The 72,089-nt window shown below is 44.8% G+C and overlaps 1 protein-coding gene across 1 annotated transcript; it reads left to right on the top strand.

The window, feature by feature from the left end:
* Positions 1 to 35,343: 35,343 nt before the first annotated feature.
* fev (FEV transcription factor, ETS family member) lies at positions 35,344 to 54,132 on the top strand. The gene is made up of 3 exons (XM_072259730.1): positions 35,344 to 35,419; positions 36,782 to 36,856; positions 53,609 to 54,132. The coding sequence occupies exons 1-3, from the start codon at positions 35,344 to 35,346 to the stop codon at positions 54,130 to 54,132; spliced, it is 675 nt and encodes a 224-aa protein (XP_072115831.1).
* The last annotated feature ends 17,957 nt before the right edge of the window (positions 54,133 to 72,089 follow it).

Raw genomic sequence — 72,089 nt, forward strand, 5'->3', positions numbered from 1 at the left:
GGGTTCAGTGACAATGGGGACGTTAAACACGGGTTTCAGTGACAATGAGGACTTTAAACACGGGGTTCAGTGTCAATGGGGACGTTAAACATGGGGTTCAGTAACAATGGTGGAGTTATATATGGGGTTCAGTGACAATGGAGATGTTAAACACGGGGTTCAGTGACAATTGGGACAGTAAACACGGGGTTCAGTGACAATAGTGGCATTATATATGGGGATCAGTGACAATGGTGACGTTAAACATGGGGTTCAGTGAAAATGGGGATGTTAAACACGGAGTTTGGTGACAATGGTGGCGTTACATATGGGGTTCAGTGACAATGGGGATATTAAACACGTGGTTCAAGGACAATGGGGACAGTAAACACGGGGTTCAGTGATAATGGGGGCAGTAAACACGGAGTTTAGTGACAATGGTGGCATATATGGGGTTCAGTGACAATAGGGACGTTAAACACGGGGTTCAGTGACCACGGGGACGTTAAACACGGGGTTCAAGAACAATGGGGACAGTAAACACGGGGTTCAATGACAATGGGGACGTTAAACATGTGGTTCAGTGACAATGGGGGCGTTAAACACGGGGTTCAGTGGCAACAGGGGCATTAAACACCGGGTTCAGTGACAATGGGGACGTTAAACACGGGGTTCAGTGAAGATGGTGGCGTTATATATAGGGGTCAGTGACAATGAGGATGTTAAACATGGGATTCAGTGACAATGGGGACGGTAAACACGAGGTTTAGTGACCACGGGGACGTTAAACACGAGGTTCAGTGAGAACAGGGGCATTAAACACGGGGTTCAGTGTCAATGGGGACGTTAAACATGGGGTTCAGTAACAATGGTAGCGTTATATATGGGGTTCAGTGGCAATGGAGATGTTAAACACGGGGTTCAGTGTCAATGGAGACGTTAAGCACGGGATTCGGTGACAATGTGGAAAGTTAACACGGGGTTCAGTGACAATGGGGACGTTAAACATGGGGTTCAGTGACAATGGGGACGTTAATCACGGGTTTCAGTGACAATGAGGACGTTAAATACGGGGATCAGTGACAATGGGGACAGTAAACACGGGGTTCATTGTCAATGGGGACGTTAAACATGGGGATCAGTAACAATGGTGGCATTATATATAGGGTTCAGTGACAATGGAGATGTTAAACACGGGGTTCAGTGACAATAGGGACAGTAAACACGGGGTTCAGTGACAATAGTGGCATTATATATGGGGATCAGTGACAATTGTGACGTTAAACATGGGGTTCAGTGACAATGGGGATGTTAAACACGGGGTTTGGTGGCAATGGTGGCGCTATATATGGGGTTCAGTGACAATGTGGACGTTAAACACGGGGTTCAAGAACAATGGGGACAGTAAACACGGGGTTCAGTGACAATTGGGACTTTAAACATGGGGTTCGGTGACAATGGGGACGTTAAACACGGGGTTCAGTGACAACAGGGGCATTAAACACCGGGTTCAGTGACAATGGGGACGTTAACCACGGGGTTCAGTAAAGATGGTGGCGTTATATATAGGGTTCAGTGACAATGAGGATGTTAAACATGGGATTCAGTGACAATGGGGACGGTGAACACGAGGTTTAGTGACCACGGGGACGTTAAACACGAGGTTCAGTGACAACAGGGGCATTAAACACGGGGTTCAGTGACAAAAGGAACGTTAAACACGGGGTTCAGTGACAATGGGGAAAGTAAACACGGGGTTCAGTGACAAAGTGGATGTTAAACACTTGGTTCAGCGACAATGGGGACAGTATAAACGGGGTTCAGTGACAACAGTGGCATTATATATGGGGTTCAGTGACAATAGTGACTTTAAACATGGGGTTCAGTGAAAATGGGGATGTTAAACACGGGGTTTGGTGACAATGGTGGCGTTACATATGGGGTTCAGTGACAATGGGGATATTAAACACGTGGTTCAAGGACAATGGGGACAGTAAACATGGGTTCAGTGATAATGGGGACAGTAAACATGGGGTTCAGTGACAATAGTGGCATTATATATGGGGTTCAGTGACAATGGGGATGTTAAACACGGGGTTCAGTGACAATGTGGATGTTAAACACGGGGTTCAGTGACAATGGAGATGTTAAACACAGGGTTCAGTGATAATGGGGATAGTAAACACGGGGTTCAGTGACAATGGAGGCATATATGGGGTTCAGTGAAAATAGGGACGATAAACACGGGGTTCGGTGACAATGGGGACAGTAAACACGGGGTTCAGTGACCACGGGGATGTTAAACACGGGGTTCAGTGACAACAGGGGCATTAAACACGGGGTTCAGTGACAAAAGGAACGTTAAACACGGGGTTCAGTGACAATGGGGAAAGTAAACACGTGTTCAGTGACAAAGTGGATGTTAAACACTTGGTTCAGCGACAATGGGGACAGTATAAACGGGGTTCAGTGACAACAGTGGCATTATATATGGGGTTCAGTGACAATAGTGACTTTAAACATGGGGTTCAGTGAAAATGGGGATGTTAAACACGGGGTTTGGTGACAATGGTGGCGTTACATATGGGGTTCAGTGACAATGGGGATATTAAACACGTGGTTCAAGGACAATGGGGACAGTAAACATGGGTTCAGTGATAATGGGGACAGTAAACATGGGGTTCAGTGACAATAGTGGCATTATATATGGGGTTCAGTGACAATGGGGATGTTAAACACGGGGTTCAGTGACAATGTGGATGTTAAACACGGGGTTCAGTGACAATGGAGATGTTAAACACAGGGTTCAGTGATAATGGGGATAGTAAACACGGGGTTCAGTGACAATGGAGGCATATATGGGGTTCAGTGAAAATAGGGACGATAAACACGGGGTTCGGTGACAATGGGGACAGTAAACACGGGGTTCAGTGACCACGGGGATGTTAAACACGGGGTTCAGTGACAACAGGAGCATTAAACACGGCGTTCAGTGACAAAGGGGACGTTAAACACGGGGTTCAGTGACAATGAGGACATTAAATATGGGGCTCATTGACAATGGGGACGTTAAACATGGAGTTCAGTAACAATGGTGGCGTTATTTATAGGGTTCAGTGACAACAGGGACGTTAAGCATGTGGTTCAGTGACAATGAGGATGTTAAACAATGGGTTCAGTGAGAATGGTGGCGTTATATATGGGGATCTGTGAAAATGGAGATATTAAAAACGGGGTTCCGTGACAATGGGGACAGTAAACACGGGGTTTGGTGACAAAAGTGGCATTATATATGGAGTTCAGTGATAATGGGGATGTTAAACACGGGGTTCAGTGACAATGGGGAAAGTAAACACGGGGTTCAGTGACAATGGGGACGTTAATCATGCGGTTCAGTAACAATGGTAGCGTTATATATAGGGTTCAGTGACAATGGGGATGTTAAACATGGGATTCACCGACAATGGGGACAGTAAACACGGGGTTCAGTGACAATGGGGATGTTAAACACGGGGTTCAGTGTCAATGGAGATGTTAAGCACAGGATTCGGTGACAATGTGGAAAGTTAACACGGTGTTCAGTGACAATGGAGACGTTAAACACGGGGTTCAGTGACAATGGGGACGTTAATCACGGGTTTCAGTGACAATGAGGACGTTAAACACGGGGATCAGTGACAATAGGGACAGTAAACACTGGGTTCAGTGACAATAGTGGCATTATATATGGGGATCAGTGAAAATGGTGACGGTAAACATGGGGTTCAGTGACAATGGGGATGTTAAACACGGGGTTTGGTGACAATGGTGGCGCTATATATGGGGTTCAGTGACAATGGGGACGTTAAACACGGGGTTCAAGAACAATGGGGACAGTAAACACGGGGTTCAATGACAATGGGGACGTTAAACATGGTGTTCAGTGACAATGGGGGCGTTAAACACGGGGTTCAGTGACAACAGGGGCATTAAACACCGGGTTCAGTGACAATGGGGACGTTAAACACGGGGTTCAGTAAAGATGGTGGCGTTATATATAGGGGTCAGTGACAATGAGGATATTAAACATGGGATTCAGTGACAATGGGGACGGTAAACACGAGGTTTAGTGACCACGGGGACGTTAAACACGAGGTTCAGTGACAACAGGGGCATTAAACACGGGGTTCAGTGTCAATGGGGACGTTAAACATGGGGTTCAGTAACAATGGTAGCGTTATATATGGGGTTCAGTGACAATGGAGATGTTAAGCACGGGATTCGGTGACAATGTGGAAAGTTAACACGGGGTTCAGTGACAATGGGGACGTTAATCACGGGTTTCAGTGACAATGAGGACGTTAAACACGGGGATCAGTGACAATGGGGACAGTAAACACGGGGTTCATTGTCAATGGGTCGTTAAACATGGGGATCAGTAACAATGGTGGCATTATATATAGGGTTCAGTGACAATGGAGATGTTAAACACGGGGTTCAGTGACAATAGGGACAGTAAACACGGGGTTCAGTGACAATAGTGGCATTATATATGGGGTTCAGTGACAATGGTGACGTTAAACATGGGGCTCAGTGACAATGGAGATGTTAAACACGGGGTTTGGTGACAATGGTGGCGTTATATATGGGGTTCAGTGACAATGGGGATGTTAAACACGGGGTTCAGTGACAATGGAGATGTTAAACACAGGGTTCAGTGATAATGGGGGCAGTAAACACGGAGTTTAGTGACAATGGTGGCATATATGGGGTTCAGTGACAATAGGGACGTTAAACACGGGGTTCAGTGACCACGGGGACGTTAAACACGGGGTTCAGTGACAAAGTGGATGTTAAACACGGGGTTCAGTGACAATGGAGATGTTAAACACAGGGTTCAGTGATAATGGGGATAGTAAACACGGGGTTCAGTGACAATGGAGGCATATATGGTGTTCAGTGAAAATAGGGACGATAAACACGGGGTTCAGTAAAGATGGTGGCGTTATATATACGGGTCAGTGACAATGAGGATGTTAAACATGGGATTCAGTGACAATGGGGACGGTAAACACGAGGTTTGGTGACCACGGGGACGTTAAACACGAGGTTCAGTGACAACAGGGGCATTAAACACGGGGTTCAGTGTCAATGGGGTCGATAAACATGGGGTTCAGTAACAATGGTAGCGTTATATATGGGGTTCAGTGACAATGGAGATGTTAAACACGGGGTTCAGTGACAATAGGGACAGTATACACGGGGTTCAGTGACAATAGTGGCATTATATATGGGGTTCAGTGACAATGGGGATGTTAAACACGGGGTTCAATGACAATGGGGACAGTAAGCACGTGGTTCAGTGGCAATGGGGACAGTAATCACGGGGTTCAGGTGACACTGGGGACGTTAAACACAGGGTTCAGTGACAACGCGAATGTTAAACACAGGGTTCAGTGACAACAGGGGCATTAAACATGGGGTTCAGTGACAATGGGGACGTTAAACACGGGGTTCAGTGACAATAAAGACGTTAAACATGGGGTTCACTGACAAAGGGGACTTTAAACACGGGGTTCAGTGACAATGGGGACGTTAAACATGGGGTTCAGTAACAATGGTGGAGCTATATATGGGGTTCAGTGACAATGGAGATGTTAAACATGGGGCTCAGTGACAATGGAGATGTTAAACACGGGGTTTGGTGACAATGGTGGCATTATCTATGGGGTTCAGTGACAATGGGGATGTTAAACACGGGGTTCAAGGACAATGGGGACAGTAAACACAGGGTTCAGTGACAATGGGGACAGTAAACACGGGGGTTCAGTGACAATGGGGATGTTAAACACGGGGTTCAGTGACAATGGAGATGTTAAACACAGGGTTCAGTGATAATGGGGGCAGTAAACACGGAGTTTAGTGACAATGGTGGCATATATGGGGTTCAGTGACAATAGGGACGTTAAACACGGGGTTCAGTGACCACGGGGACGTTAAACAAGGGGTTCAGTGACAACAGGGGCATTAAACACGGGGTTCAGTGACAATGGGGACGTTAAACACGGGGTTCAGTAAAGATGGTGGCGTTATATATAGGGGTCAGTGACAATGAGAATGTTAAACATGGGATTCAGTGACAATGGGGACGGTAAACACGAGGTTTAGTGACCACGGGGACGTTAAACACGAGGTTCAGTGACAACAGGGGCATTAAACATGGGGTTCAGTGACAATGGGGACGTTAAACACGGGGTTCAGTGACAATAAAGACGTTAAACATGGGGTTCACTGACAAAGGGGACTTTAAACACGGGGTTCAGTGACAATGGGGACGTTAAACATGGGGTTCAGTAACAATGGTGGAGCTATATATGGGGTTCAGTGACAATGGAGATGTTAAACATGGGGCTCAGTGACAATGGAGATGTTAAACACGGGGTTTGGTGACAATGGTGGCATTATCTATGGGGTTCAGTGACAATGGGGATGTTAAACACGGGGTTCAAGGACAATGGGGACAGTAAACACAGGGTTCAGTGACAATGGGGACGGTAAACACGGGGGTTCAGTGACAATGGGGATGTTAAACACGGGGTTCAGTGACAATGGAGATGTTAAACACAGGGTTCAGTGATAATGGGGGCAGTAAACACGGAGTTTTGTGACAATGGTGGCATATATGGTGTTCAGTGACAATAGGGACGTTAAACACGGGGTTCAGTGACCACGGGGACGTTAAACAAGGGGTTCAGTGACAACAGGGGCATTAAACACGGGGTTCAGTGACAATGGGGACGTTAAACACGGGGTTCAGTAAAGATGGTGGCGTTATATATAGGGGTCAGTGACAATGAGAATGTTAAACATGGGATTCAGTGACAATGGGGACGGTAAACACGAGGTTTAGTGACCACGGGGACGTTAAACACGAGGTTCAGTGACAACAGGGGCATTAAACACGGGGTTCAGTGACAAAAGGAACGTTAAACACGGGGTTCAGTGAAAATGGGGAAAGTAAACACACGGTTCAGTGACAATGGGGACAGTATAAACGGGGTTCAGTGACAACAGTGGCATTATATATGGGGTTCAGTGACAATAGTGACTTTAAACATGGGGTTCAGTGAAAATGGGGATGTTAAACACGTGGTTCAAGGTCAATGGGGACAGTAAACACGGGGTTCAGTGATGATGGGGGCAGTAAACACGGAGTTTAGTGACAATGGTGGCATATATGGGGTTCAGTGACAATAGGGACGTTAAACACGGGGTTCAGTGACCACGGGGACGTTAAACACGGGGTTCAGTGACAACAGGGGCATTAAACACGGAGTTCAGTGACAATGGGGACGTTAAACACGGGTTTCAGTGACAATGAGGACTTTAAACACGGGGTTCAGTGTCAATGGGGACGTTAAACATGGGGTTCAGTAACAATGGTGGAGTTATATATGGGGTTCAGTGACAATGGAGATGTTAAAAACGGGGTTCAGTGACAATAGGGACAGTAAACACGGGGTTCAGTGACAATAGTGGCATTATATATGGGGATCAGTGACAATGGTGACGTTAAACATGGGGTTCAGTGAAAATGGGGATGTTAAACACGGAGTTTGGTGACAATGGTGGCGTTACATATGGGGTTCAGTGACAATGGGGATATTAAACACGTGGTTCAAGGACAATGGTGACAGTAAACACGGGGTTCAGTGATAATGGGGGCAGTAAACACGGAGTTTAGTGACAATGGTGGCATATATGGGGTTCACTGACAATAGGGACGTTAAACACGGGGTTCAGTGACCACGGGGACGTTAAACACGGGGTTCAGTGACAACAGGGGCATTAAACACGGGGTTCAGTGACAATGGGGACGTTAAACACGGGTTTCAGTGACAATGAGGACTTTAAACACGGGGTTCAGTGTCAATGGGGACGTTAAACATGGGGTTCAGTAACAATGGTAGCGTTATATATGGGGTTCAGTGACAATGGAGATGTTAAACACGGGGTTCAGTGACAATAGGGACAGTATACACGGGGTTCAGTGACAATAGTGGCATTATATATGGGGTTCAGTGACAATGGGGATGTTAAACACGGGGTTCAATGACAATGGGGACAGTAAGCACGTGGTTCAGTGGCAATGGGGACAGTAATCACGGGGTTCAGGTGACACTGGGGACGTTAAACACAGGGTTCAGTGACTACGCGAATGTTAAACACAGGGTTCAGTGACAACAGGGGCATTAAACATGGGGTTCAGTGACAATGGGGACGTTAAACACGGGGATCAGTGACAATGAAGACGTTAAACATGGGGTTCACTGACAAAGGGGACTTTAAACACGGGGTTCAGTGACAATGGGGACGTTAAACATGGGGTTCAGTAACAATGGTGGAGTTATATATGGGGTTCAGTGACAATGGAGATGTTAAACACGGGGTTCAGTGACAATAGTGGCATTATATATGGGGTTCAGTGACAATGGTGACGTTAAACATGGGGCTCAGTGACAATGGAGATGTTAAACACGGGGTTTGCTGACAATGGTGGCATTACCTATGGGGTTCAGTGACAATGGGGATGTTAAACACGGGGTTCAAGGGCAATGGGGACAGTAAACACGGGGTTCAGTGACAATTGGGACTTTAAACATGGGGTTCAGTGACAATGGGGACGTTAAACACGGGGTTCATTAAAGATGGTGGCGTTATATATAGGTGTCAGTGACAATGAGGATGTTAAACATGGGATTCAGTGACAATGGGGACGGTGAACACGAGGTTTAGTGACCACGGGGACGTTAAACACGAGGTTCAGTGACAACAGGGGCATTAAGCACGGGGTTCAGTGACAAAAGGAACGTTAAACACGGGGTTCAGTGACAATGGGGAAAGTAAACACGGGGTTCAGTGACAAAGTGGATGTTAAACACTTGGTTCAGTGACAATGGAGACAGTATAAACGGGGTTCAGTGACAACAGTGGCATTATATATGGGGTTCAGTGACAATAGTGACTTTAAACATGGGGTTCAGTGAAAATGGGGATGTTAAACACGGGGTTTGGTGACAATGGTGGCGTTACATATGGGGTTCAGTGACAAAGGGGATATTAAACACGTGGTTCAAGGACAATGGGGACAGTAAACATGGGTTCAGTGATAATGGGGACAGTAAACATGGGGTTCAGTGACCATAGTGGCATTATATATGGGGTTCAGTGACAATGGGGATGTTAAACACGGGGTTCAGTGACAATGTGGATGTTAAACACGGGGTTCAGTGACAATGGAGATGTTAAACACAGGGTTCAGTGATAATGGGGATAGTAAACACGGGGTTCAGTGACAATGGAGGCATATATGGGGTTCAGTGAAAATAGGGACGATAAACACGGGGTTCGGTGACAATGGGGACAGTAAACACGGGGTTCAGTGACCACGGGGATGTTAAACACGGGGTTCAGTGACAACAGGAGCATTAAACACGGCGTTCAGTGACAAAGGGGACGTTAAACACGGGGTTCAGTGACAATGAGGACATTAAATATGGGGCTCATTGACAATGGGGACGTTAAACATGGAGTTCAGTAACAATGGTGGCGTTATTTATAGGGTTCAGTGACAACAGGGACGTTAAGCATGTGGTTCAGTGACAATGAGGATGTTAAACAATGGGTTCAGTGAGAATGGTGGCGTTATATATGGGGATCTGTGAAAATGGAGATATTAAAAACGGGGTTCCGTGACAATGGGGACAGTAAACACGGGGTTTGGTGACAAAAGTGGCATTATATATGGAGTTCAGTGATAATGGGGATGTTAAACACGGGGTTCAGTGACAATGGGGAAAGTAAACACGGGGTTCAGTGACAATCGGGACGTTAATCATGCGGTTCAGTAACAATGGTAGAGTTATATATAGGGTTCAGTGACAATGGGGATGTTAAACATGGGATTCAGCGACAATGGGGACAGTAAACACGGGGTTCAGTGACAATGGGGATGTTAAACACGGGGTTCAGTGTCAATGGAGATGTTAAGCACAGGATTCGGTGACAATGTGGAAAGTTAACACGGGGTTCAGTGACAATGGGGACGATAAACACGGGGTTCAGTGACAATGGGTACGTTAATCACGGGTTTCAGTGACAATGAGGACGTTAAACACGGGGATCAGTGACAATGGGGACAGTAAACACAGGGTTCATTGTCAATGGGGACGTTAAACATGGGGATCAGAAACAATGGTGGCATTATATATAGGGTTCAGTGACAATGGAGATGTTAAACACGGGGTTCAGTGACAATAGTGACAGTAAACACGGGGTTCAGTGACAATAGTGGCATTAAACACGGGGTTCAGTGACAATGGGGACGTTAAACACGGGTTTCAGTGACAATGAGGACTTTAAACACGGGGTTTAGTGTCAATGGGGACGTTAAACATGGGGTTCAGTAACAATGGTGGAGTTATATATGGGGTTCAGTGACAATGGAGATGTTAAACACGGGGTTCAGTGACAATAGGGACAGTAAACACGGGGTTCAGTGACAATAGTGGCATTATATATGGGGATCAGTGAAAATAGTGACGTTAAACATGGGGTTCAGTGACAATGGGGATGTTAAACACGGGGTTTGGTGACAATGGTGGCGCTATATATGGGGTTCAATGACAATGGGGACGTTAAACATGGTGTTCAGTGACAATGGGGGCGTTAAACACGGGGTTCAGTGACAACAGGGGCATTAAACACCGGGTTCAGTGACAATGGGGACGTTAAACACGGGGTTCAGTAAAGATGGTGGCGTTATATATAGGGGTCAGTGACAATGAGGATGTTAAACATGGGATTCAGTGACAATGGGGACGGTAAACACGAGGTTTAGTGACCACGGGGACGTTAAACACGAGGTTCAGTGACAACAGGGGCATTAAACACGGGGTTCAGTGTCAATGGGGACGTTAAACATGGGGTTCAGTAACAATGGTAGCGTTATATATGGGGTTCAGTGACAATGGAGATGTTAAACACGGGGTTCAGTGTCAATGGAGATGTTAAGCACGGGATTCGGTGACAATGTGGAAAGTTAACACGGGGTTCAGTGACAATGGGGACGTTAAACACGGGGTTCAGTGACGATGGAGACGTTAATCATGGGTTTCAGTGACAATGAGGACGTTAAACACGGGGATCAGTGACAATGGGGACAGTAAACACGGGGTTCATTGTCAATGGGGACGTTAAACATGGGGATCAGTAACAATGGTGGCATTATATATAGGGTTCAGTGACAATGGAGATGTTAAACACGGGGTTCAGTGACAATAGGGACAGTAAACACGGGGTTCAGTGACAATAGTAGCATTATATATGGGGTTCAGTGACAATGGTGACGTTAAACATGGGGCTCAGTGACAATGGAGATGTTAAACACGGGGTTTGGTGACAATGGTGGCGTTATATGTGGAGTTCAGTGACAATGGGGATGTTAAACACGGGGTTCAGTGACAATGGAGATGTTAAACACAGGGTTCAGTGATAATGGGGGCAGTAAACACGGAGTTTAGTGACAATGGTGGCATATATTGGGTTCAGTGACAATAGGGACGTTAAACACGGGGTTCAGTGACCACGGGGACGTTAAACACGGGGTTCAGTGACAAAGTGGATGTTAAACACGGGGTTCAGTGACAATGTGGATGTTAAACACTTGGTTCAGTGACAATGGGGAAAGTAAACACGGGGTTCAGTGACAATGTGGATGTTAAACATGGGGTTCAGTGAAAATGGGGATGTTAAACACGGGGTTTGGTGACTTTTGTGGCGTTATATATGGGGTTCAGTGACAATGGGGATAGTAAACACGGGGATCAGTGACAATGGTGGCATACATGGGGTTCAGTGACAATGGGGACGTTAAACACGGGGTTCAGTGACAATGGGGACAGTAAACACTGGTTTCAGTGACAATGGGGACGGTAAACACGGGGTTCAGTGACAATGGGGATGTTAAACACAGGGTTCAGTGACAATCGGGAAAGTAAACACGGTGTTCAGTGACAATAGTGGCATTATATGTGGGGTTCAGTGACAATGGGGATGTTAAACACGGGGTTCAGTGTCAATGGAGATGTTAAGCACGGGATTCGGTGACAATGTCGAAAGTTAACACGGGGTTCAGTGACAATGGGGACGTTAATCACGGGTTTCAGTGACAATGAGGACGTTAAACACGGGGATCAGTGACAATGGGGACAGTAAACACAGGGTTCATTGTCAATGGGGACGTTAAACATGGGGATCAGTAACAATGGTGGCATTATACATAGGGTTCAGTTACAATGGAGATGTTAAACACGGGGCTCAGTGACAATGTGGAAAGTTAACACGGGGTTCAGTGACAATGGGGACGTTAAACACGGGGTTTGGTGACAATGGTGGCACTATATATGGGGTTCAGTGACAATGGGGACGTTAAACACGGGGTTCAAGAACAATGGGGACAGTAAACACGGGGTTCAATGACAATGGGGACGTTAAACATGGTGTTCAGTGACAATGGGGGCGTTAAACACGGGGTTCAGTGACAACAGGGGCATTAAACACCGGGTTCAGTGACAATGGGGACGTTAAACACGGGGTTCAGTAAAGATGGTGGCGTTATATATAGGGGTCATTGACAATGAGGATGTTAAACATGGGATTCAGTGACAATGTGGACGGTAAACACGAGGTTTAGTGACCACGGGGACGTTAAACACGAGGTTCAGTGACAACAGGGGCATTAAACACGGGGTTCAGTGTCAATGGGGACGTTAAACATGGGGTTCAGTAACAATGGTAGCGTTATATATGGGGTTCAGTGACAATGGAGATGTTAAACACGGGGTTCAGTGTCAATGGAGATGTTAAGCACGGGATTCGGTGACAATGTGGAAAGTTAACACGGGGTTCAGTGACAATGGGGACGTTAAACACGGGGTTCAGTGACAATGGGGACGTTAATCACGGGTTTCAGTGACAATGAGGACGTTAAACACGGGGATCAGTGACAATGGGGACAGTAAACACGGGGTTCATTGTCAATGGGGACGTTAAACATGGGGATCAGTAACAATGGTGGCATTATATATAGGGTTCAGTGACAATGGAGATGTTAAACACGGGGTTCAGAGACAATAGGGACAGTAAACACGGGGTTCAGTGACAATAGTGGCATTATATATGGGGTTCAGTGACAATGGTGACGTTAAACATGGGGCTCAGTGACAATGGAGATGTTAAACACGGGGTTTGGTGACAATGGTGGCGTTATATATGGGGTTCAGTGACAATGGAGATGTTAAACACAAGGTTCAGTGATAATGGGGGCAGTAAACACGGAGTTTAGTGACAATGGTGGCATATATGGGGTTCAGTGACAATAGGGACGTGAAACACGGGGTTCAGTGACCACGGGGACGTTAAACACGGGGTTCAGTGACAACAGGGGCATTAAACACGGGGTTCAGTGACAATGGGGACGTTAAACACGGGTTTCAGTGACAATGAGGACTTTAAACACGGGGTTCAGTGTCAATGGGGACGTTAAACATGGGGTTCAGTAACAATGGTGGAGTTATATCTGGGGTTCAGTGACAATGGAGATGTTAAACACGGGGTTCAGTGACAATAGGGACAGTAAACACGGGGTTCAGTGACAATAGTGGCATTATATATGGGGATCAGTGACAATGGTGACGCTAAACATGGGGTTCAGTGACAATGGGGATGTTAAACACGGGGTTTGGTGACAATGGTGGCGCTATATATGGGGTTCAGTGACAATGGGGACGTTAAACACGGGGTTCAAGAACAATGGGGACAGTAAACACGGCGTTCAATGACAATGGGGACGTTAAACATGGTGTTCAGTGACAATGGGGGCGTTAAACACGGGGTTCAGTGACAACAGGGGCATTAAACACCGGGTTCAGTGACAATGGGGACGTTAAACACGGGGTTCAGTAAAGATGGTGACGTTATATATAGGGGTCAGTGACAATGAGGATGTTAAACATGGGATTCAGTGACAATGGGGACGGTAAACACGAGGTTTAGTGACCACGGGGACGTTAAACACGAGGTTCAGTGACAACAGGGGCATTAAACACGGGGTTCAGTGTCAATGGGGACGTTAAACATGGGGTTCAGTAACAATGGTGGAGTTATATATGGGGTTCAGTGACAATGGAGATGTTAAACACGGGGTTCAGTGACAATAGGGACAGTAAACACGGGGTTCAGTGACAATAGTGGCATTATATATGGGGATCAGTGACAATGGTGACGTTAAACATGGGGTTCAGTGACAATGGGGATGTTAAACACGGGGTTTGGTGACAATGGTGGCGGTATATATGGGGTTCAGTGACAATGGGGACGTCAAACACGGGGTTCAGTGACAACAGGGGCATTAAACACCGGGTTCAGTGACAATGGGGACGTTAAACACGGGGTTCAGTAAAGATGGTGGCGTTATATATAGGGGTCAGTGACAATGAGGATGTTAAACATGGGATTCAGTGACAATGGGGACGGTAAACACGAGGTTTAGTGACCACGGGGACGTTAAACACGAGGTTCAGTGACAACAGGGGCATTAAACACGGGGTTCAGTGACAAAAGGAACGTTAAACACGAGATTCAATGACAAAGGGGAAAGTAAACACGGGGTTCAGTGAAAATGGGGAAAGTAAACACGGGGTTCAGTGACAAAGTGGATGTTAAACACTTGGTTCAGTGACAATGGGGACAGTATAAACGGGGTTCATTGACAACAGTGGCATTATATATGGGGTTCAGTGACAATAGTGACTTTAAACATGGGGTTCAGTGAAAATGGGGATGTTAAACACGGGGTTTGGTGACAATGGTGGCGTTACATATGGGGTTCAGTGACAATGGGGATATTAAACTCGTGGTTCAAGGACAATGGGGACAGTAAACACGGGGTTCAGTGATAATGGGGACAGTAAACATGGGGTTCAGTGACAATAGTGGCATTAGATATGGGGTTCAGTGACAATGGGGATGTTAAACACGGGGTTCGGTGACAATGGGGACAGTAAACACGGGGTTCAGTGACCACGGGGATGTTAAACACGGGGTTCAGTGACAACAGGAGCATTAAACACGGCGTTCAGTGACAATGAGGACGTTAAACATGGGGCTCATTGACAATGGGGACGTTAAACATGGGGTTCAGTAACAATGGTGGCGTTATTTGTAGGGTTCAGTGACAACAGGGGCATTAAGCACGAGGTTCAGTGACAATGGGGATGTTAAACATGGGGTTCAGTGACAATGGTGGCGTTATATATGGGGATCTGTGAAAATGGAGATATTAAAAACGGGGTTCCGTGACAATGGGGACAGTAAACACGGGGTTCGGTGACAAAAGTGGCATTATATATGGGGTTCAGTGATAATGGGGATGTTAAACACGGGGTTCAGTGACAATGGGGAAAGTAAACACGGGGTTCAGTGACAATGGGGACGTTAATCATGCGATTCAGTAACAATGGTAGCGTTATATATAGTGTTCAGTGACAATGGGGATGTTAAACATGGGATTCAGCGACAATGGGGACAGTAAACACGGGGTTCAGTGACAATGGGAACGGTGAACACGGGTTTCAGTGACCACAGGGACGTTAAACACGGGGTTCAGTGACAACAGGGGCATTAAACACGGGGTTCAGTGACAAAAGGGACGTTAAACACGGGGTTCTGTGGCAATGGGGAAAGTAAACACGGGGTTCAGTGACAATGTGGATGTTAAACATGGGTTTCAGTGAAAATGGGGATGTTAAACACGGGGTTTTGTGACTTTGGTAGCGTTATATATGGGTTTCAGTGACAATGGGGATAGTAAACACGGGGATCAGTGACAATGGTGGCATACATGGGGTTCAGTGACAATGGGGACGTTAAACACGGGGTTCAGTGACAATCGGGAAAGTAAACACGGTGTTCAGTGACAATAGTGGCATTATATATGGGGTTCAGTGACAATGGGGATGTTAAACACGGGGTTCAGTGTCAATGGAGATGTTAAGCACGGGATTCGGTGACAATGTGGAAAGTTAACACGGGGTTCAGTTACAATGGGGACGTTAAACACGGGGTTCAGTGACAATGGGGACGTTAATCACGGGTTTCAGTGACAATGAGGACGTTAAACACGGGGATCAGTGACAATGGGGACAGTAAACACAGGGTTCATTATCAATGGGGACGTTAAACATGGGGATCAGTAACAATGGTGGCATTATATATAGGGTTCAGTGACAATGGAGATGTTAAACACGGGGTTCAGTGACAATGGGGACAGTAAACACGGGGATCAGTGACAATAGTGGCATTATATTTGGGGTGCAGTGACAATGGTGACGTTAAAATGGGGTTCAGTGACAATGGGGATGTTGAACACGGGGTTAAGTGACAATGGTGGCGTTATATATGGGGTTCAGTGACAATGGGGATATTAAACACGGGGTTCAGTGACAATGGGGACAGTAAGCACGGGGTTCAGTGACAATGGGGACAGTAAACACGGGGTTCAGTGACTATAGGTGCATTATATATGGGGTTCTGTGACAATGGGGATGTTAAACAGAAGGTTTAGTGACAATTGAGATGTTAAACACGGGGTTCAGTGATAATGGTGGCGTTATACATGGGGTTCAGTGACAATTGGGATGTGAAACACGGGGTTCATTGACAATGGGGAAAGTAAACCCGTAGTTCCGTGACAATGGGGACGTTAAACACAGGGTTCAGTGACCACGGGGACGTTAAACACGCGGTTCAGTGACAACAGAGGCATTAAACACGGGTTTCTTTGACAATGAGGACGATAAATACGGGGTTCAGTGACAATGGGGACTTTAAACCCGGTTTCAGTGACAATGGGGACTTTAAACACGGGGTTCAGTGGCAATGGGGACGTTAAACACGGGGTTCAGTGACAACAGAGGCATTAAAACCGGGGTTCAGTGACAATGGGGACGTTAAATACGGTGTTCATTGACAATGGGTATGTTAAACATGGGATTCAGTGACAATGGGGACGTTAAACACGGGGTTCAGTGATAATGGGGACGTTAAGCATGGGGTTCAGTTACAATGGTGGCGTTATACACTGGGTTCAGTGACAATAGGGACAGTAAACACGGGGTTCAGTGATAATAGTTGCATTATATATGGTGTTCAGTGACAATGGTGACGTTAAACATGGGTTCAGTGACAATGGGGATGTTAAACACGGGGTTTGGTGACAATGGTGGCGTTATATATGGGGTTCAGTGACAATGGGGATATTAAACACTGGGTTCAGTGACAAATGGGACAGTAAACACGGGGTTCAGTGACAATGGGGACGTTAAACATGGGTTTCAGTGACAATGAGGACGTTAAACACGGGGTTCATTGACAATGGGGACGTTAAACATGGCGATCAGTAACAATGGTGGCATTATATATGGGGTTCAGTGACAATGAAGATGTTAAACACGGGGTTCAGTGACAATGGGGACGTTAAACATGGGGTTCAGTGACAATGGGGACGTTAAATACGGGGTTCAGTAAAGATGGTGGCGTTATATATAGGGGTCAGTGACAATGAGGATGTTAAACATGGGATTCAGTGACAATGGGGACTTAAACATGGGGTTCAGTGAAAATGGGGATATTAAACACGGGGTTTGGTGACAATGGTGGCGTTACATATGGGGTTCAGTGACAAGGGGATGTTAAACACGGGGTTCATGTGACAATGGAAATGCTAAACACGGGGTTCAGTGATAATGGAGACAGTAAACACGGGGTTCAGTGACAATGATGGCGTTATATATGGGGCTCAGTGACAATAGGGATGTTAAACACGGGGTTCAGTAACAATGGTGAAAGTAACCACGGGGTTCAGTGACAATGGGGACGTTAAACACGGGGTTCAGTGACAATGGGGAAATTAAACACGGGGTTCAGTGACAATGAGGACGTTAAACACGGGGTTCAGTGACAATGGTGGCGTTATATATGGGGCTCAGTGACAATGGGGAAGTTAAACACGGGGTTCAGTGACAATGGGGACGTTAATCATAGGGTTTAATAACAATGGTGGCGTTATATATGGTATTCAGTGACAATGGGGATGTTAAACACGGGGTTCAGTGACAATATGGAAAGTAAACACGCGGTTCAGTAACGATAGGGACGTTAAGCACGGGGTTCAATGACAATGGGGACGTTAATCGTGGGGTTCAGTAACAATGGAGGCGTTATATATAGGGTTCTGTGACAATGGAGATGCTAAACATGGGGTTCAGTGACAAGGAGGACAGTAAACACGGGGTTCAGTGACAGTAGTGGCATTATATATGGGTTTCAGTGACAATGGGGATGTTAAACACCGTGTTCAGTGACAATGGAGCTGTTAAACACGGGGTTCAGTGACAATGGGGATAGTAAACACGGGTATCAGTGACAATGGGGACGTTAAACACGGGGTTCAGTGACAATGGGGACGTTAAACACGGGGTTCAGTCACAGCAGGGGCATTAAACACGGGGTTCAGTGACAATAAGGTAGTTAAGCACGGGTTTCAGTGACAATGGGAATGTAAAACATGGGGTTCAGTGACAATGGTGACAGTAAACACGGGGTTCAGTGACAATAGTGGCATTATATATGGGGTCAGTAAACACCGGATTCAGTGACAATGGGGACGTTAAACACGGGGTTCAGTGTCCACGGGGGCGTTAAACACTGGGTTCAGTGACAACAGGGGCATTAAACACGGGGTTCAGTGATAATGGGTTCGTTAAACACAGGGTTCAGTATCAATGGTGGCGTTATATATGGGGTTCAGTGACAATGGAGTTGTTAAACACGGGGTTCAGTGACAATTGGGACAGTAAACACTGGGTTCAGTGACAATGGTGGCGTTATATATGGGGTTCAGTGACAATAGTGAGGTTAAACATGGGGTTCAGTGACAATGGGGATGTTAAACACGGGGTTTGGTGACAATGGTGGCGTTATATATGGTGTTCAGTGACAATAGAGATGTTAAACACGGGGTTCCGTGACAATGGTGGCGTTATATATGGGGTTCAGTGACAATGGGGATGTTAAACACGGGGTTCAGTGATAATGAGGAAAGTAAACACGGGGTTCATTGACCATAGGGACGTTAAACACGGTGTTCAGTGACAATGGGGACGTTAATCGTGAGGTTCAGTATAAATGGTGGCGTTATATATAGGGTTCAGTGGCAATGGAGATGCTAAACACGGGATTCAGTAACAATGGGGACAGTATACACGGTGTTCAGTGACAATAGTGGCATTATATATGGGGTTCGTTGACAATGGTGAGGTTAAACATGGGGTTCAGTGACAATGGGGATTTTAAAATGGGGTTCAGTGACAATGGGGATATTAAACACGGGGTTCAGTGACAATGGGGACAGTAAACACTGGTTTCAGTGACCACGGGGACGTTAAACACTGGGTTCAGTGACTACAGGGGCATTAAACAAGGGGTTTAGTGACAATGGGGACGTTAAGCACGGGGTTCAGTGACAATGGGGATGTTAAACGTGGGGTTCAGTGACAATGGGGACGTTAAACACGGGGTTGAGTGACAATAGGGACATTAAACACAGGGTTCAGTGACTATGGGGACGTTAAACACGGGGTTCAGTGACAATGGTGACGTTAAACATGGGGTTCAGTGACAATGTGGACGTTAAACATGGGGTTCTGTGACAATGGTGGCGTTATATATGGGGTTCAGTGACAATGGGGGCAGTAAACACGGGGTTCAGTGACAATAGTGGCATTATATATGGGGTTCAGTGACAATGGAGATGTTAAACAGGGGGTTCAGTGACAATGGGAACAGTAAACACGGGGTTCAGTGACAATGGCGGCATACATGGGGTTCAGTGACAAAGGGGACGTTAAACACGAGGATCAGTGAGAACAGGGGCATTAAACACGGGGTTCAGTGACAATGGGGACGTTAATCATGGGGTTCAGTATATGTGGTTGCGTTATATATGGGGTTCAGTGACAATGAGGAAAGTAAACACGGGGTTCAGTGACAACGTGGATGTTAAACACTTGGTTCAGTGACAATGGGGACAGTAAACACGGTGTTCAGTGACATTAGTGGCATTATATATGGGGTTCAGTGACAATGGGGATGTTAAACACGGGGTTCAGTGACAATAGTGGCTTTATATATGGAGTTCATTGACAATGGTGACGTTAAACATGGGGTTCAGTGAAAATGGGGATGTAAAACACGGCGTTTGGTGACAATAGTGGCGTTAAACATGGGGTTCAGTGACAATGGGGACGTTAAACACGGGGTTTGGTGACAATGCTGTCGTTATATATGGGGTTCAGTGACAATGGGGAAATTAAACATTGGGTTCAGTGACAATGGGGACCGTAAGCACGGTGTTCAGTGACAATAGTGGCATTATATATGGGGTTCAGTGACAATAGTGAGGTTAAACATGGGGTTCAGTGACAATGGGGACGTTGAATACGGGGTTCAGTGACAATGCGAACGTTAAACACGGGCTTCAGTGACAGTGGGGACAGTAAACACGGGGTTCAGTTACAATGGTGACATAAACATGGGGTTCAGTGACAACAGGGGCATTAAACACGGGAATCAGTGACAATGGGGACCTTAAACACTGGGTTCAGTGACAACAGGGCATTAAACACAGAGTTCAGTGATAATGGGGATGTTAAATACGGGGTTCAGTGACAATGAGGAAAGTAAACACGGGGTTCATTGACCATAGGGACGTTAAACACCGTGTTCAGTGACAATGGGGACGTTAATCGTGGGGTTCAGTATCAATGGTGGCGTTATATATAGGGTTCTGTGACAATGGAGATGCTAAACACCGGGTTCAGAGACAATGGGGACAGTAAACACGGGGTTCAGTGACCACGGGGACGTTAAACACGGGGTTCAGTGACAACAGGGGCATTAAACATGGGGTTTAGTGACAAAAGGGACGTTAAACACGGTGTTCAGTGACAATAGTGGCATTATATATGGGGTTTAGTGACAATAGTGAGGTTAAACATGGGGTTCAGTGAAAATGGGGATGTTAAACACGGGGTTCAGTGACAATGGGGACATTAAACACGGTGTTCACTGACAATGGAGACGTTAAACACGGGATTCAGTGACAATGGGGACGTTAAACACGGGGTTCTGTGACCACGGGGACGTTAAATACGGGGTTCAGTGACAACAGTGGCATTAAACATGGGGTTCAGTGACAATAGTGGCATGATATATGGGTTTCACTGACAATAGTAACGTTAAACACGGGGTTCAGTGACAACAGGGGCATTAAACACGGGGTTCAGTGACAATGGGGACGTTGAACACTGGGTTCAGTGACAATGAGGACATTAAACATGGGGTTCATTGACAATGGGGACGTTAATCGTAGTGTTCAGTAACAATGATGGCGTTATATATAGGGTTCAGTGACAATGGTAATGCTAAACACGGGGTTCAGTGACAATGGGGGCAGTAAACACGGGGTTCAGTGACCACGGGGACGTTAAACACGGGGTTCAGTGACATAAGGGGCATTAAACACGGGTCTCAGTGACAAAACCGACGTTAAACACGGGGTTCAGTGACAATGGGGGCAGTAAACACGGGGTTCAGTGACCACGGGGACGTTAAACACGGGGTTCAGTGACATAAGGGGCATTAAACACGGGTCTCAGTGACAAAACCGACGTTAAACACGGGGTTCAGTGACAATGGAGATGTTAAACACGGGGTTCAGTGACAATGGGGACTTTAAACACGGGTTCAGTGACAACAGGGGCATTAAACACGGTGACCAGTGACAATGGGGATGTAAAACACGGGGTTCTGTGACAATGGGGACAGTAAACACGGGGTTCAATGAAAATGAGGACATTAAACATGGGGTTCATTGACAATGGGGACGTTAAACGCCGGGTTCAGTAACAATGTTGGCGTTAAATATGGGGTTCAGTGACAATGGGGATGTTAAACACGGGGTTCAGTGACAATAAGGAAAGTAAACACGGGTTCAGTGACGATCGGGATGTTAAACACGGGGTTCAGTGATAATGGGGACGTTGATCATGGGGTTCAGTAACAATGATGGCGTTATATATAGGGTTCAGTGACAATGGAGTTGCTAAACACGGGGTTCTGTGACAATGGGGACAGTAAACACGGGGTTCATTGACAATGGGGACTTTAAACACGGGGTTCAGTGACAATAGTGCATTATATATGGGGTTCAGTTACAATGGGGATTTAAACACGGGATTCAGTGACAATGGAGATTTTAATCGTGGGGTTTAGTGACAATGGGGACAGCAAACATGGGGTTTGGTGACAATGGTGGCGCTATATATGGGGTTCAGTGACAATGGGGACGTTAAACACGGGGTTCAATGACAAGGGGGACAGTAAGCACGGGGTTCAATGACAATGGGGACTTTAAACATGGGGTTCAGTGACAACAGGGGCATTAAACACGGGGTTCAGTGACAACAGGGGCATTAAACACGGGGTTCAGTGACAATTGGGATGTAAAACATGGCGTTCAGTGACAATGTGGACAGTAAACACGGGGTTCAGTGACAATGGTGGCGTTATATTTGGGGTTCAGTGATAATGGGGATGTTAAACACGGGGTTCAGTGACAATAAGGAAAGTAAACACGGGGTTCAGTGACGATCGGGATGTTAAACACGGGGTTCAGTGACAATGGGGACGTTAATCATGGGGTTCAGTAACAATGGTGGAGTTATATATAGGGTTCAGTGACAATGGAGTTGCTAAACACGGGGCTCAGTAACAATGGGGAGAGTAAACACGGGGTTCAGTGACCACGGGGACTTTAAAAACGGGGTTCAGTGACAACAGGGGCATTAAACACGGGGTTCAGTGACAAAAGGGATGTTAAACACGGGGTTCAGTGACAATGGGGAATGTAAACACGGGGTTCAGCGACAATGTGGATGTTAAACACTTGGTTCAATGACAATGGGGACAGTAAACACGGGGTTCAGTTACAATGGGGATGTTAAACACGGGATTCAGTGACAATGGAGATTTTAATCGCGGGGTTTAGTGACAAAGGGGACTTTAAACACGGGGTTCAGTGACAATGGGGACGTTAAACACCGTGTTCAGTAACAATGGTGGAGTTATATATGGGGTTCAGTGACAATGGAGATGTTAAACACGGGGTTCAGTGACAATAGGGACAGTAAACACGGGGTTCAGTGACAATAGTGGCATTATATATGGGGTTCAGTGACAATAGTGAGGTTAAACATGGGGTTCAGTGACAATGGGGATGTTAAACACGGGGTTTGGTGACAATGGTGGCGCTATATATGGGGTTCAGTGACGATGGGGACGTTAAACACGGGGTTCAATGACAAGGGGGACAGTAAGCACGGGGTTCAGTGACAATGGGGACTTTAAACATGGGGTTCAGTGACAACAGGGGCATTAAACACGGGGTTCAGTGACAATTGGGACGTTAAACACGGGGTTCAGTGACAATGAGGACGTTAAGTACGGGGTTCAGTGATAATGGGTATGTAAAACATGGGGTTCAGCGACAATGGGGACAGTAAACTCGGGGTTCAGTGACAATAGTGGCATTATATATGGCGTGCAGTGACAATGGTGACGTTAAACATGGGGTTCTGTGATAATGGAGATGTTAAACACGGGGTTCAGTGACAATAGGGACAGTAAACTCGGGGTTCAGTGACAATAGTGGCATTATATATGGCGTGCAGTGACAATGGTGACGTTAAACATGGGGTTCTGTGACAATGGGGATGTTAAACACGGGGTTTGGTGACAATGGTGGCGTTATATATGGGGTTCCGTGACAATGGGGATATTAAACAAGGGGTTCTATGACAATGGGGACAGTAAACACGGGGTCAGTGATAATGGGGACATTTACCTTTTGGTTCATTGACAATGGGGACGTTAAACACGGGGTTCAGTAACAATGGTGGCGTTATATATGGGATTCTGTGACAATGGGGATGTTAAACGCTGGGTTCAGTGACAATAAGGGAGTAAACACGGGGTTCAGTGACGATAGGGTCGTTAAACACGGGGTTCAGTGACAATGGGGACGTTAATCATGGGGTTCAGTAACAATGGTGGTGTTATATATAGGGTTCAGTGACAATGGAGATGCTAAACACGGGGTTCAGTGACAATGGGGACAGTAAACACGGGGTTCAGTGACAATGGGGGCATTAAATATGAAGTTTAGTGAAAATGGCCTGAACCCTAACCTAATCATGGGCCAATTTACGTGACCAATTAACCCACCCAGCATGTCTTTGGATTGTGGAAGGAAACAGGACATTTGGGAAAAACCCACGCATTCCACAGGGAGGACGTACAGAGACTCCTTGGAGAATGGTGCCGGAATTGAACTTCATCCCAAGCTGTGACAGTGTCACGCTAACCGCTGCACTCTGTGACTGGCAGGTCTTGCCTCATCAGCCTGACTGAATTGATTGAGAATGTGACAAAGCACATTGATGAGGGTAGAAGAGTCAAAGTGGTGTATATTGATTTCAGTAAAATGTTTGACAAGGTTCTCCGGGGTAGGCTCATTCGGAAAGTCAGGAGGAACGGGATTTAGGGTAACTTGGCTGAGTGCTTTCAGAATTGGATTGCCCACAAAGGGTGGAAGTGGATGGTGGATGGAGGTTGGTAATCTGCAGGGATCTATTCTGAGACTCCTACTCTTTATAATTTTTCTAAATGACTTGGACGAGGAAACATAGAAACATAGAAAATAGGTGCAGGAGTAGGCCATTCAGCCCTTCGAGCCTGCACCGCCATTCAGTATGATCATGGCTGATCATCCAACTCAGAACCCTGCACCAGTCTTCCCTCCATACCCCCTGATCTCTTTAGCCACAAGAGCCATATCTAACTCCCTCTTAAATATAGCCAATGAACTGGCCTCAACTGTTTCCTGTGGCAGAGAATTCCACAAATTCACCACTCTCTGTGTGAAGAAGTTTATCCTAATCTTGGTCCTAACAGGGTGACATGAAGGTTGGTGATGTTGTGGACAGTGTGGAAGCTTGTTGTAGGTTACCATGGGACATTGACGGGATGCAAAGCTGGGCAGAGAAGTGGCAGATGGAGTCCATATGGAGTCCAACCTGGGTGATTCAGCTTGGAAGTCTGAGCACAGGGTTAATGGCAGGATTCTGACAGTGTGGAGGAACGGGGGGATCTGGGAGCTCAGTGAATTGAGGTGTCCATTGAGGAATGTTGCCAACTGACACAGTCCAGGCTGCAGGAGGACGTGCTGAGGAACAAACTGAAGCTTGGCACAGCTGGTGGGGGAGGACCACATTGTAGAATTATTCCATTACTGGGCAGGGACGGACCATGCTGAGGGAGAAAACCACTCAGTTATCTAGCAATGTATCATCCCAGGGGTTCAAAGGAGTTGCAAGTCATGTTGGTTTTAATGACTGCAATTGAACACCACTTATTTAATTACTTATTTAATTGTCTATGAACATAAGAATGAAAAGGCACAGTTAATTCGTGTAAATATTTTTGTTATAAATAAAGCTAATTTTGATTGTAAAAATATCTCTGACCCAGAGAGACGAGATCTAGGCAGTAACCTCCCTCAAGATAAACCTTTCTTTCCTCCTAAAAGTCTTGACACATGCTGTCTCTGCTTCCACTCTTTCGGCTGTCCAACAGGAACTTCATTGTTATTCTGCCAGGCCTGCTTAGCTCTGGGGATCTGAATCCCCTCTGCTTCGCCAGCTGGTGGTGGTCACAGAGACCTTGGGGTGGTCTGTGAAACAGAAATGCCACCTGGTTCAACATGTGAACCATCTCACCCCACCCCCAACCCTTCAGTACTGTTTGCTCAGCTGATAATAAGTGAATCTGACCCATGCTGGTGTGTGTGTGTGTGTGTGTGTGTATGTGTGTGCCTCAATTGAATTAAACACAATGTTCAGTCGGCTCTGAGTGTCTGTGCCACTGTGCTTATGTGCAGCTACAAATGATGGTCAAGGAACATTTCACATTTTGTGATGCTGAAAAGATTTTTTGTCATATTAATGCTCTCCGAAATGAATATTTCCTCATACCTTTCTCTTAAGAGGAGTTACAGGAGCTTGAAGACTCACATTCAATGATTCTTCAGGAACACCTTCTTCACCTCTGCCATCAGGTTTCAGAAGGGACAATGAACCCAGTTTACCTTATTCAGTTTTGTAACTTATGGTAATGTTTCTGCTTTGCAGTATGACAGATACATCAGGCGCACAGAAATGTACAAGATAGACCAAATGGACAGATGGAAACTTTCTCCCATTGGGGCAGTGGCTAACACAAGACAGCATGATTTTAAAGTGATGGGAGAAAAGTATAAAAGTGGTGTCAAAGGAAGGTTGTTTTGACATGGAGAGTGGTGAGCATGTGGAAGACACTGCCAGAGGTAGGCCATAAAACCATAAGACACAGGAGTGGAAGTGGGAGAGGTAGACCAGTAGTGGTAGATGCAGGTATATTAGGGATATTTATGAGACTGTTAGATAGGCAAATGGATAAAAAGAAAATTAGACAGCTATGTGGGAAGAAAGGGTCAGATTGATCTCAGAATAGGTTAAAAGGTTGGCATGACAACATGGACCAAAGTGTCTGTACTGTACTATAATGTTCTATCTATCTATTTTTTTTATTGTAACTCATTGTAATTTTTAATGTGTGTCCTGCACAAAACAACAAACTGCACCACTTAGTCAGTGATTATAAATCTGATTTTGATACTGCGGGTAAGTTAACTCACATTTGGGTCAAACCTCTGGTGTCAGGCAATTGGCAAGACTATGTGGTTAAAGCGAGGCAAAGGAGAGAATGGACCATTCAGTTCCTTTTGTTCACAGTGTGTGCAAGCAATTTCTGCAGCTGTTGCTGAGGCACACAGCAGCTCAATCAATCTAAATGAGAAACTGATCCTGCCTCAGATAAAGGGAGCGCTTTTGTTTTACTTGTTCAGCCTGCAACAGACAGGAGACCAAAACAAGCAGGGAGTGCGGATCTTCAGACATTAGTTTGGGGATTTAAGGTGCAATGAATTTGGCAGAAATCTAGTAGGAAAGGCACAGGTGTCCAAGTAAGACCAGCACCTCGCAGTTTCCAAAGACCCAGGTTCAATCCTGACCACCAGTGCTGTCTGTGTGGAGTTCGCACACTCTCCCTGTGACCACGGGCTGTACATGTGACAAATAAAGCTCATCTTTTATCTTTGATCTTCGTCTCCTCTGTAGCCAGGGCCTTGTGTAATATGTATATGGCTTTGATGTTTTCCATATTCTCTGCATCAGTAAGCACAATCAGAATCAGAACCAGGTTTATTATCATTGGCATATGTTGTGAAATTTGTTCTGTTGCAGCAGTCAGCGCAATACATAAAGCAACCCTTAAATTGCAATTGCTGCTCCTTGTGACACATCAGGCGGCATTTTTGTTATTTCTGTAGTGTTTGACTGTTTTTTTTTAATGAGGCCGAGTTGCCAGTTCGACACTCAACCCAGTACATGCTGGGGGGTGGGGGGTCATCCAGATTTCAATTCAGGACCATTCACCTCGAAGTCCAGTGCTGATGTCACTACACCACCGGCCAACTATAAATTACAATTATACATATATACTGTATGTGTGTGAGTGTGTGCGTGTGTGTGTGCGTGTGTGTGTGTATATACGTGTATGTATGTGGTGCAAAAAGAGAGCAAAGATATGTGATAATATTTATGGGTTCACTGTCTGTTCTAATGGCAGAGGGGGAGAAGCAGTTTTTAAAATGTTGAGTGCCCTGAGTGGGTATCAACACTGCTGGGTCATGATGCTTTTGTGACCCAAAGGTTCTGTGGAAGTCAATACAGGGGCATGAAACTTGTAACATTTTTTAAAAATGGCTGCAGATGACAAGAGCAAAGAAGAACATGAAGAAACGCCCAGAGGCTAAAACGTGGCTGTGGTCTTCTCCTACTCAGAATAGAGATTACAAAATTCTAATGATAACAACTAACATGTGAAATAACCAGATTCATGTGGCGTGACACCGGCTCCTGAAAACTAAAACTTTTCTAGAAAAATACAAAAATGCAAAGCAACTGAACTGTAATTACTGGAGAATTCACTGAACATGTACTGCATGTAGGTGATTATATAAAAATACAAGCAAGCATGTGAAGGTTAAATTACAAGAAAAATCGTCATTCTACACCCCAATCCAACTGCATCTTATTCTACCCAGTTCCCAGTTTGCTGAAATTATGTGTCCAGGTCCAATGAAATATGATATCATAAGCACTGATATCATTATATGCACACCTGCACACACGATAGATAGATTATTGCTTTTGGCTAGTTTAGCAATAGAATAATAAATCGACGAGAGTCCATTATACTGTGCATATAATCCGTTCAACCCCATCAACTGGATTCCAGCCTCTCGCTCAGACGCAGAGATCCGATTCAGTGGTGTATGTGAATGTTGCGGAGAGCGCATAGTTTCCAGCCTCGCGACAGGGGTTCGATTGCCGCCACCGTCTGTCAGGATTTTGTACGTTCTCCCCGTGACCGCGTGGGCTTCCTCCCTTTGCTCTGGTTTCCTTCCACAGTCCAGAGACGTAGGTTAATTAGTCCCGTGGGTGTAATTGTCTGGCACAGGCGGGTTGTGCCGGAATGAGCTGTTACCGTGCGGTATCTCTGAATTTCAATTAAATTAGATTCCAGACTGTAATTCACTCCATTTATTGTATATAAACCACTGAATTTCCCCAAATTCCACAGACTGAGATGGATTGATCGGTGTGATTAATCATTGATTGGCTGGTAAATCGGGCGAAATGGTAGCCTCGCGATTGGTGAAACACCATAGCACCAGAGACAGGAGCACCCGGACTCGGGAGAACCTACAAACTCTGTACAAACAGCCGCAGAAATTGAACCCCGATCTTACAGTTGGCTCGGCAAAGCATTACGTTCACCGCCTTGCGATCGTTCCACCCGCCCTTCGCGGCAGGCAGCATCTGTGGAGGGAAATGGACAGTCGACATTTCATCTCCATCTGGACCTGAAATGCCGACTGTCCACAGACGCTGCATAACCCGTTGAGTTCTTTCAGCACATGCGTGTGTTCCTCCACGAAAAAATAAGATTTAAATATCGCAAAGGTTAAATCATGATGTGAACCCTTGAGCCCGACCAACAGCTCTCGAGAGTATTTGGCTACCCTGTCCGATGACCGAACAAGTGGATCAAATTAAAACATCACAGAAATTAGGTGAACATAGAAAGGCAGGAATTCCCTTAGCCAGAGAGTAATTCATTGCCACAGGCGGCTGTGGAGGCCAAGTCATTGTGTATATTTAAAGAGGAAGCTGATAGGTTTTTGAATGGTAAGGGCGTTGAAGTATACAGGGAGAGGGCAGGAGACTGGGGCTGAGGGCGATAATAAATCAGCCATGATGGAATGGCGGAGTCCACTCGATGGGCCACGAAGCCCAGTTCTGCTCCTTTTCATCTGAGATAGAACAATACAACTCAGTTTAGTCCCTGTGGCCCGAGGTATTGTGCTGACCAATAAAAAGCAATTTATAGTCTCACGGAAATTTCAGAAACAAGAACTCTTAGGGAGAGACCATCAACCAAAATTAAAGCGATTGGTTAATGTGTTGGTGGAGAATGGGATTGAGAGATTTGAGCAGCGATTCCTGAGGGGGAAGGAAATGGAGAAGGACAAGGCAATAATGCTCAAACAATGTACGTAGATGGGGGCTATTAGGGAGGAAGTAAAATTTGAAGATATAAACTATTCTAAAGGAAGTCACGCGTTTTGTTTGAGCCATTTTGAGCTCAAGCAAATGATCGCAGCACGTTCCCAGGAAAATGTATATAAATTGCAACCTGAAGACGCTTCTGAAACTACAGTGTTTCAGACAAATTTTAATCGCATTTTTAGACACACAGCTGAATGAAAGTAAATACTTAAATTCGTTGTTATTCCGGATCTGTCCGGGACATCGGCTTCGATCAAATCTCCCTATTGCCGATCTTCAGTTATGAAGGTCTTGCTTCATCTAAGCGGGATTTATTTACTAAGCAGAAAACAATACAACCCGCTTTAAGTTTGCATTATTTTTACCTAACAAGTGAACACATGCAAGCTGGTTTCGATGTTAGTACCGGCAGAACCTCCGTGAATACCGTGCCAGGAACATCTATTTGGAGTGATAATTGCGGTTATTAGTAAATTATAAATTAAATGCAATCGAACGACCGACAGTATCCAGGGCGACGAGTGTCACAGGTGTGCACAGAAATTGTACAAAGGCAACGGGACCCAATAAACATTGAACAAAGTTTAATAAACACAAAATATAATAAATAATCTTTAAATAAACACGGGAGAATTGATTCTACTGTAACAGTTATTTTAATTAAAGACTCACATTTCCTGAACCTTGTCCAGTTTATGGTTCATTGTGTAAACCGGATTATTTGCGTTTAATTCCGAGAGATATTTAGGAGACTGTATACCTGTAAACTGCAATAGTGGCGGCCGACTTATTTGTGGAAAAAACTGTGTCAGATATATATAAAAAATACTGTCATCTGCTTCTTTGTTTTGTTTTTTTCTTTGTTGCTTGAGCAGTTGATGTTGATTTACATCGTCTTCGGTAAAATGATAATTTAATCGTTGAAGTGTAAATGGAAAGTTCAGGAAATGCTTTTAACCAGTGCTGCAAGCGATACTCGTCCTAAATAACGAAATCATTCCTATTTATTATCGGTGTTTGGCGAATAATTTGGATGTCTGTTTGAAACCGTTAGCTTTAGTAGCGGTTAGGAAATTGCGGCAAACTTCAGGGTTGGTAAACAGAAACACTTAACAAGTATCGTGCGGTATCGGCGCAGTGCAGTAACATCCAGATAGCATAGAAATCCAAAGCAAGTGAGAGTGGCGGCGAGATGCTAAACATTAACTCTGAATTGTGTTAACTGATCGAATGGAATTTTTTGCGGTTTATCTGCGATCGCTCGGACGGCGGATATTTGATATTACGTTCAGATAGTAATACTTAGTGCGTCTTGGAAAATGGTCGCACCGTGATCTCTGAAAAAGGCGGAATTAATCAACCTATTGATTATATAACTGTGCGATTTTAGGGTGATTAATAAACAGTTTCTAATTATCCAGAGAGGCCACGTTATTAGATACACCGGCACACCTACTCGTTAATGCAAGTATCTAATTAGCCAATCGTGTGGCAGCAACTCAATGCATAAAAATATGCAGACATGGTCAAGAGGTTCAGTTGTTCAGAGCAAACATCAGAATGGGGAAGAAATGTGAGCGAACAAGGCCATTCGGCCCATTCAGCCAGCTCTACCATTCCATCGTAGCCGATTTATTATCCTTCTCAACCTATTTTCTTGCCTTCAACCCATAACTTTTGACGGCCACTTTAAAGAACTGTCATTTTACACAAGAACCACTGCTTTAAATATGCCAAATGACTTGGCCTTCACAGCGGTCTGTGACAACGAATTCCACAGATTCACCGCCATTTTGCTAAAGAAATTCCCCCTCAAACACCAGGAATTCTGCAGATGCTGGAAATTCAAACAACACACATCAAAGTTGCTGGTGAACGCAGCAGGCCAGGCAGCATCTATAGGAAGAGGTACAGTCGACGTTTCGGGCCGAGACCTTTCGTCAGGGGTCTCGGCCCGAAACGTCGACTGTACCTCTTCCTAGAGATGCTGCCTCAAATTCCCCCTCATCTCTGTTCTAAAGGGACGTCCTTCTATTTTGAGGTCGTGATTCAACCCGGGATTTGAAGCTTCATTCAACATTCAGAGTCTGGGGGAGAGGAGAATCCCCAACTCCTTCTGCACTTTGGGTTCTCTGATTTCACTCCTGAATGAGCCGGCATTTATTCCCCCTTGTCTCTTTCGAGAACATAGATCCCTTTCCAAGGACAGCTTTTTGCTCCGGATCCTCGCTTTTAAAATCCTTATATCATTTTAAACATCTCAAATTGTTCACCGCTCAATAGATGCCCAAGTAAAGCGCAACCTTTCTTCAGTCAATTCCCACTGACATCTTAAAATGGCTTAACCGCCAAGTTCTAGTTTTCTGTTATTAAGTAACCTATTGTAACTGACTAGAACAATTCAGCTAATGATCACAATTGTGTTATGTCTCCTCTACTGTCACGATGAAGGTTGGAGGAGAAACACCTCATATTCTTTCTGGATAGCCTCCAAACTGACGGCATGAATGTCGTTTTCTATAACCTCCTCCCCCTCATTTATTTCTTTTTCCGTTCTCCGTTCTCTTTCCCTCTCACCCCTTCTCTCTCCTCACCTGCTCATCACCTTCCCCTTCCCTGTCTCCCATTGTGTACTCTCCTCTTCTATCAGATTCCTTCTTCAGCCCTTTACCTGTTCCTCCTATCACCACCCAGCTCCTCACTTCATACCCTCCCCCACCCCCCTCACCTGGGCTCACTTGTAACCCTTCCCCTCCTCCCACCTTCTTACTCTGGATTCCTCCTCCTTCCTCTCCGGTTCTGACGAGGGGCCTCGGCCCGTAACGGCGCCTGTTTATTCCTCTGCCCGACCTGCTGAGTTCCTCCAGCATTTTGTGTGCGTTGCAATGTCACGTCTAATTTCTATCTATTATATCGGGTCTGCGCTTCAACACGCACAAAGGTTGTGTGTTGAACAGGTACATGCGTATCCCTTCAAAGAGCTAGAATCAAAGATTTAAAATGAACGAGTCGTTCGAATTTGTTTTTAAATTACACGGAATTCAAAGGTTATAAAGTTGTTTTAGGAACGTAATTCCTTGGAAACTACTTACGTGGCCTTACAATAGAGTGTAAAATCACGCAGATTATAAAGCATTATTAATGAATGAAAGGCTTTCCCCGGGTGCTGACCAGAAAAAGTTGAAGCTAAACCCAAGCAGGTCACACGTGACAAAAATACACGTCAGAGGAGGGCTTGAAAGGTTAGTATCAAGGGCGAGAGGATGAGGTGGATAGATTTTGGAAATCTGGAGGTCAGGAGACGGTAGATAGCTACTGTATCGACATCGATATCAGGGATAAATGGGATTGAGGATGTCCAAAAGATCTCAGGCGGATGGAGAAGATATGCAGAGGGTTGATGTTTGCGCTTTTGAGTTCGGAATGCACATAAGGATGGAGTGTGAGAACATGGTCCGGTCTGAGACAGAGGCACCAATGTTTTGGATGCTTGCGGTTGGTGTACAGGGGGACCTTAGGGTTCAAGTCCATTACTCCCTGAAAGTGCCCATGCAAATGAAGAAAGCAGTAGAAGGCATGGAACACGCGGCATGCAACATGCAACATGCAACACGCGACGCGCAACATGCAACATACTACACGCAACATGCAACACGTAACAGATGACACGCAACAATCGAGTTTAATATCGCTGGCATATGTCGTTAAATGTGCTGTTTTGCGGCAGCAGTAGAGTTTGCAACTTTCTGTAGCTTTTTCCGTTCCTGTGCAGTGCCCCCTCCGTCCAGCCGGTGATGCTTTCCACGGTACAGAAGAGGATGCTGGCTGGATTAGGTGGTATGAACAATCAGGAGAGGTTAAACAAACTTGGGTCGTTTTCTCTGGAGAGTCGGCGACTGATAAAAGTTCATAAGATTATAAGATGGATAGGTTAGACAGTTCAAATCTTCTTTCCCCCAACGTAGGAATGTCAAATAATGAGATCATAGGGTAAGGGTGAAAGGTGAAATATTTAAGGAGTGCATGCAGGGGAACTTCACTCAGAGGGTGGTGATATTGTGGAATGAGCCGCCAGCGGAAGTGGTAGATCCGTTTTCAATTTCAACATTTAAGAGGAGTTTGGATGGGTACCTGAGTGGGGGGATGGAGGGCTCTGGTCCAGATGCAGGACGGCGGGCCGAGGCAGAATAATGGCTCGGCATGGATTAGATGGGCTGAAGGGCCTGATTCTCTGCTGTAGTGTTCTATGACTAACAGATATGAAATTAAAGTGAGAGGGAAACATTCATAACGGATGGGGGGCGGGTGAAGTTTGCGTTTCCACAGAGAGTGCTGCTGGGTGTTGGGTGGTGGGCGCCCGGAACGGGCTGTCAGTGGTGGGGGGCGGGGGAGGGGGGAATCAGATACGATTGTGGCGTTTAGGAGGATTTCAGATGCGTGAATATGAGGAAGTGGGGAGATATGGATCACGTACAGGCAGAAGAAATTAGTTTAATTTGGCATCATGTTCAGCACAACCTTCGTTAGCCGAATGGCCTATTCCTATGCTGTACTGCTCTGTCGCTGTAGACGCTTCTTCACAACCATCACCATCTGCAATAGTCTGTACAGATCGGAGGATCATAAGATATAGGAGCAGAATCAGGGCATTCGGCCCATCGAATTTGCTCCGCCATTCCAACATGGCTGATTTATTATCCATCAACCCCATTCTCCTGCTTCTCTCCATAACCTTTGACATCCTGATTAATTAAGAACCTATCAACCTCCGCTTTAATTACACCTAATGACTTGGCCTCCACAACCTAACCTAGCTCTGAACTCCAGAGAGTACAGACCTAGAGCCATCAAACTCTCCTCAAAAACACCTCAATATACAATAAAATCTTAAAAAAATAGCGTTTCTGGTTGATTTCCTCTCCGACACCTGGTTTGTTTTCGTAGGTTCAGAGACCCGGAACTGAGTCAATATTGGAAAAGGATAGGGTGAGACACGCGAATCTGTTTGCGGAGATTGTCAGCTGCGGAAAAGTGCGGCCACTTCAAACCTCCATGGAAACGAGGCAGATCAGCGCGACGAGAACGAGAGTTTTATTAAAATGAGATGGAGTTTGATAAGAGTTTAATTCTTCGTTGAAGCCGAGCGATCGGGTTTGGAGATTTTATTACCGAGACGCGTCTCTCTGACAATGTTAAATTGCCGTTTTAATTAAACCATCCAGCTAGTCTCAGTCTTTCAGGAAATTGCTCCGTGATCACTGTTCTGTGCTCTGATATCCATACTGTTGCTTCGCAACTCTACCCCAGCCTTACATTTCACGCCAGGTCGGGAGGGGAGGTGAATCACTAGATTTTTTTAATTTATCAAAAGCTTGCCCATGATGTTTTGCAAACCGCTTTTGAACCCAGACTCGCAATGAAACAAGCAGCCAACTGCGGACCGGGGCTCAACCGTGCCGGATATAATCTGATGTTAAACATGTACCTGCCAGGTACAGGCCCTTTTATCATCCCCCTCTTAACACTTGTCTTGTAACCCCTCGCTTCAGCCCAGCGGTTTACCCCCTCGTTTTATCTTTAACTCAGATTGTCTGCCTCAACTCTTCCTCCCGCGATTTTCCCCTCCCTGCTTCGCTTTCTCACCCAGACCCGGTCTGTGTTCTGTCTACTTTTCCAGTCTAATCCACTTCAAATTCGGTCTGTACTGTCTCCTTCCCTTCACCCTGACTAGTTTTTCAGTCAAAATTCTCTCTCTCTAACTCAATCTGTTTCTCTTTTTACAGCGTCGCTTTCCTTCTCTCTCTCCCTCTCTCCCGGTTCCCCGGAATCTCTCTTTCTCTCTCGGTCTGTTTCCCTCTCCTCTCTTCAAAGCACTCCTCCCTCACCATCCCTGGGACAATTGCCCCCCCCCCCGTTTGTCGTTCGGCCAGCTCTTTCGCGTTCTTGGCCCTCCTTTATTCCTTTTCGGTTGCCTTTTTCTCTGCCTCCCGTCGGTGTTGATGTTCCTACTCTCGCTCCTTTAAAGTCTTCGCTGAATAATTCTTTGTTTCATTTAGTCCTTATCTTGGATTCTTCTCCAGTATTCTCGTTCTCTCTCATGCTATTCGACTCCCTGTTCCGCTCTCTCTGACTCTCCGCTACATTCCCCATAACCAGCACTGTCCCACCTTACTGTCTCTCTCTCGCTCTCTCTCTCTCTGCTACTGTGTACTTTATTCCTCGTCCACTTTCTCGCTGTCTCGAAATTCCTTCCTCTTCTGCTCTCCATAAATTCCTTAGTTTCTTTTCTCCTCTCCCCAGCTCTCTTCCTTCAATCCTTCCTCCGCTGAATCTACCCCTGTCTCCCCTCTCCCGCCCGCTCAGCCGTTTTATAAAGTTAAAGGCTCCTGGTGTCGGAAGTGAGTTTGCCGTCTTTTCCTGAACGTGTTTCCTGGATTCGGGAAAGGCGAGTTCCAGAGATAGAAAGTCAGGGAAGTTTTAATGTATGTGTGTGCGTGTGTGTGTGTCTGAGAAAGAGAGAGAGAGACCAGCAGAAAAAGAGAGCAGTAAAAATTGGATGTGGCGGAAGAGATGTAGAGCGAGAGAAAGGGACAAAAGGAAAACAATCTGAAAGCGACAGAAAATGGATTTATAGAAAGTTAAGAAAAAGAGGATCGGAAATATTACAGTAGAGAGCGCGAGAGAGAATTATTGTAAGACAAGTTGGTATAATGTTGGACTATGTTGGTAATATTACAAGTACATCATTTCCAGGACATTGAAAAGTTCGTAGAATCATACTGCTACAAGGCAGATCTTAGCTTTATGAATCCGATGCTCCCTGCGGTATCTGTCTGATTTCCATCTCTTTGCAGACGCAGCCCATGACAACCTCCTTAAGGACGGCAAGCAAGGAACGTGGGGAGCGCTGAGTCCCGGCGTACAAAAAGGCAAGGGTTTCAGATCCATTCAAGGGCTAGGAGAGTGTGGGCCTATCCCATTAGATGGGTGCGTATGAGTGAGAGTGAGTACACTCTCCTGTGTGTATGGATATTAGTGAGTACTCTGTCCTGTGGGTATGGGTATGAATGGGTATTCTCTCCTGTAGATATGGGCATGAGTGGGTACTGCCTCCTGTGAGTATGAGTATGAGTGAGTACTCTATCCTATGGGTGTGGCTATGACTGGGTACTCTCATGGATATAGATATGAGTGAGTACTCTCTCCTGTGGGTATGTATATGAGTGGGTGTTCTTTCCTTTGGGTATGGGTATGAATGAGTACTAACCCCTATGGGTATGTGTAAGTGTGTGTGTAACTCTCTTGTGGATATAGGTATGACTGGATACTCTTTCCTGTGGGTATAGGAATGAGTGAGTACTCTGTCCTGTGGGTATGGGTATGAGTGGGTACTCTGATGGGCATGGGTATGAGTGGGTATCCTCTCCTGTGGGTGTGAGTATGAGTGGGTACTCCTGTGAGTATGGGTATGGGTGGGTACTCTCTCCTGTTGATATGTGTATGAGTGGGCACTCTGGTGGGAATGAGTATGAGTGGGTATTCGGGTACACTGCCCAGTGGGTATGAGTATGAGTGAGTACTTTCTCCTGTGGGTATGCATATGAGTGGGTACTCTGGTGGGAATGAGTATGAATGGGTACTGTCTCCTGTGGGTATGTGTATTAGTTGGTACTCTGGTGGGTCAGGGTATGAGTTGGTACTCTCTCCCATGGGTAAGGGTATGTGTGAGTACTCTCTCTTGTGGGTAATGGTATGAGTGGGTACTGTTTCTTGTGGGTATGGGTATGAGTCAGTACTCTGGTGGGTTTGGGTATGCGTGGGTCCTCTCTCCTCTGTGTATGGGTATGAGTGGGTACTCACTCCTGTAGTTATGGGTATGAGCGGGTACTCTAGTGAGTATTGGTATGAGTGGGTATTCTCTCCTTTAGGTATGGGTATGAGTGGGTACTCTCTCTTGTGGGTATTGGTATGAATGGTACTCTCTCCAGTGGGTATGCATATGAGTGGGTACTCTGGTGGGCTCGTGTATTAGTGGGTACTCTCTCCTGTGGGCATATGTATTAGTGGGTAGTCTGTCCTGGGGGTATGTGTATGAGTGGGTACTATCTCTTGTGGGTATGAGTATGATTGGGTATTCTGTCCTGTGGATATTTGTAATGAGTGGGTACTCCTGTGGGTATGGGTATGAGTGGGTACTCTCTCCTTTGGTTATGGGTATGAGTGAGTACTCTATTCTCTGGGTATAGTATGAGTTTGTCATCTGGTGGGCATGGGTATGAGTAGGTACTCTCTTCCTTGGGTATGGGTATGAGTGGATACTCTGGTGGGCATGGGAATGAGTGGGTACACTCTCTTGTGAGTATGTGAATTTGTGGGCACTCTTTCCTGTGGGTACGGGTATGACTGCATGTTCTTACCTGTGGATATGGGTATGAATGTCTACTCACCCCTGTGGGTATGAGTATAAGTGTGTATAGTCTCCTGAGGATAGAGGCATGAGTGTGTTCTCTCTCCTGAGGATATCTGTATCAGTGGGTACTCTCTCCTGTGGTTATGGTATGAGTGGGTAATCTCTCCTGTGGGTATGGGTATGGATGGTACTTACTCCTGTGGTTATGGGTATGAGTGGGTACTCTGGTGCATATTGGTATGTGCGTATTCTCTCCTTTGTGTATGGGTATCAGCAGGTACTCTCTCCTGTGGGTATGTGTATGAGTGGGTACTCTCTCCTGTGGGTACATGTATGAGTGGGTACTCTGGTGGGCTTGTGTATTAGTGAGTACTCTCTCCTATGGGCATATGTATTAGAGGGTATTCTGTCCTGTGGGTATTTGTAATGAATGGGTACTCTCTCCTGTGGGTACAGGTATGAGTGGGTGTTCTTACCTGTGGGTATGGGTATGAATGTGTACTCACCCCTGTGGGTATGAGTATAAGTGTATACAGTCTCCTAAGGATAGAGGTATGAGTGTGTTCTCTCTCCTGAGGACATCTGTATTAATGGGTGCTCTCTCCTGTGGTTATGATATGAGTGGGTAATCCCCCCTGTGGGTATGAGTATGACTGGGTGCTCGCTCCTGTGGGTAATGGTATGAGTGGGTACTCACCCCTGTGGGTATAGCTTTGAGTGTGTACTCTCTCCTGTGGGTATGGGTATTAGTGGGTACAATGTCCTGTGGGTATATGAGTGGGTACTTTCTACTGTGGGAATGGGTGTGAATGGGTACTCTCCCCTGAGGGTATGGGCATGAGTGTTTACTCTCTGCTGTGCATATGGGTATGAGTGGGTATTCTGCTGGTCATGAGTATGAGTGGGTATTCTCTCCTGTGGGTATGGGCATAAGTGGGTACTCTGGTGGATATGGGTCTGACTAGGTACTCTCTCGTGTGGGTTTGGGTATGAATGTGTACACTCTCCTCTGGGTATGGGTATGACTGGGTACTCTCCACTTTGGTTATGGTATGAGTTGGTACTCTTTCTTGTGGTCATGGGTATGAGTAGGTACTCCGGTGGGTACTCTCTTCTGTGGATATGTGTGAGCAGGTACTCGGGTAGCCATGGGTATGAGTGTGTATCCCTTCCTCTGGGTATGGGTGTGAGTGAGTACTCTCTCTTGTAGATATTGGTATGACTGGGCACTCTCTCCGGTGGGTATGTATATGAATGGGTCCTCACCCTTGTGGGTATAAGATTGATTGGGTATTCTTCCCTGTGGGTATGGTTATGAGTGGGTACTCTCTCCTGTGCATATAGGTATGAGTGAGTACTCTCTCCTCTCGGTATTGGTCTGAGTGGGTACTCTCTCTTGTGGATATTGGTATGACTGGGTACTCTCTCCAGTGGGCATGGGTATGAATGGGTACTCACCCCTGTATGTAATGGTATGAGTTTGTACATTCCCCTGTGGGTATGGGCATGAGTGGATCCTCCCTCCTGTGCGTATGGATATGGGTGGGTACTCTCTCTGTAGGTGTGAGTATGAATGTGTACTCTCTCCTGTGGGTATAGGTATGGGTGGGTACACTCTCTGGTGGGTACAAATATGAGTGGACAACGCCGCTGCCCCCTGCTCTGTCATTTGTCTTGGGAGACTTCATGAAGTGGTAATTTGTTTAATTTGCCTCTTGTGTTGCCCAGTTGCTTAATATTGAATGAATGAAATGAATTGAATTGAATTGAATTGACTTTATTTCTTACATCCTTCACATATAAGGGGAGTAAAAATATTTGTCTAAATGTGCAATGTGCAATCATAGTAATATATAATAATTTATAATAAATAGAGCAGTCAATGTAATATAGAGTACACTCAAATGAGTGTGAGTTAATCAGCCTGATGGCCAGGTGGAAGAAGCTGTCCCGGAGCCTGTTGATCCTGGCTTTTATGCTGTGGTACTGTTTCCAGATGGTAGCAGCTGGAACAGTTTGTGGTTGGGGTGACTCGGGTCCCCAGTGATTCTTCGGGCCCTTTTTACCCACCTGTCTGTGTAAATGTCCTGAATCATGGGAAGTTCACAACTGTTGATGCACTGGGCTGTCCGTACCACTCCCTGCAGAGTCCTGTGATTAAGGGAGGTACAGTTCCCATAACAGGCAGTGATGCAGCCAGTCAGGATGCTCTCAATTGTGCCCCTGTAGAAACTTCTTAGGATTTGGGAGCCATACCGAACTTTTTCAACCATCTGAGGTGAAATAGGCGCTGTTGTGCCTTTTTCACCACACAGCTGGTGTGTGCAGACCACGTGAGGTTCTCGGTGATGTGGATGCCGAAGAACTTAAAGCTGTTTACCCTCTCAACCCCAAATCCATTGATGTCAGTAGGGGTTAGCCTGTCTCCATTCCTCCTGTAATCCACAACCAGCTCCTTTGTTTTTGTGACATTGAGGGAGAGGTTGTTTCCTTGACACCACTGTGTCAGAGAGATGACTTCTACCCTGTAGGTCACCTTGTTATTGTTTGAGATTAGGCCAATCAATGTAGAATCATTGGCAAATTTAATTAGCAGATTAGAGCTGTGGGTGGCAACGCAGTCATGGGTATACAGAGAGTAAATGAAGGGTCTTAGTACACAGCCCTGAGGGGCTCCTGTCTTGAGAGTCAGAGGGGTGGAGGTGAGGGAGCCCATTCTCACCACCTGCCGGCGATCTGACAGGAAGTCCAGGATCCGGCTGCACAAGGCAGTGTCAAGGCCGAGGTCTCTGAGCTTCTTGTTGCACCTGGAGGGAATTAATGGTGTAGAATGCTGAACTGTAGTCCAAGAACAGCATTCTCACATAAGCATCCTTCTTCTCCAGATGTGTAAAGATGGTATGTAGAGCTGTAACTATTGTGTCACCTGTCAATCAGTTGTGTCTGTAGGTGAATTGTGGGAGGTCCAGTTTGGGTTGTGGCATGCTGCAGATGTAATCCTTGAGCAGCCTCTCGAAGCATTTGCTTATAATTTCCTCTGAAGGTTTGCTGTTTCTCAGACTCAGAATCAGAATTATTTTCATTGACCTATATGGTGAGAATTTTGATTCACAGCAGCAGTACAGTGCAAAGACTCAAAAATACCACATATTTCACAATAAATAGTAGAAGAAGCAAGAATAAGAAGTAGAATTCACTGGTTCACGGGGCGATCAGAAATTTGATGGTGAAGTTGTTCCTGAATCATCGTGTGGGTTTTCAGGATCCTGTTCTTCCTCTCCAATGATAGTAATGAGAAGAGGGTGATGAGCATCCTTGATGATGGAACTTGCCTTTTTGAAGCACCTCTCTCTCTCGCTAAGTCACTAAAGCCTAACTATCCACAATCCCAGATTATGTGTTGCTTTATAAAACCATGGGGGTAGTAGCAGTAAGAGTTGGCTGGAGAAAGGTTTTGAGCTGATTGTCATGTGCATCAGTATGGTAAGACACAGGTTCAATGGAAAAACTTGCTTGTGGCAGCATCATAGGGATATATTTACAGACAGCACACAGAACATTAATTATAAATAAATGAGACCCACTGCATCTCGCGTGGCAGAGATGGGTTAGTTCAGAGAACATGCTGGTACCAATACAATGGAACAAAATCTTCACGTTCACAATTCCCTTGTACTAGAGTCCCTTTCTACTACAAAAGGAGATGTTGGAAAAACTTAGGCTGTTTTTTCTTTAGAGCAGCGGAGGTTGGTCACAGACCTGATAGAAGATTATAAAATAATGAGAAGCATAGAGAGAATCAACAGCCAGTTCAAGGGAAATATTCATGCAGGCATTGTTTTACATATTGTACTGAGTGCTTGTATTATACATTGTACAGAGTGCCTGTTTTACACTGACTACTGAGTGGCTGCTTTAAACAGAGTACTGAGTACTTGTTTTACACATTGACTGATTGCCCGTTTTGCATATTGTACTGAGTAGATGTACAATGGACAATCAGTACAACGTGCAAAACAGGCAATCAGTACAACGTGTGAAACAGGCACTCAGTACAACGTGTAAAACAGGCACTCATATTGTACTAAGTGCCTGTTCTACACATTGTACTGATTGCCTGTTTTGCACATTGTGCTGATTGCCTGTTTTACACATTGTACTGGGTGCCTGTTTTGCACATTGTACTCAGTGCCTGTTTTGCACATCATGCTGATTGTCTGTTTTACACGTTGTACTGAGTGCCTGTTTTACATTTTGTACTGAGTGCCTGTTTTACACGTTATACTGAGTGCCTGTTCTACACATTGTACTGATTGCCTGTTTGGCACATTGTACTGAGTGCCTGTTTTACACATTGTACTCAGTGCCTGTTTTGCACATTGTGCTGATTGCCTGTTTTACACGTTGTACTGAGTGCCTGTTTTGCATATTGTACTGATTGCCTGTTTTACACTTTGTACTGATTGCCTGTGTTGCACAGACTACTGAGTTCCTGTTTTACACGTTGTACTGAGTGCCTGTTTTACAAGTTGTGCTGATTTCTTGTTTTGCACATTGTACAGAGTGCCTGTTTTACATACTGTACTGAGTATCTGTTCTACACGTCGCACTGATTGCCTGTTTTACATGTTGTACTGAGTGCCTGTTTTACAGGTTGTACTGATTGCCTGTTTTGCATATTGTACTGATTGCCTGTTTTACACATTGTACTGAGTGCCTGTTTTACACATCGTACTGATTGCCTGTGTTGCACAGACTACTGAGTGCCTGTTTTACACATTGTACTGAGTGCCTGTTCTACACATTGTACTGATTGCCTGTTCTACACATTGTACTGAGTGCCTGTTTTACACATTGTATTGATTGCCTGATTTACACATTGTACTGAGTGCCTGTTCTACACATTGTACTGATTGCCTGTTCTACACATTGTACTGAGTGCCTGTTCTACACATTGTACTGATTGCCTGTTCTACACATTGTACTGAGTGCCTGTTTTACACATTGTATTGATTGCCTGTTCTACACATTGTACTGAGTGCCTGTTTTACACATTGTATTGATTGCCTGATTTACACATTATACTGAGTGCCTGTTTACACATTGTACTGAGTGCCTGTTTTACATGTTGTACTGAGTATCTGTTTTACACATTGCACTGAGTGCTTGTTTTGCACATTGTACTGATTGCCTGTTTTATACATTGTACTGAGTGCCTGTTTTACATATTGTACTGAGTGCCTGTTTTATACAATGTACTGATTGCCTGTTTTGCACAGAGTACTGAGTGCCTGTTTTACATCTTGTACTGAGTGCCTGTTCTACACATTGTACTGATTGCCTGTTTTGAACATTGTGCTGATTGCCTGTTTTACACATTGTACTGAGTGCCTGTTTTGCATTGTACTGATTGCCTGTTTTGCATATTGTACTGATTGCCTGTTTTACACATTGTACTGAGTGCCTGTTTTACACATCGTACTGATTGCCTGTGTTGCACAGACTACTGAGTGCCTGTTTTACACATTGTACTGAGTGCCTGTTCTACACATTGTACTGATTGCCTGTTCTACACATTGTACTGAGTGCCTGTTTTACACATTGTATTGATTGCCTGATTTACACATTATACTGAGTGCCTGTTTTGCATATTGTACTGATTGCCTGTTCTACATATTGTAGTGAGTGTCTGTTTTGCACATTGTACTGATTGCCTGTGTTGCACAGACTACTGAGTGCCTGTTCTACATATTGTATGGATTGCCTCTTTTACACATTGTTCTGAGTGCCTGTTTTACACGTTGTACTGAGTGCCTGTTTTACACATTGTACTGATTGCCTGTTTTGCACATTGTACTGAGTGCCTGTTTTACATATTGTACTGATTGCCTGTTCTACACATTGTACTGAATGCCTGTTTTGCATTGTACTGATTGCCTGTTTTACAAATTGTACTGCTTGCCTGTTTTACACATTGTACTGATTGCCTGTTTTACACATTGTACTGATTGCCTGTTTTACAAATTGTACTGATTGCCAGTTTTACACGTTGTACTGAATGCCTGTTTTACCAATTGTTCTGATTGCCAGTTTTACACGTTGTACTGAGTGCTTGTTTTACACGTTGTACTGAGTGCCTGTTTTGCACATTGTACTGATTTCCTGTTTTACACATTGTACTGATTGCCTGTTTTACACATTGTACTCAGTGCCTGTTTTACACATAGTACCTAGTTCCTGTTTTGCACATTGTACTGATTACCTGTTTTACACATTGTACTGATTGCCTGTTTTGCACATTGTACTGAGTGCCTGTTTTACACATTGTACTGAGCACCTGTTTTACACATTGTACTGAATGCCTGCTTTGCACATTGTACTGAGTGCCTGTTTTACACGTTGTACTGAGTGCCTGTTTTACAGATTATACTGATTGCCTGTTTTGCACATTGTACTGATTGCCTGTTTTAAACATTGTATGGATTGCCTGTTCTACACATTGTACTGAGTGCTTGTTTTGCAGATTGTACTGATTGCCTGTTTTACACATTGTACTTATTGCCGTTTTACACATTGTGCTCAGTGCCTGTTTTCTACATTGTACTGAGTGCCTGTTTTACACATTGTACTGATTGCCTGTTTTACACATTGTACTGATTGCCTGTATTGCACATTGTACTGATTGCCTGTTTTAAACATTGTACGGATTGCCTGTTCTACACATTGTACTGATTGCCTGTTTTACACATTGTACTGAGTGCCTGTTTTACACATTGTACTGATTCCTTGTTTGCACAGAGTACTGATTGCCTGTTTTACACATTGTACTGAGTGTCTGTTCTGCACATTGTACTGTGTGCCTGTTTTACACATTGTACTGAGTGCCTGTTTTACACATTGCACTGATTGCCTGCTTTGCACATTGTACTGATTGCCTGTTTTGCACTTCATACTGATTGCCTGTCTTGCACATTGTACTGATTGCCTGTTTTAAACATTGTACCAATTGCTTGTTCTACACATTGTACTGAGTGCCTGGAATTAACTGCTGAAGGGGTAAGAGAAGGAGACTTTGAGAGGCATATTAGAGATTCTTAAATAAGCACATGACTATGCAGAGATTGATAGGGTATGGACATTGTGTAAGCAAAATGGGTTAGTTTAGTTTGGCATTTAATTGCTGGTTTAGTTACTTTGACACTACATCACAGCCCGTAGGATCTTTAATTGCTCTTGGTATTGGTGTTGGTTTGTTATTGTCACACTTACCCTGATACATTAAAAGCTTGTCTATCACACTGTTTATGTGGATCAGATCGTTCCACAGTGTATTGAGGCAGAAAATGTTAAAACAATAACAATGCAGAATAAAGTGTAACAGTGCAGCCAGCCCTGTGATCCGTGCGCTAGCTGCTCATACCTGAGTTGTATTGTTCCATCACAGGCAGTTGTATCGTCCTTTGCCCTAAACCTTTCCCTCTTTCAAGATGGCTCTGCAGGAGGTGGACTTATTTTGACTCCATACATAGCCTTCACATCTGAGACGGAAGGCCTTACTGAAACTGATTATGCTAAAGTTTTGTGTGGCATGGCTTTTGACATGACATGTGTGATTGGACTGCCGTCTGTTCGATGTGTCAGTGGGCAAAAACTAACTGTCATATCCAGGCACCATTGCCACCTTTTGAAGTCCCTGAGCGACAGTTTGACCATGTCAATGTGAACCTTGTTGGCTATCTTCCCCCCTCCCTGTCACCCCCAAGGTTTTACACACATCCTTACCATGGTGGGCCGTACCACCAGCTGGCCCGAGATCATCCCTTGAGTATTGATTACGGCTGCAGACGTGGCTTAGGCGTTCATCAGCTCCTGAGCTGCTCTGTCTGGCATCCCATCTGATATTTCACCTGACAGCGGTCCCCGGTTCATATCAGACCTCTGGACTGCGATGGCTCAGACCCTCGCTTTTAGGCTACATCACACCACGGCGTATCACCCACAGTCCAATGGCCTATGCGAGCAGTTTCACCACTCATTAAAGGTTGCTCTGAGGACTTCCCTGACAGATGAGTGTTGGCATGATCGTCTCCCATGGGTCCTGTTCAGAGTAGCTCCAAAAGAGGACCTGCACTTGTCTGCGGCTGAGATGGTATATGGACAGCCATTATGAATGTCAGATGATTTTATTCCTAACAGCACAACCGCCTAGTTGGCCTCTCAATGGCATTCCATCCTCAGTAAATTCAATTCCTTTGCACCTATTCCTACCTCCCATCATGGCGTATGGTTCTCTTGGGTTCCTGTTGATCCACTTTCCACCTCGTTTGTTTTCGCCCACCATGATGCACACCAACATCTCCTTAGGCACCCTTACGATGGCCATTCCACATTTTGGAATAGGGAGAAAAGACTTTTATCATTGTTAAGAGGGTTAAACCTGAATGTATTTCAGTAGATCGCCTTAAACTGGCCGCCAGGATTGGGAGGATTCTAGTACCGTTCCCTTGGTGTCACGACGTGACCATGAGTGTGTTTACACACCTCTGGATGAGCCAGTGACACCTGTTGTTCCTCCATCCATGGAACAACGGCCCCGAGCCAGGCAGCTCGTCCGAGCTCCAGACAGGCTCACAATGCTGGTTTTGGTGAATTCCGGGGGGGGTGGGGGGGGGAGGTCCTGTGTAGGGTAACATAATTGGTGGAAATGTACTGATATTGAGGAAGCTTCACTTTAAGAGGCTGGTCTGACATGATGACATAATCACGTGCGGTACCTTTACCTTGCTTTGTGTTCAGTTTTTGGAGTACAATAAATGAGTTGTTCGGGTTTTTCATAAACATAAAATGCCTCCACTGTTTTTATTTGCGAAAACCTACAGAGGAAAACTTTGAATAGGTTTGGACTTTATTCCCTAGGGCATGGGAGATTGAGGGGAGATTTGACAGAAGTATACAAAATTATGTGGGGTATAGATACAGCAAATGCAAGCAGGCTTTTTCCACTGAAGCTGGATGAGACTAGAACTAGAGGTCATGGGTTAAGGGTGAGAGGTGAAAGGGGAACTTGAGGTGAAGTTCTTCACTCAGAGGGTAGTGAGACTATGGAACAAGCTGCCAGTGGAAGTGTTGGATGTAGGTTCAGTTTTGGATAGGTACATAGATTGAAGGGATTTAGAAGACTATGGTTCAGGGTTGGGTCAATGGGACTAGGCAGATTAATAGTTTGGCATGGCATGGACTAGATGGGCCAAAAAAAGCCTGTTTCTGTGCTGTCATGTTGCATGCCTTGCTGACGTGTGTGTGTATATATGTGTATATATACATAGAAAAAATACACACACACACACACACACACATACACACACACACACACACACACACACACACCTATTGACCCTATCCTAATCACAGAACAATTTACAATGACATTAACATACTAACTGGTACATCTTTGGACTTGGGAGGAAGAGGGGGCACCCGGGGAAACTCACATGGTCATGGAGAGAACGTACAAACTCCTTACAGGTGGTGCCAGAATTGAACTTTGAACTCCAAACGGCCTGCACTGTAATCGTGTTGCGCCAACCACTAAACTTTCATGGTAAAGGGAGTGTTCATGGGTTTATGGTCCATACAGAAATCTGATGGCAGCAGGGAAGAAAGTGTTCCTAAAACACTGAGAGTGTTTTCAGGATGCTGCCCCTCCTTCCTGGTGGGGGAGAGGGAGAGGTGTTTAAAGATGGTACTGCTCTTTTGAGGCATCACCTTTTGAAGATCTTCTCGATGGAGGGGAGGCACCAGCCATGATGGAGTTTACAACCCTCTGCAGCCTCTTCCAATCCTGTGCAGAGTGCCCCATGGTAGCCAGTGATGCAAGTAGAGAGAATGCTCTCCATGGTACAACTATAGAAATTTGCTAGCAGCTTCCCTATAACCATCAGGTCCTTCAACCGACCTGCACAGTCCTCACCCTACCTCAGCAACAGAACACGACGGACCAGCTCTTGCACGACCCCGAGTGGCCTTATCCTGCTCACTCTTTAAGTATTTTATATTGGATGTATACTTTATCAGCTCTACATCACTCTGAGAGATAGTTTTGCTCAGAGGTTGATAGACTCCAGCTGACAAACGCAGCAGGTCTCAACCCTGTGCCCTGATCCTGATACAGAACACCCCCTAAGCCCTCCCTGCTGACATCCATATCACTACATACAGCATTCGGGGGTTTGCAAAAGCCAGCACAGGCACTTGTGTCAGCAGCTCCTTCAGCAACTGAAAGGTCTCTTCACATTTTGCATCCCATCTCGCTCCAAAAGGCTCTGAAGGGTTAAAATAATCTTTTCCATCCTTTCCTTTCATCCTCCCTTTCTTCCCCAAGGAAGAGTAACCATACAGAAGCTGACTTAAAGGGTGAATCACTTTAGAGTAGTCTTTCACAAATCTCCAATAGTACCCACAGAACCCAAGGAACGAGCACAAAGCGTTCACAGTCTGGGGTCTTGGCCCTGTGGTCACCACCTCTATCTTAGATGGATCCGCACCTACTCCATCCCGTGAGACTATGTACTCAGCATAGCGGACAGATGTCTTGCTAAACTGGCACGTGTTCAGGGAAAGTTTTAAGCCCTTGGCATTCAGGCGACCCAGCACCTTCAGTTGCCTTGTTTCATGTTCCTCCAAGGTGGACCCAAACACTAAGAGGTGATCGCAATAAACCAACTCCTAAGCAAGTTCATATCCCCCACTGTTTTCTCCATGACACGCTGGAAGGTCATAGGGGCTCCTGATATGCCCTGGGGCATCCTTTCAAACTGGAAGAATCCCAGTGGACTGAAAGTTTGCACAGTTCTGCAATGTATTCAAAAATGTCTTCATCCTTTGACTGGTTCCTTTTGTAAAATTGAAATCTCTCAGCTACTACCAGTGGTTTAGGGTTCAAGTGGTTTTGTAAAATTGTAACAATTTTGTTGAATGTCTTGCTTGCTGGCTTTTCAGAAGATACTAGGTTGTGTAAGAGACTGTACCCATTAAGCTAAGAAGCACTAGGGCTTCCTTTTCCTTATCCACATTGTTCGTGTTACAATACAGTTCAACCCTCTTGATATACAACTCGCATCTTCAGAAGCACTGTCAAATTTGTCAACTTTTCCAACTAAAGCTGTCGCTGCGTTATTTTCACTTTGAATTTCCTAGTTGTGCATCTTTCACCATGTACTGTGCACTGTTACTCACACATCTCTTGGTTAGCGCCCGTGATGGCTCTCTCCCTTTCCCCTCCTTGTCTCATCCTGTAACTGTTGGTGCAGTTGGTGATATCCACTGACATTCAGGTTCACACTTGTCGCCAATTTCTTGTGTCTTTGCAATGACATATCAATTTAATGAAGGCGGGAGATGGTGTATTCACATTGCAGAGAGAGAGAGAGAGAGAGAGAGAGAGAGAGTGAGAGAGAGAGAGAAAACAATCCATACTTTACACACTTGTCCTTCATGTTTCTACTTTCTAAGCTGTTTATGAATAGTTCCAATGCTACATCAGTTTATTTAGTGATCTCTGTTTTGGTGGAGGGATTCCTGTCCATTGCATTTTTCTCATACTCCTGGACACTAAACCAATTCTGCATCCCTATGAGGACCGTACGCATGTTTGCAAGGGAGGAAAGATGCTTGATTTGCTGTTGTTTACCTTACTTGTTGTGTTCTATGTTGCTCTGCCGAGCATTGTGGCCATGCTGTGTTGGTGCTGGAACGTGTGGTGACACTTGCGGGCTGCCCCCAGCACGTTGTTAGGTTGTGTTGGTTGTCAATGCAAACCACGCATTTCACTGTGTGTTTCCATGTACATTTGATCTAAATTGGAATCAGAGTCCGAATTTTCAAACTGTTTCCATCACCCTCTCAAACAGTGCCTTCCGTCTCAGAATTAACATTTCTTATACTGTTCCTCTCACCCTCCTACCAAGTATTTGACGCAAGGAGTGTTGTGAACAAAGCGGATGAGCTTAGAGCGTGGATCAGTACTTGGAGCTATGATGTGGTGGCCATTACAGAGACTTGGATGACTCAGCGACAGGAATGGTTACTACGAGTGCCGGGTTTTAGATGTTTCAGAAAGGACAGGGAGGGAGGCAAAAGAGGTGGTGGCGTGGCACTGTTGATCAGAGATAGTGTCACGGCTGCAGAAAAGCTGAACGTCATGGAGGGATTGTCTACGGAGTCTCTGGGTGGAGGTTAGGAACAGGAAGGGATCAATAACTTTACTGGGTGTGTTTTATAGGCTGCCCAATAGTAACAGGGATATCGAGGAGCAGAAAAGGAAACAGATCCTGGAAAGGTATAATAATAACAGAATTGTCATGATGGGAGATTTTAATTTCCCAAATATCGATTGGCATCTCCCTAGAGTGAGGGGTTTAGATGGGGTGGAGTTTGTTAGTTGTGTTCAGGAAGGTTTCTTGATACAACATGTAGATAAGCCTACAAGAGGAGAGACTGTACTTGATCTGGTATTGGGAAATTAATCTGGTCAAGTGTCAGATCTCTCAGTGGGAGAGCATTTTGGAGATAGTGATCATAATTCTATCTCCTTTACAATAGCATTGGAGAGAGATAGGAACAGACAAGTTAGAAAAGCGTTTAATTGGAGTAAGGGGAATTATGAGGCTATCAGGCAGGAAATTAGAAGCTTAAATTGGGAACAGATGTTCTCAGGGAAAAGTACGGAAGAAATGTAGCAAATGTTCAGGAGATATTTGTGTGGAGTTCTGCATAGGTACGTTCCAATGAGACAGGGAAGTTATGGTAGGGTACAGGAACCGTGCTGTACAAAGGCTGTAATAGATCTAGTCAAGAAGAAAAGAAAGGCTTACAAAAGTTCAAAGAGCTAGGTAATGTTAGAGATCTAGATGATTATAAGGCTAACAGGAAGGAGCTTAAAAAGGAAATTAGGAGAGCCAGAAGGGGCCATGAGAAGACCTTGGTGGGCAGGATTAAGGAAAACCCTAAGACATTCTACAAGTATGTGAAGAGCAAGAGGATAAGACACGAAAGAATAGGACCTATCAAGTGTGACAGTGGGAAAGTATGTATGGAACCGGAGGAAATAGCAGAGGTACTTAATGAATAATTTACTTCAATATTCACTATGGAAAAGGACCTTGGTGATTGTAGTGCTGACTTGCAGCAGACTGAAAAGCTCGAGCATGTACGTTTGTAGATATTAAGAAAGAGGATGTGTTGGAGCTTTTGGAAAGCATAAAGTTGGATAAGTCGCCTGGACCGGATGAGATGTACCCCAGGCTACTGTGGGAGGTGAGGGAGGAGATTGCTGAGCCTCTGGCGATGATCTTTGCATCATCAATGGGGATGGGAGAGGTTCCAGAGGATTGGAGGGTTGCGGATGTTGTTGCTTTATTCAAGAAAGGGAGTAGAGATAGCCCAGGAAATTATAGACCAGTGAGTCTTACTTCTGTGGTTGGTAAGTTGATGGAGAAGATCCTGAGAGGCAGGATTTATGAACATTTGGAGAGGCATAATATGATTGGGAATAGTCAGCATGGCTTTGTCAAGGGCAGGTTGTGCCTTAGGAGTCTGACTGAATTTTTTGAGGATGTGACTGAACACATTGATGAAGGAAGAGCAGTAGATGTAGTGTGTATGGATTTCAGCAAGTCATTTGATAAGGTACCTCATGCAAGGTTTATTGAGAAAGTAAGGAGGCATGGGATCCAAGGGGACATTGCTTTGTGGATCCAGAACTGGCTTGCCCACAGAAGGCAAAGAGTGGTTGTAGATGGGTCAGATTCTGCATGGAGGTCGGTGACCAGTGGTGTGCCTCAGGGATGTATTCTGGGACCCTTACTCTTTGTAACTTCTATAAATGACCTGGATGAGGAAGTGGAGGGATGGGTTAGTAAGTTTGCTGATGACGCAAAGGTTGGAGGTGTTGTGGATAGTGTGGAGGGCTGTCAGAGGTTACAGTGGGACATTGATAGGATGCAAAACTGGGCTGAGAAGTGGCAGATGGAGTTCAATCCAGATAAGTGTGAAGTGGTTCATTTTGGTAGGTCCAATATGATGACAGAATGTAGTATTATTGATAAGACTTTTGGCAGTTTGGAGGATCAGAGGGACCCTGGGGTCGAGTCCATAGGACGCTCAAAGCAGCTGCACAGGTTCACTCCATAGTTAAGAAGGTGTATGGTGTATTGGCCTTCATTAATCGTGGTATTGAATTTAGAAGCCGAGAGGTAATGTTGCAGCTATATAGGACTCTGGTCAGACCCACTTTGAGTACTGTGCTCAGTTCTGGTCGCCTCACTACAGGAAGGATGTGGAAGCTGTAGAAAGGGTGCAAAGGAGATTTACAAGGATGTTTCCTGGATTGGGGAGCATGCCTTATGAAAACAGGTTAAATGAACTTGGCCTTTTCTCCTTAGAGCGACGGAGGATGAGAGGAAACCTGATAGAGGTGTATAAGATGATGAGAGGCATTCATTGTGTCAGAGGCTTTTTCCCAGGGCTGAAATGGTTGCCACAAGAGGACACAGGTTTAAGGTGCTGGGGAGTAGGTACAGAGGAGATGTCAGGGGTAAGTTTTTTTTACACAGAGAGTGGTGAGTGCATGGAATGGGCTGCTGGCAACGGTGGTGGAGGGGGATGCGGTAGGGTCTTTTAAGGGACTTTTAGATAGGTACATGGAGCTTCGAAAAATAGAGGGCTATGGGTAAGCCTATAGGGACATTTTTGGTACAACTTTGTGGACCAAATGGCCTGTATTGTGCCGTAGGTTTTCTACGTTTTTATGTTTCTATCTGAAAGTCAAAGTCATATTTTAATTTATTATCATCCACAGGAGTACAGGAATGCCCAGGTGCATTGGAAAAACTTACTTGCAGTAGCATCACAGACATGCAGGCAGTTAAATCAATATCCTCTCTTTGTGGGATATTGAAATCTGCAAGGAAAAAAATACTTTCTCTACTGTTACTGAGGGCAGCGTGGCAGTGTAGCAGTTAGAGTAATGGCTTTTACAGTGCTAGAGAGCTGAGCTCACTTCCTGCCTCAGCTGGAGGATCTGCTACGTGTTAGTAGGTGAACTAGCCACATGGGTGTAACTGAGCAGTACGGGGGCGTGGGGGCAGGGGACTCATTGGGCTAGAAGGGCTTGTTTCTCTAAATAAAAGAAATAAAATCTGTGCTTTGAGAGGTAGTGTTCTGTGTGAGGAATGCAAACTCCTTGTCTCTAACTGAGTTTCTTCGGCTCTAGGGAGTGGGCAGATCCAGTTGTGGCAGTTCCTCCTGGAGCTGTTGTCTGACAGCACCAACGTCAACTGCATCGCCTGGGAAGGAACTAACGGTGAGTTCAAGCTGACTGATCCGGACGAGGTGGCCAGGCGGTGGGGCGAACGCAAGAGCAAGCCCAACATGAACTATGACAAGCTGAGCCGCGCCCTCCGCTACTACTACGACAAGAACATTATGACCAAGGTTCACGGGAAACGCTACGCCTACAAGTTCGACTTCCATGGGCTGGCACAGGTGTGCCAGCCTTCTGCAGCTGAGCATGCCCTCTACAAGCTGCAGAGTAACCTCACCCACATTCCCTTCTCTGAAATCCCCAAGCTCAACGTCACCCCCTCGGGATTCTCCTACTGGTCAGGGTCAACCCCTACCCTCTACCCAGGGCATGGGCTGCAGAGCCCGGCCCACTTCAGTCCCGTGGGTGGGTCACACCTCAGTGGCATCAGTAACATTACCAGCATCAATAACCTCAACGGCCCCTACCACTGAACGTGGTACAACTGGTGTGGGCTCCACAGATCCTGCTGTTTTCCTTTCGCACAGCAGATGTTTATCCTGATCAAATCCCGAATTGAAGAGGGAATGAAAGGAATTACAGTGTCTCTGATTAATGTCTCAATGCTGTTTGATGCACTTATCTGAGACACAGGAGAATGTACGTGTTGGGAACCGGAGCAACAAACCACCTGCTGGAGGAACTCAGCAGGTCAGGCAGCATCAGTGGGGGGAAAGGAACTGTCGACATTTCAGGGTGAAAACCTGCATCTGCACTCTACAGAGTCATAGAGTAATAGAAAAGTGCAGCACAGAAACATGCCCTTCAGCCCATCTAGTCTGTGCAAACCATTTAAACTGCCTTCTCCCATCGACCTGCATCCAGACATAGTCCTCCATACCCCTACTATCCTCGTACCTATCCAAACTTCTCTTAAATGTTGAAATCAATCTCTCCTGCACCACTTGCACTGACAGCTCATTCCACACTCTCATCGCCCTCTGAGTGAAGAAGTTTTTCCTCATATTCCCCTTAAACTTTTCACCTTTCACCCTGAACCCATGACCTCTAGTTGTAGTCCCACCCAACCTCAGCGGAAAAAGCCTGCTTTCATTTATCCTCATAATTTTGAATACCTCTATCAAATTTCCTCTCAGTCTTCTGTTCTCCAAGGAATAAAGTCCTAACCTATTCAATCAGTGCAGATGCAGAGTTTTGGCCTGAAACAACAACAGTTCCTGTCCTCCCAATGATGCTCTCCTGCCCACTGACTTTCTCCAGCAGATCCTTTGTTGCAATGCACATCCCTTTGCTTTGTTACGTTCTAAATCATAACCATTTTACCGTGTTGTTACTGAGTCCATTACAAGTGGAGACATCACAGAAATATGCATCATCTTGCCTCTTAACCTTGTACATCTCTGTCAAGGAAGATGATTTGCTAGAGCTGTACAAAATGATAAGAGGCATAGATTGAGCAGACAGTCAAGGACTTTTTCCCTGGTGGGCATGGTTAATACCGGGGACATGATTTTATGTTAATTGTGGGGACGATGCCAAATGTATTGTCTGTGTTTTACACTGTGTGGTGAGTGTGTAGACCTTCCTGCCAGGGGTGGTGGTAGAGGCAGGTACATTGAAGAGACGCTGAGACAGGAACATGGATAACAGAAAAATGGTAGGCTATGCGTAGGAGGGAAGGGTTGGATTGATCTTAGAGCAGGTTAAAGGTTGGCATAATGTCCTGGGTTGCAGGGCTGCACTGTGCTGTAGAGTTCTATGTTTTAGGCTATTCAGCCCATCATGCTGTTCCTTCACCTGTCTCTTTGTCCAAGCTATTCAGATAATCCCATCCCTTGCTTCCTGCCAATAGCCCCAATGGTAAACCAATTCTGAGCCCGGAACCTACTTCTACCGCCCTCTCAAGCAGTGTATTCTGGATTAGAATTAACATTTCCCTCTTCATTTTTTGCCAAGTATCTTAAATGTGGATCCTCTGCTCATTCATATCCCTTCCATTGGAAAGTGCTGTTTCTTATTTATTCAATAAACTTGTATAAAGAGTTTACAAGTTCCAAGAGTCAGAGTCCTAACAGCACAGAAACAGGGCTTTCAGCCCAGATGGTTCCTGCCAACCATCTAAGCCAGTCCCACTTGCCCACACCTGGCCAATATTACTCAGAAGTATTGTGTTTGGTTCTGGTCACCCCAAAATAGGAAAGATGTGGGAACTTTAGAGAGGGCGCAGAGGATGCTGCCTGGGTTAGAGAGCACGTCTTATGAGGATAGGTTGAGTGAGCTAGGGCTTTTCTCTTCAGCATGGAGGATGAGAGGTGACTTGATAGAGGTGTACAAGGTGATAAGAGGCATTGATAGCATGGACAGCCAGTGCCTTTCCCCCCAGGCAGAAATGGCTAATACTGGATGACATAATTTTAAGATGACTGGAGGAGAGTATAGGGGGTGTCAGACATAGGTTTTTTACACAGAGTGGTGGATGCATGGAACACTTGTCAGGGGTGGTGGGAGAGACAGATACAATAGGGACATTTAATAGATAGGCACATGGATGAAAGAAAAATGGAGGGTTATGTGGGAGTGATGGCTTAGATAGGAAGTCACACAAAGTGCTGGAGGAACTCAGCAAATCAGGCACATCTATGGATAAACAACTGACATTTTGGGCCGAGACCTGATGAAATGTCTCGGCCCAAAACATTGTCTGTTTATTTATAGATTCTGCCTGATCTGCTGAGTTCCTCCAGCATTTGTGTGACTTCCTCTGGCAGGACATTCCATATACTGACCACCCTCGGAGTTGAAAATTTACTCCTCAGGTTTGTATTAGAACTCCTCCTCCCTCTCATGTGAAATCTATAGCCTTTAGTTGTTCCTTACCAACACCGGGAGAAAGATTGAGAGCGTTCACTCCTCATAATTCTACACACATTGAAACCATGGAACATGGAACAGTACAGTACAGGAATAGGCCCTTTGGCCCACAATGTTGTACCAGACCAATTAAATTAGTCATCAAATGGCCAACTAAACTAATCCCCCTGCCTACAAAATGGTTCAACTGGTTCTGCTTATTATCACAGAATGTATACGGTGTACAACCTGAAATACTTGCCTTCACAGACATCCACAAAAGCAGAGGAACCCCAAAAGAATGTATGACAGAAAAATATTAGAACCCCAAAGCCCCCGCTCCCCCTCCCCCCACAAGCCTGTCTGAGCAAAAAGTGTCAGTGCCCACTACCCACCAAACAACAGCAAAGCCCCGAAAGGGAGACCATGATCTGTAGTAAAAAAAGCCTATTGTTTACCCGACGGTTTGACATGCCACAAGCTCTCTCTCACTAACTAGGGACAGAGAGGTGTCACCCATTTCACATCAACGGGGGAGACTAGTAGTGGCTGTAACGGTTTTGCAGTGCGCCGTGTCACTTTTCATTCTGAGATTCTCTGACTCAAGAATCGGCAGCAAACTCTCCCTCCGTCAAGAGAGAGAGAGAGAGCAATTGCTCGACTACAGAGGCCTCTGTCCGTACATCCGCCCCAGCGGATATGCTGATGTTCCTTCTCCCGCGATGCCTCAGTCGTCACCACCTCCCTGGGATCAGCATCTTCCGGGGCGCACCTGGAGAATGTGGGGGAATGGTCGGCCGGCAAGCTCCAGGGACGGGAACTCATCCACAGTAAAAAATCGGGGTTTGAGAGCCATTGCAGACGAGGACCTCAATAGAACCCCGGCCACCTTGAAAAGGAAAAGGAGACATTAAAGAGACGAATTTGAGCTGTTTGCACAGATGAGCTCAAAGAGGTGCAATCTTAACTCCGCCCACCAGTTAATGTCATATCCCTCCATTTATTTCATATTCATGTGCCTTTCTAAATGGCTCTTAAAAATCTCCAATATATCTGTTTTCACCACCACTCCAGGCACTCCGTCCCTCACGTCTCCTTTGAAATTACCTGCTCTCACCTTAAAAACATGCCCTCTGGTCAACCCTGGGAAAAAGATGCGACCTGTGTTTAAATCTAAGTTAAGTTTAAAATTTGTTAAATTTTCATTTATCTATTAAACCTTTTTTAGCCTTCCCCAAAGTCTCTCAATGTTTAAAAAAACATTAATTGCTCCACTATTCGGTGAGGCTATGCCTGATCTTGCTATGTCCAAACAAATTTCCATTTACGTTGATAACCAAAGACATGAACAAAACCTGTTTTAACCCTTGTGTACACAACGATCCCTGGAATCAGCCTTTATGTTTGGCTTTCCATCGCAATTTCCATATGCCTCAATGCCCATCGAGGTTAAAAAGCCTCTCCATTTCCTCCTCTGCTGTAATTGTTTTAGGTTATATTTAGAGATACAGTACAATAACAGGCCCTACCAGCCCAATGATCCCATGCCACCCAATTACACCCCTGTAACCATTAAATTGCCGACTCGCATGACTTTGGGATGTGGGAAAACCCCCATGATCAATGGGTGGATGTATAAACTTCCAGACAGTAGCAGATTTGACCCTAGGTTGCTGCTCTGTGATAGGGATACACTAATCACTACACTACCATGTCATTCCCATTGTAGTGTTACACTAATCACTACACTACCGTGTCATTCCCATTGTAGTGTTACACTAACCATTACACTACCATGTCACACCATTGTAGTGTTACACTAACCACTTATTCTTCCTATAAAACCTGCTCTGACATCCTTGATAGAACATGAAGCCTAGAATCACATGGGGCCAATATACTAGGATTTGGAGGAGACAAGCAGTAGGGGACCACTCTTTCTGGAATCCATTTCCCACCCTGAAGCAGGAGCCCAGTGTGAATGGGCAAAAGGGATTCGTTCCTGCTGTATCACTCTATTTAATTGTGCGATTTTACCCATTGTTACCCTTTAACAAGTCTCTGAAAGTTCATAAAGAAATGCACACACATGCATAAACTAACTCCTTAACAGCGGCGTCACATACAGATAAGAAAACAGAACTTTTGGCACATTAACCTCCATAAAGCAAGGGATTGAGTACAGGACTTATGATGTTAATTCTCGCCAATATCTTTGTTAAGTTTCTCTGTACTCTTACAAGTTTATTGATATGTAGCCTGTAAGTAGGTGACCAGAACTGCACACAGTACTCCAAAAAACAGTGAATGTTGTGTTCTTGGATTTTCAGAAGGCCTTTGACAAGGTGCTGCAGATAAAGCTGCTTAACAAGAGCCCATGGTATTATAGAAAAGATACTAGCATGGATAAAGCAGTGGCTGATCGGCAGGAGCAAAGAGTGAGAATAAAGGGAGCCTTTTCTGGTTGGCTTCCGACAACTAGTGGTGTTCCGCAGGGATCTGTGTTGGGGCCACTTCTTTTTATGTTACATGTCAATGATTTGGATGATGGAATTGATGGCTTTGTGGCCAAGTTTGCAGATGGTATGAAGATTGATAGATAGGCAGGTAGGGCTGAGGAAGCAGGAAGTCTGCAGAAGGACTTAAACAGATTAGGAGAATGGGCAAAGAAGTGACAGACGGAATACAGTGTCAGGAAATGTATGGTCATGCACTTTGATAGAAGGAATAAAAAAGTAGACAATTTTCTAAATGGAGAGATAATTCAAAAATCCGGGGTGCAATGGGACTTGAGAGTCCTCTGTAGGACTCCTGAAAGGTTAACTTGCAGGTTGTGTTGGTGATGAGGGAGGCAAATGTAATGTTAACATTCATTTCAAGAGGACTAGAATATAAAAGTAAGGATGTAATGTTGCGGCTTCATAACGCACTGGTAAGGCCTCACTTGGAGTATTGTGAGCAGTTTTGGGCGCCCTTATCTAAAAGAGGATGTGCTGACATTGTAGAGGATTCAGAGGAGGTTCATGAGAATGATTCCGGGAGCAGAAGGGTTAACGTATGAGGAACGTTTGATCACTCTGGGCCTGTACTTGCTGGAATTTAGAAGAATGGGTTGGGAGAATGACCTAATTCTGCTTCTGTGCCTTATGGTCCTATTGTCTAATTTGGCCTCACCAATGTACAACTTCTACATAACATCTCATTTCCTGTACGCAGTACTCTGTTTTATGATGGCTGATGTGCCAAAAGCTTTCTTTACAACCCTTTCTACCTGAGATGTCATTTTCAAGGAATTATGGATCTGTATTCCCAGATTCCTCTGTTCTACTGCACTCTCATTCCATGTTCACTCTATGTTCAACACAACTTCTCTGATCCAGGGATTGACAACATTAGTTGACAAGTGATCACTATCTGTTGACTCTCGAGCTAAGGAGCAGTGGTACTGGATAAGGTCAGGATCTGGGTGGGCTGTAAAGTTTTTATTGATTGTGTCTCCCACCAACATTCACCCATCAGACTTGACTCCTGGCTACCTGAGTGAGACATCTCAGGAATCACAGTTCAGACCTCCTTACACATTTGGAACCTTCTGTAGAGAAAGAAACACTGGCAGGAGGGTTGGGCATTTTGAGAAATGATAATGTCAATGTATTAACCAAGCAAGCTGTAACCTATGAAGGCATCCCTGATGCTATGATTTTGAAAACTGCTGAATTGGTAAATTGGTTTCTTATTGTCACATGTACTGAGGTCCAGTGAAAATGACCAGGCGATAAATAGACTTGTACAGCAGCAGCAATTCTCTAGTGTTTAAGATATTTCTGAAAGTGTCTGATTATAATGTCGGTGCTAAGTTATTTGTAAATACAGTATTGATGTTATATAATGTGCTTGTTTGACTGGAAATAAATACTGGTAAATTTAAATTGGTAAATTGGTTTATTATGGTTACATGTACCGAAGTATAGTGAGAAACTTTATTTAAGTTTCAAAGTTAAAAGTTCAAAGTTCAAAGTGTACTCAGTAAATCCAAGAACCATAACAGCCATCCCCACTGGTTCAAGGGCCTGATGGTTGAAGGTAATAACTGTTATGATTTGTAACTTCAAAATGTAAGACTAATTGCAAGAAAAAGACAGGAACTCAGAATGTGCGCGTGTTACTTTGATTTTTGCTTTAAGCGCCTCGCACACATATGATGTGATGATATGATGACGTATGCCATTCATGTACTTTTAAATATAACCTGTAATGAATTATGTAACCAAGCAATGTTTAATGAAACAATATATTTACAATATTACTCTAATTATACTGAACTATTAAATATACAACCTTCCTTCCTGATTAGCTATAAACTCCAACTCAACATACTGAAGAATGCATCTCAACCTATATACCTAAAGTTAAAGAGTCATAGAGAAATACAGCACTGAAAAAGGCTCTTCAGCCCATCTAGTCCATGCCAAAACCATTTAAACTGCCTACTTCCAAAGACCTGCACTGGGACCATAACCCTCCATATCCCTACCATCTATGTGTCTATCCAAACTTCTCTGAAACAGTGAAATCGAGCTCACATGCGCAACTTGTGCTAACAGCTCATTCCACAATCTCATGACTTTCTGACTGAAGAAATTTTCCTCATGTTCCCCTTAAACTTTTCACCTTTCACCCTTAACCTGTGATCTCTGGTTGTAGTCCCACCCAACCTCAATAGAAAAAGCCTGATTGCATTTATCCTCATAATTTTGTACACTATCAAATCTCCTCTTAATCTTCTGCATTCTAAAGAATACAGCTCTAACCTATTCAATCTTTCCTTATAACAGGTCCTCCAGTCCCTGCAACATCCTTGTGAATTTTCTCTGTACTCTTTCAACTTTGTTTACATCTTTCCTGTAGGTATGTGACCAAAACTGCACACATTACTCCAAATTAGGTCTCGCCAATGTCTTATACATCTTCAACATAACATCCTGTCTCCTGCACTCAATACTTTGATTTATAAGGGCCAATATGCTAAAAAGGTTTCTTTACGACCCCATCTACCTGTGATGCCATGAATTATGTACCTGTATTCCCAGGTCCCTTTGTTCTACCACACTCCTCAGTGTCCTACCATTCACTGTGTAAACCCTACCCTGGCTGGTCCTACTGAAATGCAAAACCTCGCACTTTGTCTGCATTAAAATCCATCAAGCATTTTCCAGCCCATTTTTCCAGCTGATGCAGATCCCTCTGCAAGCTATAATAGTCTTCCTCACTGTCCACTAAACCCCCAATCTTGGTGTCATTTGCAAACTTGCTGACCCAGGTAACCACATTGACATCTGGATTATTGATATAGATAACAAACAACAAAGGACCCAACAACAGTCCCTGCTGCACTCCACTAGTCCCAGGCCTCCAGTCAGACAGCCAACCATCTACTACCACTCTCTGGCTTCTCCATCAAAGCCAATATCTAATGAAATTTACTACCTCATCCTGAATGCCGAGCAACTGAACTTTCTAGACCAGCCTCCCTCATGGGTATTTACCAAATGCCTTACTGAAGTCCATGTAGATAACATCCACTGCCTTCCCTTCATCCACTTTCTCATAACTTCCTTGAAAAACTCTATAAGATTGGTTAGACATGACCTACCACACATAAAGCCATGATGACTATCCTCAATCAGTCCATGTCTATCCAAATACTCATATATCTGGTCCCTTAGAATACCTTCCAATAACTTTCCTACAACTGATGTCAGACTCACTGGCCCATAATTTCCTAATTTATGTTTAGAGCCTTTTTTCAGCAGTGGAACAACATTGGCTATCCTCCAATCCTCTACTACCTCTACTATGGCTAAGGATGTTTTGAACATCTCTGCTAGGACGTTGGCAAATTCTGCACTTGCCTCCAGTAGAGTCTAAGGGAACATCTTGTCAGACCCTGGGGATTTATCCACTCGGATTTGCCTCAGGACAGATTTCCTCTGTAATCTGTGCAGGGTCCATGAAGTTGATGCAGCTTTGCCTCACTTCTATATGCTTTGTGTCATTTCCCGAGTAAATGCAGGTGCAAAGAATTCATTTCAGATCTCCCCCATCTGTTTCGTCTCCACACATAGATTACCATTCTGATCTTCCAGAGGGCCAATTTTGTCTCTTGCAATGCTTTGGCAGGTGACATATCCACAAAATCCTTTAGGATTCTCCTTCACCTTGTCTGCTAGAACAACTTTATGTCTTCCTTTAGCTCTCCTGATTTCTTTCTTAAGTCTTCCCTTACATTTCTTGTCCTCCATAAGCATCTTATTCATTCCTACTTGCCTATACCTGCTATGCATCTCCTTCTTTCTCTTCACCAGGTTCTCAATATCACATGAAAAGCAAGGTTCCCTACACTTGTTATCCTACCTTTTATTCTGACAGGCACATACAAGCTTTGTACTCTCAAAATATAATTTTTGAAGGCTTCCACTTTCCAAGTACACCTTTGCCAGAAAACAGCCTGTCCCAATCCATACTTGCCAGATCATTTCTGATACCATCAAAACTGGCCTTACTCCAATTTATAATCTCAGCCCGTGGACCAGACTTATCATTTTGCATATGAAACTAATGACATTGTGGTCACTTGATACAAAGTGTTCCCCTACACAAACTTCTGTCACCTGCCCTTTCGCATTTCCTAATAGCAGATCCAGTATCACATGCTCTCTTGTACGTACTGATGAAGAAAACTTACCTGAACACATTTGACAATCTCTATCCTTTCCAGTCCTTTGATAGTAAGAAATTCACAGTAAATATCTGGAAAGTTAAAATCACCTCCTATAACAACCTTGTGTTTCTTGCAACAGTCTGCAATCTCTTTTCAAATTTGTTTCCCTAAATCCTAGCACTGTTGGGTGGTCTGAAATATGCCCGATTAACATGATCATATCTTTCTTATTTGAGGTCTGGCCCCTGCACGCGTAGCATACAGGCCCACCGGTGTGTGGACATGTCCTGGTGCTTGTGAACCAGATCCCCAGCAATGAGTAAATGGCCCCACTACCTTGCAGGCAGCCTCGGGAGAGACGAAGGCTACGGGAATAATGTAGATAGCAAATCCAGAATGGAGACCCTCAGGCAGCTGGACATCATTGAACATCCTTCTGGCAGCTCCTGCAGCCAAACTAGTGCCAAACATATCGCTTCATAAGCTTTCCTTTGGATTATACTGCTGAGGCTGGGGGGGTGGGGTGGGGTGGGGTGGGAGGTCTTGACAACTGGACATCTCAGGATCTCCGTACCTTCCACCCAGGCTTGTGATGATAATTATCATCCATTGTCCTTCGAGACAGATGGATGCCTTTCTTATTTCACCCATTTTTCTCAGTTCCACCCTTAACACCTCACTAGTCGAGTTCTCCAGTCTGTCCTGATGGAGCACTGGCGTGACATTTTCCTTGATGAGTAACACCACCCCATTAAATCTCTCCCACTCTGTCACGTCTAAAACAACAGAACCCCGGAATATTGAGCTGTCAGTCCTACCCCTCCTGCAAACAAGTATCACTAATGGCTGCAATATCGTAATTCCACGTGTTGATCCATATCCTGAGCTTATCTGCCTTTTTTACCATGCTTCTTGCATTGAAGTATATGCAGCTCAGGACACTAGCCGCAGCATGCTCAATGTTTTGATTCCCGACTTTGTCTGAGGTCTTACCAGCATGTCTGTACAATCTCTCCACTAACTGTTCCGGCACTCTGGCTCCCATCCCCCTGCAACTCTATTTCAAACCCCACTATGCAGCATTAACAAACCTTCCCGCTAGGATATTAGTCCCCCTCCAGTTCAGGTGCAAACCATCTCCTCTGTACAGGTCCCACCTTCCCTGGAAGAGAGCCCAATGATCCGAAGAACTGATCCCCTTCCTCTTACATGTTAAACTGTATGATCTTCCTATTTCTGGCCTCACTGCCACATGGCACTGGTAGCAATCCTGAGATCACAACGCTGTAGGTCACCGCTTCACCCACCCTACTCATGTCATTGGAAACCTACGTGGACCATGACTTCTGGCTGATCACCCTCCCACTTAAGAATGCTGAGGACTCAATCTGTGAAGTCCTGGACCCTGGCACCTGGGAGGCAATATACCTTCCGGGAATCTTGCTCTCGCCCAAAACCTCTTGTTCGCTCCCCGAACTATCGAATTCCCTATCACCACCGCATGCCTCTATACCCTCGCCCTTCCCTTCTGAGTCACAGAGTCAGATCTTGCAGTTGTAGTCATCAGGGACAATGATGTCTCCCTGCTTTTCCACATCCCATAAGAGGAGCCTTCAACTATCCTGCCTGGCATCTCTATTGTGCTAGCTGAGCAGATATAAAGAAAGGAAGGAAAAAATCTTTACCACGAGCTTTTCCTGCTTTCTCTGACAGAAGCCTCTCTTCACTGAAGCCTCAAAGAGTTAAAGCCTCAAGGTCACCATTCTGACTCTGTCTTCTCAGATGATGGCTGCTACGCTTACTTTAATTTAATTTGCTCTTGCTAATCAATCCAAACCGCCGATTGATTGCTACTCAGAGCTCAATCACACTGCTGTAATCCACCGCTGCCTTTTTCTACTTGGTCAGTGGACCTGATTGAAATCCCATCCTCCCAAACTTTTAAATCGTCCCAAAGATTTAATGGTTTAATCGCTGTGGAGGCTCTCTTAGTCTTGGGGATAACGTATTTCATGACAAAGGAGGTCACTCTGCTTATTAGGTGAGACTTGTGGCTATGAAACAATCTCCAGTTCCGGGGCCTCCTCTATGCTAGTTAAAGGAGTTGACTCTGAGACTGCAGGACACTTTTCTTCTGCATGTGTTGGCATCCCAAACAGTGCATGGCAAGCTCCACTGGACAATGTGGATCATAATGTGTAAGTACAGTGACTGATGTCACTATTTCCTTTGCCAACTCACACTGCTTTGTCCATTGCCGTTTCTTCCCGATCTGTAGTAATGAATTCACAGGGTGGGAGCATTGTAACCAGGTTTGGCTGTGATAGTAATTGACAAATCCTAAAAAGGGCTGCAGCTGTGACATGTCCTTTGCCCTTGGTCCATCCACAACTGCTTGAGTTTCCCCAGCACATGTGTAATTCTTGTGCATCAATGTGTGACTACAGTAAATGATGCTCAGTGTAAAGAATTCACACGTGTTACATTGTGCTCTGAGCCCATAATCTTCAAATCTTTTTAACGCACCTTGAGATTTTGGAGATGTCACTTGTCATTCCTCACCGGTAACACTGAGTGTCTGGGCCCCTTGTAGCTCCAGGTCCCTAGCTTTCTGCCAGAGCGCAAGTGCAGATGACACTCCAAAAATAAGTTGGTGATAGTGATAAAGCTCCTTCTGAGTGCTTATCATGAGAAACACATTAGACCCTTCTTTGTTCTCCATCTAAGGTCTCACTTAAGTCTACTTTGATTAAGTGTTTTCTTTGAGAAAGGTTTGCAAAAACACTCTCTATCCTGGGCAGAAGGTATTGGACTACTTTCAGTACTGACCTTAAAATCGCCACAGATCCTGACAGACCTGTTCTTCCTGGCACTGGAACCACTGGCATTTCCCATGGGCTCTACTCAACCTTGGAAAGAATTTCTTAAGACTCCATCTGATCTAAGTCACTGGCTACGCTATCACGGATAGTATAAGGAACTGGATGGGCTTTGTAAAACTGAAGAGTGGCAGTTTCATTTAACACTATTTTACCCTTAATATGATTGAGTTTTCTAATGCCATTCTTGAACACTGCTGTGACATGATCAACTTTCTTCATTCACTTTCAGTTGACTCTATTACTGAGGACGTAGCATGCAAATAGTGGATGAATCTACAATCATAAACACAAAATAATCTGCAGATACTGGGATGCAGACCCTCCCCCACCTTCTTTCTTCAGTCCTGACGAAGGGTTCTGGCCTGAAACATCGACTCATCGTTTCCACTGATGCTGCCTGACCTGTTGGGTTCCTCCAGCTTATTGCGAGTGTTTCCTTGGATCTACAATCAATTTGTAGTTGTCTCAGCCACTCACGTCCCCACGATGCTGGCCCCCCTGTTTTTACCACATACAAGCCCAATGTGGCTTGTTGGTTGTTGTATTTCACTGCTATGAATGTCATTTCCACAGAAGTTATCTTTTCTCCAGTATAAGTTCTCAGTTGGATATCTGCAGGCTTCAGTTCAGTATCTTTGAAATTCCATTCTAACTCACTTTATGGAATGACTAACATAGCCGAGCTATTGTGCAATTCCATTTTAATTAATTTACCATTCACTCTGGTGTAAGCCATATTGCTTGTCTCTTGTTAGTTTTCACACTTCAAATCTCAAGGTGACACGATCTCTGTCACTCTTATCATCTATTAAACAGATCAGTGCTTTTTTGAAACTTCAACTTGACTTTTTCTCTTCTCTGTGCAGTCCATTTATTTTTGTTTGTCTGACATGCCAATTGTTTGTGTCCTACTTTGTTGCATTTTCTGCAAGTTTCCCCTTTAAACCTGATTGGTCTGGTGTATGTGAGCCCCTACCACAATGGTAACACAATTTGTTTGGCCAGGCAGGCGTCTACCTAGACGTAATTTTGTTCACACTCACTTTCATTCCTGACTGCAACTCAATTGTGTCTCTGGCTGATGTTTCCATTGATGCAGCGATTTCAACTGCTTTTTAAAATGAAAATTGTGCTTCAGTTAGGAACTGTTTTTGAATGCTTTCTTGTAAAATTCCGCAAACTAAACAATTTCTCGGTGCAACATTAAGCCCATCACTGAACTGACAATGCTCAGACAACCTTTTCAATTTAGCCCAGTACACTGAAATGGACTTCCTTTTCTCCAATGCACTCAGCAAAACTGGCACTTGCTGGTTCATTTCCTTCAAAATACTGCTCAAATCATGGGCTGATCCAATTCTTCCAGTCATCCCCACTCCCCTGCCTTCTCCCCATATGCTTTGATGCCCTGGCTAATCAAGAACCTATCTATCTCTGCCTTAAATGACTTGGCTTCAACAGCCACTTTTGGCAACAAATTCCAGATATACCACCCTCTGACTAAAGTAATTTCTCAACATCTCTGTTCTAAATGGATGTCCTGCAATTCTGAAGTCATGCCCTTTTGTCCTAGAATCCCCTACCATGGGAAATAACTTTGCCACATCTAATCCTTTTAAAATTCAAAATGTTTCTTTCAGATCCTCCCTGATTCTCCTGAACTCCAGGGAATACAGCCCAAGAGCTGCCAGACGTTCCTTTCATTCCTGGAATCATTCTCGTGAATCTTCTCTGAACCCTCTCCAATGTCAGTATATCCTTTCTAAAGTAAGGAGCCCAAAACTGCACACCATCAACTTTGATGTGTGTTGCTTGAAACTACAGCATCTGTAGAATTCCTGTTGTTTGCGTTTAAACTGAGTGGGTATCTTGTTGCAGGGTCTGCAGTTCAGTCAGTCACCAGCAGGTGGCACTTCCTTCCACAGAGCAACAGACTCCATACAACAGACCACAGATACTGGAATCTACATCTACACACAAAGATACCAGAGGAACTCAACGAGTCGGGCAGCATCTATGGAGGAAAATGGTCATGTCCCCTCATCTGGGCTGAAATAATATTATTATTACTAATATTATTTTTTTTGTATTTGCACAGTTTGTCTTCTTTTGCATGTTGTTTGTCAGCCTTTGTGTGTAGTTTTTTGTCGATTCTATTGTATTTCTTCATTTTACAGTGAATGCCTGCAAGAAAATGAATCTCAGAGTAGTATATGATATCATTTATTTACTTATTGAGATACAGCGGGGAACAGGCCCTTTGGCCCTTTGACCCGTGCTGCCCAGCATTCCCCAATTTAACTCTAGCTTAACCACAGGGCATTCACAATGAAAAATTAATCTACTAAACGGTATGTTTTTGGACTGTGGGAGGAAACTGGAGCACCCAGAGGAAACCACGGATTCCATATGGAGGACGTACACACTCCTTGCAGTATGAACTTGGAACTCCGACACACCGAGCTGCAGTAGCATTCTGTTAATTTCTACTCCACATTGTCATCCCGTGCACTTTGATAATAAATTTACTCTGAACTTCGAAATGTACTGAATTTTACTTTGAAATGTTGATCAATGTAAGCTTTGCAACGATTGGCTGGTGTGGAGCTGTAGTGGTTGGTGTGGCCAAGTGCTCCAGTCCTCCCACAGTCCAAACATGGACAGATACTGTTAGGGTCACTGAATTGTGGGCATACTGCGTTAGTCCTCACTGATCTGATTTGCTACAAGCAATGCATTTCGCTGCCTGTTTCGATGTGCATTGAAAAATAAAGCTGACCTTAGAGATGGCATTTAACACACTGACCTGCCAGTCAGGGCAATGAGTATAGAAGTTGGGCTATATTGTTTGTGATCAGAATCACGTTTAATATCACCGGCATGTCGTGAAATTTGTTGCCTTTGTGGCTGCAGTACAATGTAATACATAACAATAGAAAAAACATGAATTACAGGCAGTAAATATGTGCATTAATAGTTAAATTAAATGAGTAGTGCAAAAATTTTTTTTTAAAAAGTAGTGAGGTGGTGTTCATGTTTTCAATGTCCATTCAGAAATCTGATGGCAGAGGGGAAGAAGCTGTTCCTGAATCACTGAGTGTGTGCCTTCAGGCTCCTGTACCTCCTTCCTGATGGTAGCAATGAGAACAAGGCTTGATCTGGACGATGAGGGTCCTGAATGATGGACGCTGCCTTTTTGAGGCACCACTCCATGAAGATGTCCTGGATACTATGGAAGCTGGTGCTCATGCTGGAGCTGACTAAGTTTGCAACTCTCTGCAGCTTATTTCAATCCTGTGCAGTAGACCTTGAACCCACCCTCCCCTGCCATACCAAACAGTTAGAGTACTTTCTATGGTGCATCTGTAGAAATTTGTGACTTTTTGGTGACAAATCAAATCTCCTCAAACTCCTAATGAAAGGCTGTTGTGTCTTCTTTGTAGCTGCATCGATATGTTGGGTCCAGGTTAGATACTGAGAGATATTGACACCCAAGAACATGAAAATGCTCACTCTCTCCACTTCTGATCCCTGCATGAGGATTGGTATGTGTTGCCTCGCCTTACCCTTTCTGAAGTCCACCATCAGCTCCTTGATTTTACTGACATTGGGTGCAAGGTTGTTGCTGAGACACCACTTAATTGGATGATATTTCTTGCTCCTGTATGCCCTCTCGTCACCATCTGAAATTCTGTCTACAATAGTTTAATCATCAGCAAATTTATAAATAGCATTTGAGCTGTGCTTTGTCACACAGACATGGGTATAGAGAGAGTAGAGCAGTGGGCTAAGCACACATCCCTGAGGTATTGAAATGTTGATCGTCAACAAGGAGGAGATGTTACTGCCAATTCACACAGATGGTGGTCTTCTGGTGAGGACGTTGAGGATCCGGTTGCAGAGGGAGGTAGAGAGGCCCAGGTTTTGGAGCTTGCTGATCAGAATTGTAGGAATGATTGTGTTAAATGCTGATCTTGCGGTAGGTTAAAATATCAGCACAACATCGTGGGCTAAAGGGTCTGTACTGTGACGTAGTATGTGCTGTGTTCTGATCAGAGACAAGGCCATGGTGGTGTAAGAGGTGCTCTGAATTGTTCCATTGAGGTGGGGTGAGGGTTGTGCAGGTTGGTTTGAGAATCTGATAGTTGTTGGGAAGCAGCTGTTCCTGGACTTGGTGGTTTGGGACTTATAAAGATAAAGATTAGCTTTATTAGTCACTGATTCATTGAAACATACAATGAAATGTGTTGTTTGCATGAAAGGCCAAGAAGTCTGAATATGTGCTGGGGGCATCCAGTTATGCTTCGAGTGCCAATGTAACATGCTCACAGCTTCTGAAACCTTACTAATCCATCTATATTTGGAGTGTGGGAGGGAATGAGTGCACCTGAAGAAGCCCACACACCATGGGGAGAGCGTGCAATGTTGTTATGGGAATTGAACCCTGATCTCTGCTTCGGTCAAGCGTTGTGCTAACTGCTGTGATGACGAGGACTTTGACCTTCTGTACCTCCTTCCAGGTGACAGCAATGCGAGAGGACAGGGATCTACCTGGTCATTGAGGGTCCTTAATGATAGGAGCCGCCTGCAGATACTGATGGGAAGGGCTGTGCCTTTGATGGATCAGGTCACGGCCAGCCCCCCTTGCAGCTTCTTGTGTTCTTGTGCCAAACCAGGCCATGGTGCAATCAATCAGCATACTTTCAACAGTATCACCTCTATAGCATCTTCTTGGAGTACTTGTTGGCATGCCAAATATCATTAGGCTTCTAAGAAAGTAGAGGTACTGGCGAACCCTCTTCGTGGTTGTGTCTCTGTGCTGGGCCCAGGACAGGCCATCTGAGGTGTTAACATTAGGCTGGACCCATATTTTTGGTCACATCCTTCTTAGAATAATGATTAACATGACCCTGTCTATGTCAAGTCTAGTAAATCGAATGACCTATCAATGGAAGCTTTGAATCACAAGACATGTCAAGGCAACACCAGCTGGGAAATAAGGAAGCTAATCCATGGCATAGAAAGGGTTAAAATTCACTGTGTTTAATTTGAACCAACTAAGTGCCAATAAGTTATTATCATTTGAAACAAGAACAAAAGTCTCTATTTCCTGGAAATGCATCAAAATAACTAACTAATATTCATAATTTATGGCTCTCTGATCTATATCAGCAATTAAATTACATTGCTCATATCTTCTCCTTTGTTTTGAATGTAGTAATATCTCCCTTGTCAACTGAAATTCTGTTTCATAGTCTCATAAATTAACCAATTCTTGCAGAAGAAAGTACACAAAAGAATACATGCAATTATTTCTCACTAAGGACAGGGATTAAGTGTTTAATTCACTTTGTGATGTGTGTACCTTGGCCAACTCCAGCATTAATACTCAACCTTAATAGCCATAGGACATAGCACCACGTTATCACAGCTCACAGGACATAACACCACATTATCACAGCTCACAGGACAAAGCACCATGTTATCACAGCTCACAGGACATAATACAACGTTATCCCAGCTCACAGGACATAACACCACACTGTCACAGCTCACAGGACATAACACTGCGTTATCCCAGCTCACAGGACATAACACCACACTGTCACAGCTCACAGGACATAACACTGCATTATCCCAGCTCACAGGACATAGCACCATGTTATCACAGATCACAGGACATAACACTGCGTTATCACAGCTCACAGGACATAGCACCGTGTTATCACAGCTCGCAGGACATAACACCACATTATCACAGCTCACAGGACAAAGCACCACGTTATCACAGCTCACAGGACATAGCACCACGTTACAACAGCTCACAGAACATAACCCCGCATTATCCCAGCTCACAGGACATAACACCACACTGTCACAGCTCACAGGACATAACACTGTGTTATCCCAGCTCACAGGACATAACACCACACTGTCACAGCTCACAGGAGATAACACTGCGTTATCCCAGCTCACA

Source organism: Mobula birostris, chromosome 6 (assembly GCF_030028105.1).
Source record: "Mobula birostris isolate sMobBir1 chromosome 6, sMobBir1.hap1, whole genome shotgun sequence".
In the NCBI taxonomy this organism is placed as follows: domain Eukaryota; kingdom Metazoa; phylum Chordata; class Chondrichthyes; order Myliobatiformes; family Myliobatidae; genus Mobula; species Mobula birostris.

Coding starts and splice junctions, on each gene's coding strand:
- fev (XM_072259730.1), top strand. CDS start 35,344: ATGAAACAAGCAGCCAACTGCGGACCGGGGCTCAACCGTGCCGGATAT. Junction 35,420..36,781: donor GTTAAACATGTACCTGCCAG/GTACAGGCCCTT, acceptor ATCTCTTTGCAG/ACGCAGCCCATGACAACCTC. Junction 36,857..53,608: donor GAGTCCCGGCGTACAAAAAG/GCAAGGGTTTCA, acceptor CTTCGGCTCTAG/GGAGTGGGCAGATCCAGTTG.